The sequence below is a fragment of the Zonotrichia leucophrys genome, chromosome 2, assembly GCF_028769735.1.
Source record: "Zonotrichia leucophrys gambelii isolate GWCS_2022_RI chromosome 2, RI_Zleu_2.0, whole genome shotgun sequence".
Classification (NCBI taxonomy): domain Eukaryota; kingdom Metazoa; phylum Chordata; class Aves; order Passeriformes; family Passerellidae; genus Zonotrichia; species Zonotrichia leucophrys.
The window spans coordinates 134116557-134188645 of record NC_088171.1 but is presented as its reverse complement, the minus strand read 5'-3'; the positions used below and the strand labels follow the sequence as shown (position 1 = coordinate 134188645).

The following is a 72089-nucleotide window of genomic DNA, read 5'->3' as shown; positions in this document are numbered from 1 at the left end:
TGTTCTGCAATCACTCTGTTAGAGCTGTTTGACTCTTCAGGCTGTTCAGTCCTGCTGCTGGAGACCTATAATACAGCATCAAAGTGATCACTGGTAAAATGGGTAATAAATTGTAAATATCAACCTTTCATGCAGGTTTTACTTTTTGATAAGAGCTGAGATAGTGCACTGGAATAAAATGTCTCCTTCTATACTTCAGCATTTTCACTTTGGAAAAGACTAATACATTTCAGGTCATATAGCTTGCTCCCTAAAGTGAGATATTTACTAATTTAGAAGGTGCTATCAAAAATAGCAAGGAAGAGGAAATGAAAGAGAGCAAAATAGTGATATCTTTTCTGGCACAATAATCTCTGAGGCTTTGACCCAGCAAAAAATCCTCTTTTCTTAATCTGGAATGTGCTGGCAGAAGTTCCAAATAAGATATCAGGAAAGGCAAATAGATTTCTGTGGTGGAGAGGTTTGTATTAACCTATCACCTTAACTGAAATGATTACTTTCTTTGGAATGATTCTTCTTCAAAAGCCATAGTGGTTTTGTGTACTAACTACAGAGAGAGAAAGAACATCAAACATTAATGCTTGGCAACATTTTCATCTGACAGATATGACATGGTTCAGAATTCTATTTTCATTTTCCTTTGGTGTAAGATTCACCTATTAATCATCTCGGATGCAAATAAATTTATTTAATCATATTTGGGAAGAAAAAAAATGCTGCACTATGTAAGCACTCAGTTGTGAAAGCACTCTGCTGGTTTATGTGAGGTATTTTGAGATCCCCAGGAAAAAAACCAAACAGTATCTCAAACAACAACAATAATAACAGCAACAACCACAACAACAACATATTTAAAAAAAAAATATTCTTAATGTCTTGGAGGGAAGGCATTATTCACAGAAATGCTAACTTCTTTGTGCTCCCATTCCCAGTATTCAAATAAAATATGCAGAGTTTTGACAACAAAATTTTGCAAATTTTAAATAGTCTTCTTGATTTTCATCATTTTGCTGACTACAATTGATGTGAGCTTTCTTTTCAAGATTTTCTGCTTAGTTGTTAACAGGTGTTATAGTGCTGTAATTTTAAGAGAAACAGGTTGCTGTATGGCTAAATATCATGTTAAATATAGTTGTGTTCCTGTTTTGTGGAAAGTTATGTTGAACTGAATATACTAATCAAAAAGGCAAACTTCATGCAGATTCCAAATGAGGACAAGAATAACTGTCCGTGTTAAAAGAAGTACTGCTGGCAGGAAGGTTTGCATGAACCAAATTTGGTAGTAATAATCTTGGATGCAAATATCTCTTGGCCCTCTCTTGCAGCATCCTGGCTACACAAACCAGAGGGATCTGAACATGACTAAGAATATTACATCCAAACCACTTTTTCCCTAAAGAAATTTTCTTTTATCAGATGTGTGTTAATAGACATTCTAACTTACTATTTTAGCTAATAGAAGATAAAATCCTCAGAGCTATATTGAGTTTACCATGGAAGTACTGAGGTACCTTTTCCTTTAAAAATATCATTAACAAGAATTTTACATAATTAGAAATCCTAAGTTCATGTTGTTTCACCCTTCACACTAAAGTCTGTTTTCAACTTCAGCATTTTTTTTCTCAAATAATTAAAATATGCAGAAATTCTTGACAATTAAGCAGTTGCTTTTTTTCTTAATTTAGAAACTGTAGAATCAGCTGTCTGAAAATGAACCAATTAAGTGGCAATTAAGACTTTATTTCAAGCACTTAATCTCCCATGTGCATACAGGTTCATCAGAGATTCTACAAAATGTCCATTGAGACAATAGCCACTTTCTAAAACAAGAATGGAGATCTGGGGGGTCTCTAATGAATTTAAAAGCATTGTTCACCTTTGTTAATAACATTTGATATGCAGATATATGCTTATACCTTGACAAACCTTAGCTCTCCTGTCCCAAAAACAGTTGATAGCTGCACTTTCTGCTCATCATTCTCCAAATCTTGGGTCCACCAATTGTCTTGATGTGGTCCACAGATCACTGAAGGACTTAGCTACGCTGACTTCTAGGGGACAGCTGGTCTCTGCAGCTACCTGACCTGTCGTTCATTATCTCCTTTCCCAACACTTTGGGCTTGTGATAGAGGATCAAGGAGCTCTTGCTACATTCATGGTGTTTTCTTTGACATTGCTCTCTATTAAAAATGAAAAAAAAATCTAATCAAGAATTTAATATGGAAAACATCTATTCCGAAGAATAAGACACAACACCAGAAACAAAGAAAATCTCAAGCTCAGGGTCCCACCTTGGGTCATTTGGCCATGGTCAGGTTACAGGAGATGTTTCAGACCTTTGGCCTTGGCCCTGTAGATTTGGTACCAAACATCCTGTGCCATTTCTTCTTGCCATTTTCTTAAAAAATGGGCAACTGCACACAGGTTGTCTTCCACCAGCAATGCCTGGGTAATGCATCTCTATTTTATATAATGTACACCTAGAGAGAATATCTAATAAACTATTGTGCTGAGGCATTTATCTTAGCAACACTGAGAGGGATAACTTGGGAGCAATGTATAGTAGCCATGAAGATAAATAATGCTGCAGGACATAGTATCATTTATAAAATATTCCTGGCACTCTAGGTTCCATTTCATTATTAGATTTTTAAAAAGAACCATTTTCTTGGTTAGTTTCCAGAGCTAGCAGTCACAGAGGCTAATTTCAAATTGCTCGAGGCCCTGGAAACAAAGATGTATTTGTGCAAACACTGCCTTAAATGCCAATAAAAAATGTGAGCAGGACCCACTCAGCCTTGTAAGTGAATTATACACAAGACAGTTGTTCTCATCACAAAACCCTATTTCCCCCAAATTTTTCTGTCATGCACTAGCATTTACAGAACAGCTTTCAAAGTGACAAAACTATTGGACAGGGAATAGGATGGCTAACTTGGATGGCTAACTTTTATAGCTATTCAGAACAGAGATAGCTTCCTGTGGTGAACACAATTTTGGCCAGTGAATGAAGTCCTCCTTCTTTACCCATGTCCATTGAGATCTCTCCTGGACTCTATTTAAGAAGGATGTGAGACAAAAGCAGGAAGTCCAAGGCAGATCAACAGGAATGATTAGGTGTCAAGGATCGAAAGAATTTGGGCTCTTCAGCCTAAAGAAAAGGAATCTGAAAGGAAAGCATGGCAGTTACTGGTATACAAATCACTAAAAATACTTGAAGTAAGAGACAGAATTAAATATTTTTCATGTCTGCAGTAAGCAAAAGAATCTTAAAAGACAGTGAGGAAAGTTGATGTTAGATACCAGGAAAATGTTTGCAACATAAAAGTAGAAAAGCAACAGAATAGGTTACTGGAAATGTGAAATTTTCACCCCTGGAAGTCTGATAAAAGTGTTTATCTAGAGATAAAACAAGTGCAATTTACACTGCTTTGGATCTAGGAGATACACTGTGTAACCTTCTAAAATCTCTTCGTACCAAAGATCCTGTGATGTGTTAAAAAATGCTACATAATAAATATACACCTAAATGCTAGTGATAAAGCAGTACAAATATAAAATTAATCATAATTATTCAGCACAGCATCTTATGCCAGAACTGTTGGCTTTTATTTTTTAATGTAATGGCACCATTTAGCAAGAGAATGATAAATTATTCTTCCTAACAAATGAGTTTAGTTAGCTTAAATAAATGAGTTATTTTATGGTTAATTCAGTATGTAGACTTTAGACCTGGTAGAGAAGAATTTAGTACCATTTTGAAACAGATTGTATTACTTGAGATGATCAGTTCCTTTCCCTGCACCCTAATTTTTCACCTGTAAAAGGAAGATAACATCTTTTCCAGACTTTAATTAGTTACAGTAGGAATATGTAGAATAAAAATGGAAACCAACTATTTCCAAGAATGGCCATACACTTTCTTTAGATAAAAAAATTCCCTGGGAAAATGTAGGAAAAAACCAATACATGTTTTAAGGCTAAATTCCTCATCACCTACCAAATTATGGGATTTTTATTCTTTTTTGGTTGGAATTGGTGTCAGTTGCTGTTCCTTTCAAATGTATCTTTTCATTTCTAACATCATGTAATTATGGGATTGTAGCAATGAAACCAAGGCTTATTCCAGATAACAAAATTTTAGTATCTTGTATCTTTCAACAGGTGAAATAAATGATGTCCAGTAGTGTTGTAGGCCATTTCTTTTAATCAAAGAGCATAAGATGAGGTTGAACTTATCTGCACACAGCATCAAGCACCAGGAATAACAGGCCAGCATTAGCATAGGTATCATTTCATCACTGTTTAATAACTTCCCTAAACAACCCAAAAGTTAAGGTTACATTTTATGGGAAGCATTTTAATGCAGATTAGTTCTTTCATATTTCAGGAGAGTAAGCATGGCAGATATAAAGTTATTGAACCTTAAAAGTGCTTCTTGGACCAAATTACTCTAATGGCCATCCATTTGTTGTGAATAATCATTTTCAGTCAGGTACATTTCAGTTTATGCAACATAGTTTATATGTACTTTTCCAGAGAGGTGAATGGGAATTTAAGACCAGCATGGAATGAAAACAAACTTTCATGCCTCTAAGAAAAACTCCTCCTGAAATGGTCTAAAAAACTAAACTAAAAGTTTCAGACTGGCTCTTCACTCAGGATCACTCAGCACACAAGCTTGACAAACCAAGTACAAGCCTTCCACCAGTGCTAGACTCCCACTAACTAAAGACTGTAACAACCTATTAATTCCTGCAGTCTTTCACCGGAGAGTGCAGAACTGGATGTAAGAACTGGATCTCTCATCCTGGGGGAGGAGGCTGTACCAGGGACTCAGACTGTATTTGATCTTACCTGCAAGGTGATTGAAGTGCAGCCTTCTGCACAGGTGAGTTTTGCCTCTGTATCTCCTCCCCTTGGCTCTCCTGTGCACACCAGGCTCTGGCAGAATTTCTCAATTTAGTTTGTGGTCCTAGGAGCTGAAATTGGCCCTCCTTATTCTTTTGGTAGTGTTAAATGTCAGTTATTTGAAGATTTTTGGTCATAATTCACTTTTTAGACTGCTTCTTTTTCTCACTTATGGTTAGAGGGAGTGGCATATGTATTTTTAACTAGGAGCTATAAAACATAAAAAGACTTATGTCAAAAACATAAAAAGACTTTAGCCAAATCTTAATGCTTTGGCTAAAATGGAGTGAAATAATATCATAAGATCCTAATTAAGGGTTTATTTTTCTAATACAAAATCACTAATAAAGTACACCTGTTTGTGAAGCATGATTCAAAAGAAAAGGATACAATTTTTAATAACTACATTTGTCTCATTGAATCCCTCCATCAAACTAGCAGACTCTTTTCCCAGATTCCACAAGAAATAAAAAAATGAAACACTTCTATTTGACTGAAAGATTTATAACTCATTTTGGTTTTGATGGACTTGCCATTTATAGTTTTCACATTAAGTTTAACACATTTTAGTATGTCACTATGAGCCTGACATACAGAACAGATATAATAACATTTCTTCCCTGATGTTCAGTCTTGGAGCATCTCCAGTGACTGCTGTCATAGCTGGACCGCGGTGTGAGGTAGCTCATTTTGCATGTGTCACAAACACACACTCATGCCTACATATGTGCAGAATCCAAGATTGTAGAGAAGTCGGATGACTCACCTCCAGCTTCTCTCTTTTTTTTTTTTTTTTTTTTTTTGCCAGCTAGGTTGGACACAGATGCCTCTTTTTGTGCAAAGACTTCCAGGATCTTCCTCCACCTCCTCTCTTTCTCACAATCTCTTTACTTTTTTCAATTTTTTCATTTTACGTAGTTCATATGTCCTGGTTTTGTTTCAGTCATGTTGTTTTTCATGCAATCCTTAAGGTACATGAAAACAATGTTTGTACATAAATTAATTAAAATGGCTTTTGGTAAGATGACACAAAAAAATTTGGTTCATTGATTCTCTGCCTGTGACAATACCAGAAGATCCAGATCTTCTTCGGAGACAGGATAATCTGTCAATGGAGAAACAAAAACAAACAACAAAAAAAAAAAACAAAAAAAATAACAGTTGAAACTGCACTTAAAGGCCATATATTAAACTTTACATAATGTACTCTATTCCCAATATATCTGCAAGAATTTATCACTAGAAAAAATTGTATTCCATCTTGACAAAAATAAGGAAGGAAATTGTTCCTACTTTACAGGAACAATTCTGTCCTACCTAATAAACCCAAAATCGGATGTGATGGATACTCTTTTTTCTGTAAGTCATTGCACTGAAAACCATTGAATGGGAAACAAATGGCAGGATAACATGCATATATATTCCAGAGTCAGGAAAATAACATACGCACATAATCCTCACTTTCAAGCCATGATTTTGTTCAAAGAGATCACATGCATCCAAATAGCTTTCTGTGTTTCTCAAAACTAGTTTCATATTTTTAGAAAGAAGTAATAAAAGTAATATTCTTAGAGAGAAGTAATAGGTAATAAAATATATTTTCACAGTTGAACACCCAGAAGACCTAATTTTATAACATTTTGAATGAGTATGTAAGTTTTATTGTTTGGGGTTTTTTTTTTTTTTGTCATTGCCAAGAAATCTTTTTGGTAGATGTCCCATGACATATTTCAAATACTTTGCTACAACAGTAAATAACTTTAGTGTTACTTGAATAATAGTGGTGAAATCTTTTTCTTTGTGTGTGTACTCTCTTCTGTTTCTCATAGTGCTTCAATACAACTTTATTGGCTCAGTCTCAGTTTTTTCTGCAGGATGTCAACAACATACGCATTTAAGGAATCTTTTGACAAGATTAAAAGAGTACTGGTTTTTGTGTTTTCATTTGCACTGTGGATGGTACTATTACCAAAGAAAATCATGAAACAAATAAAATGGTCATGGCCTAGAAGATGATGGCCTAGAAGAGAATCAGCTGAAAGGTGTATGAAAACAAGATAAACTGTGCACCACAATTTAGAGAGTAATGCAAATTTCACCTAGTCACTGGCAGTAGAACTATGTTCTTTTCCAGGTGGAAAATATGTGGATTCATCAAAAAATTCAGGGAAGTCAAGGATACAAAGAATACTAAGAATTCAGCACAGCTGCTAGTGGAAAGTCAGAAAAAAGAAGATTGTGTCTTTCTAGAAAATAATCTTTGGAGAAGATTTAATCAACGTAGGGAAAAATGCACTTACTTTCTCAAGGAATTAAAATGTTTCTGCCTGAAATACAGGTTTTTGATTATAGCTTTTTGACCTTAAATTGCCAACTATAATCAGTGCATGATATTAGAGTCATGATGACACCATGAACTCTATCGTGTTACTATGAAATTAGTTTAACAAAGGACTTATTTTTTAGGGCCAGGTTGTCAATCACATCTTAGGGAAGATGAGCTACTTGTGGGCAAACTTCAGAGTCTCTAAGACAGCCTTCTGTAGATGAATATGTACTAGATTACGATGAGCAGTCAGCTCTGTGACCTGATGCTGCTAAAGGAATATAAGGGCCTCTTGCAGTCCTCTACAGTCCTTGATGTAGCTTATGTGAGGCTGTGAGACCACTTTTTAGAAAACTTTTCTGATAAACAGCTCTCCCTCTGCCTTCAGGTAGCATCTATTTCCTCAATCATTCTTCTTGGGTTCTGGAATTACAGCTTCAAAAACTGTGAGATTCCTGAAATGAGAAATTTGAAAAGCAAGATTACTGAAGGGCTGCCCTACAGTACTGTGTTGCAACTAATAACAAAAAGCAAAGGTGTGGTCCAAGACTTCCTTCTACTGAGCTTGGAAATGGAAAACTTCTTTACAGGAACATCTGCAACTGTACTTCTCAGTGATGGATCATCCAGCCTGCCTCACCATGGATTTTGGGGGAATGTCCACTCCAGCATATGGAGCACCTCCTCCCCCTTCTTCTTCACTGGTCTTGGTGTCTGCAGTGTTGTTGCTGTCCCATATTCTCACTGTTCTCTTTTGGCTGCAGTTGTGCAGATCATTTTCCCCTTCCTACATTCCTTATCCCAGGGGCGCTGCCACCGTCACTGATGGGCTCAGCCTTGGTCAGCACAGGCTCCTCTTGGAGCTGTCAAATGTGGGGGGAAGCTTCTAGTTACACCTGAAGGCCCCCACTTCTAAAATGGCCATGAAAATCCAACTCAAAACTCCTAATCACAAGTTCAATGATCTCTTCTTTGAAGGCTATGGAACAAAGTTAAAATCTAAGCACTTCAATTCAAATTTCTAGCACAGAGCCTTGCCAAAGATGAAGTTTTGATGTTCCTCCAAGCATTTTTGTTCTACTAAGCTTGATGTTTCAGGTGAAAAATGACATTAAGCCAGATGGCATAGCTGTAAAAATATGTGAGTGAAAACAGAGTCCTAGAAAAAAAAGTAAATTAAATGCTACAGAATAAAGATGGTGAAAAAAATCCTTTAAACTACACTATGGGAAGGCTTGAGCGGTGCCCTAAGTAACAAGTAAAAGTCAAGCTAGTGGTGGAGAGGAACTAAGACTAAGCAGGAATGTGCAGGGGTGGGCAGAAGTGGGTAAGGGATGCCACCATACAGTGGCTGGGGTAGAATGTAGAACACTGAACACCCACCACTGAATATATTCACTCTGGGAATCTACCCACAGACAATAACTTAGGAGAGAAGCTTTAACTATACAAGTTGTTATACTCTGGCAGGTGTACCACTTGATTGAAGCACTGCCTGTCTTTAAAGTGACAGCAAATCATGAAAGCGAGATAAGTACGTGAGTTAGCTTGTGCTTTGCGAAGGTACTTCTCATTCCTCTCCTTGAAACACAGCTATAGGTGTTTGATTTTTAACACAAAAGGCAATCACATCCCAAAACGAAGATGAATGTGTCTCCATATTTCTAAAATGCAGGTGTTGAAATATTTTTCTTTCTCAGAGTAAACACACATAGTGCCTGAAGTACAACCACTTGGGCATCAAGCAACACAAAGCAGCAATCCGTCAGCATGGCAGAGCTGCAGACTCGAGGCAGAGCAGCAGCTGCTAACAGGTGCCTTATTTCATACACCACTATTTGCGCTCAACCCCTTCCCATTCATTGCTGAGGAATGGAAAATTTGACATTACCACTCCCTAAAAACTTTTCACACTTTAAATTTCTATAACGGTTCCATTACACTCCGTGTATGTTGGACTAGAAAGTACAACACAGAAGCACAGGTGTGGTATTTGCTGAAGTAAGGAAAAAAAGGACAGAAAGTTATACAAGCTATGAGGTAGGTGCAGTTCACCTGTCACAATGTGAACAGGTCAGTGCTTAACAAAAAGAAAGTAAATTGTGGTTTCACATGGCCAGGGATGACTCACTGTCTGAAAACACAGACTCTAGTGGGGTTTTCTGCAAAAAGGAGCAGACACAAACCTCGCTTTGCCACTGGCTATGCCCTAGAAGCACAAAATGAAATGCAGACATTACCATATACTGCTGCGGGTTTCAGCAGGCCCATTCCTCTACAAATGAAATAGCAGCAACACTTTTTAATCAACTTAACCATGTTTTTACAAATATTTGCCTCTGCAATGGTCTTGACTTTCAAATAAAAACAATACAAGACAGTAAACATATCAAAGAACCAAGGAGGACTATAACACAAAGAACATTTTACTGTGGGTTTATTTGTAGTTTGGTGTGAGGTTTTGTTTTTGTGGTTTCAGATATGTTATTAAGCCTTCATTTTTTTTCAAAGAAAAATATATTTTGTGAAAATAAAAAAAAACAGTCACTAAGAAGCACTAGACCCTAATATGCAAGAAAGCAAATCCCATGGCAAGCATAAAACCCTGCCAATTCATAGCTAAAGAGCAATATCAGCTATAAATTTGATCTAGCTTATTACAACCAAGCCCCCTTTTATCTCAAAATCTTTAAGCCCCATGTTGGGCACCAAGAGGATTGTCATGGTTCATCCTCAGCCAGTATCACAGCCACTGGCTCACTCCCTCTGCAGTGGCATGGGGGAGTGAATTGGAGCAGCAAAAGTGAGAAAATTTGTGGATTGCAATAAATACAGTTTAATAGGTAAAGCAAAGCAAAATTAGGAATCCATTTGCCACTTCCCATGGGCAGGCAAGTATTCAGCCATTTCTAGGAAAGCAGAGTTCCATTATGCCCAACTTGGGAAGACAAAAGTCATCATTTCAAATGTTCCACCCTTTTTTTCCTCAGCTTTATAGATTGAGCATGGCACCATATGGTCCCTTTCATCAGGGAGGGTCAGCTCTGTCCCCACCTAAATCCTTGTGCACCCACAGCCTCCTGACTGGTGGGGTGCTGTGAAAAGCAGAAAAGACCTTGGTGCTGTGTCACCCATGTGTACCTTCAAAAGTCATGAGTGAAAAAAAGAAAGAAATCATTAAGGTAAGAGGAACAAGCTGCATGAAGAAGCAGTTTAAAGTGACCCTCATAAATACAAGAAAAATTGAGTGTAAGGTTTCTAGAACTATTTGGTTCTAGAAAAAAATTATAAATTAGTTTATGTGCTGCTGGAAGAAAGTGTATCTTCACAAGCACAAACATAAAGCTAATCAAATAAATGTATATCTCACTGTCTTAAATCAACAAGTTTTTCATTCAAGTCAAAAATAGCTATTTTTCCAAACAAAACTATTTGTGGCTGTAAGCAATATTAGAACACAGGACAAAAACCCTACACCACAATGGCCATCACAGAACAACCACAATTTTACCAAAGCTTTTGATTTTGTTTTTATTATCACAAACTTTGAAGATTCACAGTGTCTGACAACAAAATAAAACACACTAAAAAATTCACAACAACATAAACTGCCTTATGTCCTTCAAAAGGTCATATTTGGAATGAACTTGCTTTCTATACTTTCTTGCACTGTCTCTTAGGACCCAATATTTCATGTATAATGCAATTAAGATGTAAAATCTGCATAGATAATTCTATTAATTAATGTTAGCTCTGTAAGCTTTACTGTGAACACCTAGTTAGACATTTTATCATATAAGTCCTTTCCTATCCAAGAACAGAATTTTCCATTCCTGGAAAGAAACAGACATTTCCTGTGGACAAAATATTTCATTTAAGTCTTTGAATATTTGAGTCCAGTTCTCAGGTTCTCGGGTGCGTAGATCTTTACTGAAGATCTATCAGTCTTTCAGTTTACCAGTTTCAGTATGGACTTTCTCAAATTACAGCTACCTTTGCACAATATTAAGCTGAAGTATTCTAGGAATTGTTTTCCAAGAGATTACTGGAATCTTTCTTTGTGCTTCCTATAATCCCCAGTTGGAACTATTGGATTCTTATGGAAGCCTACAGGTATTAACAAGGCATTTCAGTGCTTATGTTAGTGCTTCAGTTGTGATTAGTCTATACTACTAAAGAGCTAACAATTTTGAATAAAAAACACCACATTACTTGAGTGAATAGATGTGCTTGTGGGCATAGAATCCTCGACTGGATATGAGCTCTTCTCAATGGAAGAAACTTGAGAGTGTAGCTTCAGCAAGTACTTAACCTCTTAAACTCCACTAACTCGATCTGAGGACTAGAAATTGGTATTTCTTTCCCCCAAACTTTATAGGCCTGATCTGTTCAAAATTCTTGTAAGAGCAAAAAATCAGTTTGTGTAAATGGAAGAAATTTTCTAATTCATTTCAGCATTTTTAGATCAGGTTTTGAGACAGAGACTTTTGTGTGTGATCTGAATATTGATTTACCATGTAAGAGTTTTTCATTGAGGACAGTAAGTCATCTTCATGGAGAGATACAAAAACCATTTTCTAAATATTCTTTATCTTTTTTCTGTATACCAATATGGTTATTTCCCTATGTCCAGGTAACAGGGACCACCATGTCAGTTTTATCAATGCTCTATTCAAACAATGAAAATAAAATGGACTTGATTCAGCATGGAAATCTGCTGGTCTACAGGATGTGCTACACAAGAAGGCAAACGTGGTAGTTTCAGTTCAGTATTTATGCAACTGAAAAACTGCAGGTGGGAATTAGCAAGCACTCAAGCACTGCTTAAGTGAAACAGATATATGTATTTTAGTCCTATTTGCCTCTGGATATTGGAAAAGTCAAAGCTCTCACCCTCTGAAAATTTTGCAAACTCAGTAAACAAGAACACTTTTTTTTAGCCTTGCATCTCTATCTGCCATGCAACAAAAACATTGTCAGATAAGAGAAATCAAAGGAGAAAAGAGAGATCCAAATTCAGATTGTACATATTCTGTACATTGTTGTGGTTATTTATTCATTTATTTCTAAAACAGCTGTAGTTTGCAGGATTTTGCCAAAGCTACAATACACATGTAGTCAATTCCCCTCAATCCTACTGTTTCTCTTCTTTTCACAAAATTACATTTGAGCCATTTATATGTAGAGCTGATGACAGTTCTCACGTGGATATTACTCGGTAATAACACGTGCTGAATATTAGACTTACTAATGATTGATAAACATCTCATTGGAGTCTATGCAAGATTTGGTGTTGAAAAAAACATCAGATTTTTGATGCTTCCACCAATGACAGCTAATGAACACCAGCCTACAGAAGAAATTGCTCTTATTAGACTCCAAGGGCTTTGTGTCCAATTGTTCCATATTTACTTTTGAGGACATAGCAAGATTATGTTTAATCTATGATCTGTCATTATTGTGTAGAGGACACATGCCTTCCTGTGTTCTTTTTACTTATACAGCTGAACAACCTTTTGCAATTTGTTAAATTTCCTTCACAAAGTCTGGCCCAGGAAGGCTTTTGTAATGTCTCACACTATCCCCATACTACTTGATCTTCTAAAGATAATTGCATTGCTAAGTATAACTTTTTCATGTTCTTGCTAGGGTGTCTGCTTACTCCTGCAATTTTCTTTGTGGCTTTTATTCATCCAGTGAGATCCAGAGTCCTACCATAAAATTTCCCCTAAAGTTCAGAACATAAATTGTCCTCTTCACTCAGTAAGATTGCACACCTCCAGTTGCTAGTCCTCAATCTTTTCAGTGCAACTGACTTCTCAAACCTTAACACATTCATTCACATCCCAGATGCCAGCCACCACAATACTTCCTTAGCATCTGGAAAACTTCTGGCCACACAAGCAATCGAGAAACACAGCAACCTCTAAAAAAATCCATTCATCAGACCATCACCCAGATAACTCATCTTCCATCATCAGCTTCTTGGCATTGTCCACTTGCCCACCTAGCCTGAGGTGACTTGCCTCCCAGCATTTTCCCCATCTAGCCTGACCTGTTTGCTAGCTCTGGACAGATCTCATGATGTCACTGCTCAAAGAAGGATCCACAGACCCGTAACTGAGGTCTATTGTATACTCATTTATGAACTTATCTAAGAAATTCACAAATAATGTCTCCCCTTGTGTTAAGAAAGTTAGGAATTCTGCTTTTCTATATACACTTGATCTTTCAAGTACCAAATTAGTGTAACTTAGGGTTTCAATGTCCTGTCAATAATTCATAAATTTTAATGGTTAATTCATGTTATCAATTAAAACTTTTTTTATCAGATATATCCTATCTACACCCAAAGGGCACAAGTCATCATGGCCACAAACAGCTGATCCATTTTCGTGACAATCTCTAGGAAATCAGCTATGGCTAACATTTTAATTGGTCATTTTAACTAAGGTCATGTCAGTGAAAGAGGTCATATTAACCACCCTTGGATACCCATAGTACTATGACTACTTTGCATGCACAGCCAGCTGTGCATCAGCGTTTTGATGGAGGTGACTGGTCCCTTTTCAGCCAGCAGCTGCTCTCTGACCTCTCTAACACAAGTAATAAGTGTAATAAGTGCTGCTTCCTTTTGTTGATGTCGTTTTTCCTGAGCACTCTCGTCTGTTCTTGGTATGATAAAGGCATCCGTCACCTCTTCTCATTCCCCTTTCAGGCTTGCACACACAGAAGTCTTTATTTTTTGTAGGTGGAGGGTCCAGTACCTGCCAGCTTGACCCCCTAGCTCATTTCCATGCTCCCTGACATAACTTTAACACCAGTTAACATTCTTTTGGCATCTCCCACTGACATCCATATTGGTGAATCCCTCTCAATCCAAGGAAACAGTGAGGCCAGAAATTATCTCAGCCACAGCCAAAACAATATGCAGAGCAGCCAGGAGTGAATTGACCCTTGATTGTTTTAGACCCCCTGCAGCATGCATGAGTTGATGCTTAGAAAATGGATTACACATTGGGCCATATGGTGAGGGGCACTGGAATGACAGGAGCTGCTCATTTAGGGAGGATAAGCACCAGAGGGTTCACAGTCTGAGGAGCCACAGTCTGAGGGCCAGTGTTTAGATGGACTGAGGGAGTTCACATGCTCTATAATTAATGGGGAGGGATATAACTGCTATGATGAAGAATTAGGCTGGTACGAGGAGTAGCAGTGGTCAGGCATGCAAACCTCATTTCTGCAATCATTCTATACCTGCAAGGATGTCTTGATTTCTCTAAATAAATGAGACAAGTCTGCAAACATATAATAACAGCTGGAGAGATATCCATGGCACCAAAAGTAAGATTTTAGAAAGTATTTTTAAGAACTTTTCTAGCAACGTATGCTGCTGCTTGGCAAAAGTACTGAACCAATTTTACAGCCAAACTTTGTTAAAATGTCATCATCTTTAATGCAAATAGGTTTGCTTAGTACACAACCTCACAAGAAGTGCAAAGGTGGATTATTGGCTCAGAAAATAAAATTGTTAGGCTTTGAGACACAGAAAGAATGTTAAAAGGAAAAAAAAAAAAACTGTGAAAATTTCACTAGAAGGATTTTCTCAAAATGTAAATATTTTTGAACAGTAAGTACTGCAAAGCTTTCATTATCAATGCCATTCTTATTGTTTCTGCTGTATAAAGACATCTGAGAAAGCACATGAAAACTATTCAGTGAACCCATTAAAAACAGAAGCATTATCTGAAAAGCAAATTCTAATGACATATAAATTTAAATCTCATAACAATCCTATAATAGAAGAAAAAGAACTATTATTTCAGCATAGACAGTGCTGGCATGGGGTGTAATTTAACTTGAATCTCACAGTTCTGTCAGACTAACCAATGCCCTGGGTGCCTTGATAAACTACAAGGAGCAGATGCATAATAAGATGACTCAGACAGCTTGCTGAAGTTTCATCTGCCAGTGGGACCCACTTGGTACAGCCATATCCCTTTGCCAAGTCTACTTTCTCACTCTTTATAGATAGCACTACTCCAGTAGCAGCTCTGATCCATCCAGCTGCTCCACACACAATCTCAGAAAGAAATCCTTCACTATGCTTAGTTACAAAGGCTGCAAAGAGCACTAAGACCTATCCACTACTCCTTAGCAGGTGGTTCAGCATTTTTGAAAGCCCTAGAGATGACAAAACTCAGCTTCAGAAATGATTCAGGACAAAGTGGACCTTGAGCCCAAAAGAATGTGAGGGCTCAACATCAGAAACCAGGGCTGGGATTTAAGTTCTAAATTTTTAATAGAAAACTCTAACTGTAGAAGTACTGAATTTCTTATGTGCAGTTCCTGAAATCATTTGGCTTCCCAGCTATGATATTGCAGTTCCCTTTAGAAGGTTTCTTTCTACATGTTCATTTCCATGGCACAGGTTTCACTCCTCACTTGAATTGCTCCTCTAAAGCTCACCTAAGAGAGTCATGCTTAAGAGAGTCATGCTCTGAGGGCTCCTCTGAGCTTCGAGTGAGTCAGAAATGCTGTCCCTGGTCAAGTACGTGTGTGCAATTCCTCCAAAGTTCATCCCAGGTTTCTGTGATAGCAGCAAGCCATGTTATTCTATCATGTCTTTGCTCAAATATAGTAGCAGAACTTTCTTGATTTTTCTAGAGGGTATTCTAGCTTCTAGGTTTAGCCTGGAAAAAAAGAAGTCTCTGGGGACACCTTAAAACAGCCTTTCAATATTTAAAGGAGTCTTATAAAAAAGATGGAGAATTTTTTTTATCATCTCCTGAAGTAACAGTACAAAAGGCAACAATTTTAAAGTGAAAGAGGGTATGTAAAGAGACAAAAGGAATAAATTCTTTACAGTGAGTGTGGTGAGACACTGGAACAAGTTGCTTAGACAAGCTGTGAATGCCCAGTGCATGGAAGTGTTCAAGGACAGGTTGGATGAGGCTTTCAGCAACTGCAAGCAGTGGAAGGTGTCCCTGCCTGTGTCAGGTCCCTTCCAACCCAACCCATTCTATGATTTTGTGCTTCTATGACTCCATTTCTTTGTGAAGAGTCACAAAAATACCAGCTTCATCTCAAGAGCTGAGTAACTATGCTAGGAGTATTTACAATAAGATTTTAATTCCTCTTTTTGTTCATGTAAGCTGTTGCACACAGTGTTGCTTAGAAAATAATTAGGTTCTTCCTTTAGGTTCTTCCTATAGTGTAGCACTCAAACAGGGAATCAAATCTCTCAAAAAGGACAGGACAGTCAGTCAACTAAGTGGTGCCACAAATCTTTCTTGCAAGGGTCCTTACAATGGCCCGTTCTCCAAACTATATGTGCAGATGAACTCTTAGGATCCCGTGTCTTTTCTGTGTGGTGCAGTAAACAGCCTCTTGGGGTTTGTGCTGTGATGACCTCATTCTGCACATTTCTTACCAGATCCCATACCCATTTATCATGATTCCTCCATTTTGATATATTTCAAAACTTTCCTTCACACTTGACAGTCCCATATCTCAAAAATTTGCAGGTTCTTTTGGTATATTTTACAGAAAGGATGCATATGTTATATTTTTTCATATTTCCTCATTAATCTTCAGATTATTTATGGACAAAACAACTGCATTCCATTGGTTTGGAGGTTTCTTTTTTTATTGAAAATAAAAGCAATAATGGAATATTTATAGATCCTCATTATTCAGAGACACACTTCATTCCTAGGAAGTAACAGAAATTCTTTTGATATTTTATATAAGTTAAAAATCTTCTCTCTCTTACTTTGGCTACCAGCCACCTTTAAGTAGTGTAATTGTGAAATGGACTCTTTAAATGCAAAACATTAACCTCCACGAATAGACTTTTGCTTAAGTAATGAAACTGTGTCCAAATATTCATTTCTTACTACAGCAAATCAGCACTGCCCACACACTCAAGCTGAAGATTTTACAAGCACATGTACTTCTGGTTAGGCATCCTAAAAAAACTACTTGAGTTTCAGTTTATGGCTACTCTTCTGCTTAACTGCCTGCTTCTGTATTTTGGGGATTCAGTTTTGTGAAGCTGAAATGTGATAAACTGAAAATAATAAACTGGCTCCCTCTTATAGGTATTAATGGGGCAGGGATTTTTTTTCTTTTTTTTTTTTTTTTGGTTAGTTGATTGGGCTTTTTTTGTAATGTGATTTCTACCCTAAGGTGAAAGACAATGCTCTGATGAATTTAGTGAAAATTATGGTTCTATAGTGAGCACAGGGTCAAGATTTCTGGATTATGGTCTTGGACATTACTAAATTATGCATAACTTTTTATGGTTTCTCTTCCCCATTAATACATTGGATTATCATAAAAATTAATGGTTTTCCTACCAGATCCTTCAAATCCAATACTGTTCATCAAGTCAAAACTGAGATAACTTTCAACCCTATAGTCTCTTTAAAAACATATCAACAGACTGCAGAAAAACAAGTTCAAGAACTGGAATATCCATGAATAAAAAGTTCAGAAACAGATTGGGAAAAATGTTTTAGCATAGGATTTTTTCAGCACAAAACCAGACATGTCAATGACATTTTTATGTCCTTTTCATAGTAAGTTGCAGAGTGAAGCCAACCAATCTGCAAAAATTGTACATGTACCGTAAGTCAGCAAATATTCCTCCTGCTGCCTGAGCTGTTTGATCTCACGGTCTAGAAGAGAAGCAGAACTATATTTAATGACTCTTGCAGCCAGAATTCCAATTTAAAAAACCATCCCTGAGCTCTATAGTCCTTTGAAATATAAAACCGTCCTCTCGTTTTGCTGTTCAGAGAGCTCGAAACAGATGACGGCAGGATCCCTCCAGTACATTGCTGACAGGTATCTGTCTGCCAGGATTCCATCCAGAAGCCAAATTCACAGAGGGCAAGGGTTGAGGTGAACACTATGCATCCACAGACAAGCTTTAAAACAGCCAAGTACAGCAGAGAAGGCGTTTGAGAACCTCCACAAGGGTGTCAGAAGCACTGTTCAAGGGCTTGTTTGAGCAATGTTTAAGTTTTAAGGCAATGGGGAAGATATGCTTCAGTCCCTTGCACTTGTATCGTAGGTGATGAAGCCTATAACTGAATGAGGCCTAAGGACATTGTAAAGTGACAGAAATACTGGAGATGTTTTGTCAGTATCTGCATTACCAGGTCCTCAAAAATATATTATTTGTAAGTTGCCTATGTGCTATGCCACACCCCCCCGCCCCAAACAGTTTGCTAGTACTGGCTTTACTAGCCAGTAATTTCATTTCTTGGGCTGAATAGCAGATTCTCCTCCGCCACAGGAATATTTGCACTTTCTGTTGAAAAGAGAAGCTGGGGTTCACCACTCTAATGCAGCAGCACAAATATTACTTCTTCTAGAGTTTTGTCTTTACCTTTGAAATAAAAAAAGGAGTCTTCATGTAATTCCTGTGTTATGTTAGTGAGGGGTAAGATAACACAGAAGCCAAAGCCTCTTCAGCTGCTCTCACCAAAGGAAAGTTTTACACAGGTTAATGTGTGACAGATGGTAATGACAGACTCTGCCGAGTTGTTCAAGAAAATAAGACAACTGAATACTAGAACAAGAGTATTTCCAACAAAGAAAAGGTAGAAATTAATAGAGTTTGTAGGCACTAAATGGAGCATTAGGAATGTGGATATTTATAGAACAAAGCAGGAAAAAAGAGTAAAAAACTTCCACCAATATTCTCCGAACAGCATGATATTCATGCTGGGGTAGAGCACAGAAACACTGATAATAAGGATTTTACCTACATTTCCTATTTAGCATTCCTCTCTATTTTCCTCTGCTTCATGTTAGTGTGCTTATGAAGATAGGTGACACCAATTTATATTAGCTTGAACTTATTCCTGCTTTATCCACTCTGCAAGTAGCTTATTTAACTTGAAATGCAAAACCATTTCACATTCCAGGACCTAAATGCCGACAGTGTAAGGAGCAAGTCCTTTGCAGTTCAGATGATGGGTTGTGATTCTATAAGCACTTAGTGACAGGAAAGAGTTTGTATATATTCCTCTCCTAGTCAGGCATCTTAACCAAGGTTAAAATTTCTGTTATAATATCCTTTAAGTATGACCATCTCTGTTTTATAAAGATAAACTTTATTTCCTGACAGTCCGAGGTGAAACATTGTGGTTTTGTGAGTGAGGTGAGTATCCTGATTGCATTTTGCAAACTGGGATTTCTGTCTCTGTCACACTAACATAAATCACATACCATGTAGGAATGCATCATTTAAATTCACATAGGTCTATGGCAGACTGACAGCTCTTTCTCTCAGGAGTCTGCTGGTAATGGTCTCAGACCCTGACATCAGTGCCTTTTGGCAATTGAACTACACAAGACAGCACCGGCAAATGATGCTGATTGTAGATAAGGGATAAAAAATAAAATATGAAGATAATCTTACTTCCTTACTAACAGGAAAAAAAAAAAAAAAAAAAGTGGTTAAAGAGTGTCCAGTGTCCTCGATTACTGATATACAGAGAACCTGAAGAACCAATGGCTGTTTACAATGAAATGACAAAGTGCTGATTGAAAATCTCTTTGGCAGCATGTGAGGAAATTGGGAAGTGAACAAAAGACAAAAGAAACAGTCCATGTAAAATTTCCTGCCTGCACAAAAATCCTATATCCACCTTCCTAGCTCTACAGAAATTGTAAGTTAAATGTTTTATTCCTCAGATTTATTACTTTTAAGTGCCCCACATTTCTAAAATGTTTCCAGATTTGAGTGGTTATGTTAAAAGGCGCACAGCACAATGTTAATGTGAGATAGGGAATTGCAGAAGTGCCACTGCAACAAACCATTGCAAGAGGTGTCATTTGGAATATTGTGTGCTGGGCTGGTCATCTATGTTCAAAAAAGATAAAATTGAACTGGAAGAGAAGCAGAAACAATCTATAAAAATGATTAAGTAATGAGAAGAAGTTACAATGAGACCTTGCAGAGGTTTTTTAGCAAGGTTGTTTAGCCAAGCAAAAAAAGAAATGGAAGAGGATAAATGAGGACTCTAGATATATGTCTTTGGAGAAATAGAACAGCTTAAGCTAAATACATGCACTAACATAAAATCAAATTATGTAAATTGATCAGGAATAAATCTATTCTGGAAATTCCTAGTATCTGAGAAGCAAAATTTTAAGAGTATTTACACGGGCTCTGGGTGAAAGTGAAGCTAAATTTGTTTTAAGATGAACTTCAGTTGATGTATAGGGAGAGCTATGTAACAGAGTAAGGCAATGTTTGGAACTAGGACACTGGTGGCTCACTTCAGTCCTCTAGACAGCATCAGCCAGTGCCATATCCTCAGGCACTGCTCCTGGCCTCCACCTCCCAGTCCAGAAAAGTTCTTCTACAAGACCTGAGTAGTATTTGTCAGACCTCTGTAGATTTTGCAGCTAAGTTATAGTATCCCAAATGACATGAGGTGACCATCTTTAAGCTTCTGAGTCAGGCTGTGGGCACAAGCAATCAGACTTCACATATGTCATAGGCAGAGACATACCCTAAGTACCTGCAACTTCATGAGCTTGTATTGAATTTATAACGTGTTCTCAAGACATTTTACATGTCACATATGGAGGCATGGGAGTATTTCCCCAGGTGGATGCTCTAGTTTCTAGGAGAGGCAGATTTTTCTTTCAGTTTTGAAACTGGAAATATTCACCGTAACTGCAGGGAGGAAGTTTACAAAATACATTTGAGAGTCGTAGTGCATTGTACAGCTCAAGGCTGACACTAAGGGTTAAAGAAGTTACTGATCAAGAGATGGGGTTTTCCCCCAAGTTTTAGTTTAAAGGACTTTTTTCTCTTGCCTTTCTATATAAAGAAGAAATTAGTCAGCCCTTGAGTGAGTTTTAACATGTACTATGCTAGTAGAGAGAAGTTCTCAGTTTCTCACTCGTGCTTCCCATGGCACAGCTGTGACACTTAGCCTGTGTAAAACTATAAATTCAGTACAGGGTGATGGAGATGCTCTGCAGTCTAGGGGATAAGTTACTTGTGGAGTCTCTACAGCCTTTGGAACTAGAGATTTTTCCTCAGTTGCCCACAGCTCTGGGTGTTTTAACCTATGTGATCCAGACTGTCTACTAGACCATGACCTAGACTGTCTCTTCCAGCCATATGCTCCTATTTTTATGGCCATATTAGCATAATAATCAATGCTGAATTCTAGGAGAACTTGCATTATGCTGCCCTGAATTTTCTGTGAAGGCTAGCAGTATGTATTTTTACATTGATTTGCTAGCTCCTGGACATGTTTTTCCACATGTCAGAATAAATAGATGCTATTTTATTTTAGATGTTCAGTTTCTTTGCTGTAGTCTGGCTCTTTTCTGGAATCATTTCAACGGATTTTTAGAGTTTCTCTTTTTTTTTTTTTTTAAATAAAGGTCTCATACATATTGGATGTACTACTTGAAAAATTCTCAGCAAGGTGCATAGCTACTGTTACATGTTTAAAAGTATCCACACAAGTGTAAGTATAAAATAACATAATGCACAGAGAACATAACCTATACTATATTAAGATGTGAGCATTGTATGTGCCATCTAAGTTTTCAATTGTTTTATCTGAGGCTGCTGTGTGGTTATGAGGAAGGGAGTATAAATGGCCAGGTAGAAATTAAAAGCAAGAAATAAAATATTTAGCGATACAATTTAGGCTGTAAAAAAAAAAAAAATAAACCTTCAATATAATAGATGGGAGAGTAATGAAAAAAATGTTTAACTGACTTCTTTCTCCTAAGAAAATAATGGTGTCTCAAGATCTTAGTCCTTATATTTAAAAGCCCCGTTGGGAGAGGTTTTGCGAGAAAAATAACAAAATTACTTCCTGGGACAACCGCTGCTTCAGGATGGAGCTGGGTGAGAATGTGAGCTGCCACAGAAATGCAGTGCTGAGTCAGAGTATTCTTGTGGGGAATGCCCAAACCTAGGATGCCTGTGAGTTTACCAGGGAAAGTGAGCCAGCATGTAAGCTCTGACACTGATCTACCACCCTCCTGGCCTGGGCATGAGGAAGAAAACCAGGATCCTGGTGCAGAGAGCTGCAGTTACTCTTTCCAGTATCTCAGTCATTATTCACTGCTGTCACCTGAGACCTGGCAGCTGACTCCAGGCCAAAATCATCAGGCTGGCTGCAATCACAGAATGTAAGAATATATTGAAGGAAGCAAGAATTACACTAGATATCTCGTCTCATATTTTAGTTCCTTGCCCTGTCACTAGAAATAGAGGCTGCTGGAGCTGAAACCAGTGTACACAGATACAAATCACAGAATCACTGAATAACAGAATAAATTAGGTTGAAAAATACCTCTGACATCATTGAAATCCAACCCATGACCAGCCACCATGTTAACTAGACCCTGGCACTAAACACCATGTTCAGCCTGTCCTTAAACACCTCCCTGGACAGTGTTTCCACAGCTCACTAGGGAGTCCATTCCAATGTCTAACCAACATATATGTGAAGAAATTCCAACCCAAACCTCCCCTGATGCACATTAATACACTGTCCTCTTGTCCTGTCCCTGGTTGCCTGGGAGAAGACACTGACCCCACCTGACTACAGCCTTCTTTCAGGTACTTGGAGAGAACAACAAGGGCCCCCTGAGCCTCCCCTTCTCCAGGCTGAACACCCCCAGCTCCCTCAGCTGCTCCTCGCAGGACTTGTGCTCCAGACCCTTCACCATCTCCATTGCCCTTCTCTGGACACGTTCCAGCACCTCCATGTCCTTTCTGAGTAGAGGGGACAGAATTTTCTTTTGGCTCTGCTGTGTTTTAAGCCACTTTCAGTATAGTAAAAAGCTCTCTTGACCTGGACCTGAAATGAGCTAGAAGGGCACATTAAGGCTGACAAGACCTCAGGTTCTTGCTTTCTGGTGCTGAATTGAGATAGAGATCCTGACTGAATCCATAAGTCTTTCCAGTCACTGACATGCCAAACCCAGATACAAATTTAGCACGTTAGCAGGAACATTGATGACTGAACTCAGGGCTAAGGTTCAGTCATAAATCTATTGCAACTTCCTCTGATACACAGGCATAGCAGAGGAAGTGTGAAGGAGGCAATTGTGTTTGGCTAAGAGCTGGACAGTGCAGAACTTTGTGTAGGGAGATGGCCAAGTATAGACTGTGGTTCATTTTATTTCTGTTTTCCTACATAATGCAATGTTACTGTGAACAGCATCTTGAAAATGCTCTCCATGCTCAGAGCTCCCAGGAGCAGAACAGCAGGTAGAGAACATTTTTCAGGCTTGCTGAAGCAATCCCAGCTTAGCACACAGGCATCTGATATCCAAAATCTCTTTTAAATGTGTAAGCGTGACTGGATTCAATTCCAGGCAAGTAACCTTTTCTAAAGTCTCATTGAGATCAGAGCATGGTAGGGGTGGGAAGATTATATACTTTATGTCAGAAGTCCTTTTAACTTTGTCTTAGCAAAAGACTGGTCAAATTTCTGCTAAAGAAGACAACAACTCTTTTTTATGGATTCATTCTATATGTGAATGAAGGCTTCAGTGTCTTCTCAAGGAAACTGGTGACATGTCCTTCTTTATTCTTCATGATAGTGACATCAATTTTAAAGGAGCTTGTCTTTAGCATTGCTTCCAACTCTAACTAGAGTGCTTTTTTTACTATAAACCTTCTCCAGAAAAAAAAAAACTTTGTATGTTCTGGGAATGTAAAAGGTTAAGAGAACCATATCTAATTCCAGAATCAATTTAATTGGCATTTTTATGCATTCAGTTCACAAAGCAATGCTATCAGGTGCTTCTTTGCATCACATTCTGGTGAAAAGAGGTCCAAGAGAAGAAATCCCATCTCTTTTACTCTGCAACAACAGAGTTCAATAAACACAGGCTGGAGGTAGAAACACACTTGAATTTCTGGAGGTGTTCCTCTTTTCTCACATCTGGGAAATTAGGAATCAGATCACATGTAGAATCTTTGTGCCTGGCCTGCTCTATCAGTCAGTTCATTCTGTTTTCTCCACAACTTGAATTTTTTTTCTTCTCTCATTCTCCAAGGAGGTCCAGTCTGTCAACCCCAAAGTAGTGCTTATATAACTATTACTATTCTACAACCGTGGGACCATTCAGAAGGATAACCACTGAAGTCTTATATAAAAGAAGGGCACAGAATGGTTCATATTGTTTTTCCTGTACCAGCTAAAGCAGTAGAACGGCTTGCATGTCTCTGTACTGGTGAAGTTGGAGCTTTATAACTTGAATTTGAAAATGGGCAAAGAAAACAAGCTACAACTCAGGACCTGACAACACTATGTAAAACAAAAGAGGGATCAAATGCAGAGCAAATAATCTTTGAAACTGAAATGAATTTTTACTCTTGAATTAACTCCTTGCAATTAAATATCTTTATAGTCATATTAGCCATCATATGTCACAAATGTCTTTTGTCCCTTAATAAAAAAATGCAATCAATCATGATTAAAAAGAAAAAACAATTAGGAATTTCTTATTCCATTTGGCAAAACAATGAGCAGCAGGGTACTTATGCAAATATAATCTCACAAGCCTTATTTTCTCAAATGCCACAGTTGTCTTCTACTTTCATTTTTATTTCATGGTACCACTTTCCTCAGACCTATGTCCCTGGCCTTACTGTTTTGCCAGCTGATGGTTGAATGAATCAGCCTTATATATAAAAGGCTGGCTTCTGGAAGGCAGAGTTATTGAGGACAACTGATGACAAACCACTGAAGTTAGTAGGTGTTAGCCATTAAATTGTTCTTAATGAATGAATCCCACAGCAGCAAAAGCAGTATTCACCAGACAATGAGAAAAGTAGCTGGGTGTACTCATGCAACACATGGAAATGACACAACAGAAAACACAGTGTTCTGGACTGGAGCAGCATCCACTTCTCATTCTACAAAAGCATATAGTGTACATTTATTACAGCAAAAGTAAGCACAGAGAAAAAAAATGATAGAGATGTTTGCTTCCACATGCCACAGATAAAGACCAGAAATAAAATACAACAGGGCAAGTTAGGTTATAATGAAGACTGACATGTCACAGACCTTAATTCATGCATAGGTGTTCTGGTCCAATCTCTTGGATCAGAGCCAAATTACTGAATTTAAGCCATAGAAGCTAACCTGAACTCTAGTGCATTTCAAAAGAAGAGAATCTAGGAGTTACGGGAGGTAGAGGAGTTGGTGACAAGGATGTGATGTCCACATTCTGGTTTTAATGCTTTCCTGAACACCAATCCTAGTCTGATCCTGCTCATTAAACACCCATCTACTGTTGGAGGGCAGGAATCTTCCTGCAGCATTTCTACCAGGTTAGTTTCAGAAAAATAGAAATCCAGTCAGCCTTATCCAAGTGTGAACTCTAAGGTCAGCAAGGGAATTCACACTGTTGCTCCTTATCCAAACTAGAACACCTAGGCATAAAGTCTATGGATGTGTCTGCCTTATATCTGTAGTGTCTACCCAGCTGTATCTTTAGGGAACTCACCTTTGTGAGACTACATTCACAGCCTCCTTCAATTACATATATACTATCAATAAGGTATTATGACCCAATACCTCCTACATTTTCTGGCTCTGATTTTACAGTAGCCCATATAACAGAGTCATTTCTTCCTTCCTGCTAAGGAACTGATTGAACACCTGCTGAACTTCTGTGGAAGTCTTTCTGATGAGTTCAAGCAATCGTGGAACAGCTTCCAGGTAAAATGCTCATACAGTTGCTTTGAGTTGGGTTTTTAAGTGAATTTAATTGTTATTCAGTAGTGCTGTTTTGTATCAGAATCAGTGCAGGACTTATTTTGTATTGGCAGGAGCAGAGATTCCTTCTGCTGAGAAGACAGGAGATGGTACAGAGCCAACTACAGTTTCTGTAGTTCCAGTGCTTTTCCAACACCTTCCAACACCAACACCTTGGCAGCTGTTGCAGCAAAATCTGACGATAAGCACTGTATCAGTTTTTTACATCTACTGCTCTTTGCAGTAACATCTTTTCTTTTTTCCACTTTTGCCATGACTGGGTATATTTTGTATTGCTCTTTTTCCTCTATTAGCCCAAGGCCTGACAATAGTGTAATTCTACAGCTACTACAAATACTATTTACATTTAAAAATACTCAAAAATTCACCTGTATGAAACCCAAAACTGCTCCATGCTTCATGTTGGTCTGTATAATAGACCGCTGTGACTATATTCTTACACCACTGCATCATTAGGCATGTACCACAGTAAAGTACTGCCAGCAAAGCCACATCTCTGTCCAGGGAACATATCCCTTTTCACTCAGCAATTTCTCTGCTGCAAGGGTATGGTTCATTTCCTCTAGCTGAAAAGCAGGTCCCTAGAGGAAAGTGCCTGCTGCACATGAAAATACACTGTCAGGCAAAAGTGATGCATGCTTTGGTTTTAATGTTTAATGTGATTCCATGATGACCCTCAGCCCACACAGCAGGAACTTTTAACCTAGATGATATTGGGCAACAGAGAGAATCAGTTAAACAAATGTACTTTCTGTTCAGCAAGTCACTCCCTATATGTTCTACCACTGAGCATTTTTATTGCAAAATTAGGTTTGTTTGAAGTAAAGCTGGCAGATAATTTTGTGATTAAATAATTGTTAGTCAGAAACTATTGATGTGTCCAAATAGAAAGGTATTACTGAGAAGTACTCACTCTACTTCTAAAGGACAAAGCTGGACTGCTCCGACTCAGACGGAAGACAGATGTTCACTGACCTTAAAAGAGTTTCAGGCAGGCACTCAGGGGTAAAATCCAACTATGACGTTCTTGCCTTGCGTATGTCAGTTCATGGATCTGAAACCCACACACCCACATACTCAGCAGGTTTTCTGTTTTCTGTACTATTAAGTCATCTATCCATATGCTCTCTCCAAGCAGATAATGCAGTCATCCATGTGAAGTGTAGTATCTCCCACAGGAATGACTGAGGAACAGAGATTTACTCAGAACCATGATTCAGGCATTTGACTAAAATCTATCATTTCAGGGAAGAGGAAAGAAAGAAGAGAAAGAAGAGAAAGAAGATAAAGAAAGAGAGAAATGAGAGAGAAAGAAAGAGAAAGAGAGAAAGGAAGAAAGAGAAAGAGAGAGAAAGAGAGAGAGAGAGAGAAGAAAGAGAGAAGAAAGAGAGAAAGAGAGAAAGAGAGAGAAAGAGAGAAAGAGAGAAAGAGAGAAAGAGAGAAAGAGAGAAAGAGAGAAAGAAAGAGAGAAAGAGAGAAAGAGAGAAAGAGAGAAAGAGAGAAAGAAAGAGAGAAAGAGAGAAAGAGAGAGAGAGAGAGAGAGAAAGAAAGAAAGAAAGAAAGAAAGAAAGAAAGAAAGAAAGAAAGAAAGAAAGAAAGAAAGAAAGAAAGAAAGAAAGAAAGAAAGAAAGAAAGAAAGAAATATTCAATCCTCTAACGTACTTGGACAGACCAGAGGCTTTAACAGAGCTCTAGATTTCCATGGTGCTAATTGTTGAGACATTATATAGTATGGATTGTCTTTTTACTGGGAACTTCAAAATGTCCTAATGCCATCTCAATGTATAATATCTACACACACCTCAAACCATCAAATCTGCACAAAAAAAATCCATGGAAGATGGAAAACATTTTTTTTACTGAGTTTAACACAACTGTCTGTACCACAGGAGTGGGAAAATCAATACTGCTTTGCACTTGTGTGATCCTTTGAGAACTCATATTCTTTTATTAAGGAATTAACGAATTCATGTTCATGGATTCCTTGAGGTGGGTATTATCCTAATTTTGAGAAAAATGTAGCATCAAGGTGAGTAGTTCTCCATACTAAATAAAAATTCATTGACAGAACTTCAAAAGTAACATAAACATATTGATCCCAGCCTTACCTATGGCATTATCCTTTACAAAAAATTGTTCTTCCTTCTGAAGGTATCCCAGTTAGAGTTGAAAGGAAAGATGCTCTTTCACCTCATCTATGCTGAGTTTTCTCCTTTTCTCCTGTTCTACCAGAGGTGTTCAAGTGCTGTCTATAAGGAAAAAGACAACTACATAGATCATCCAGTACTCTCTATTATAAATTGTATCTATAAACAAAGCAGTTTGAAGTATTTCGGCCTTGGATCTCCTTTCCCAATGTTGAAAAATCTCTACTGTACACTAGAGAAATCATGATGGATTTTTTTTACAACTTTTTCATTAGAGCATCACACTTCAACAAACTATTTCAATGAATCACTTTCTTTTTTTTTTCCAATGAAAACACATTTTACTGAGAAATTTCTAACCACTTGAGTTTCAGAATAAGTTAATAACCTGGACCTAAATCCTGAATTTCTTCTTGAGGCATCATCCTCATAGCTCGTCATCCTTTCAAGGACTTGATCTGTCAAATAAAAAATTTGGGAGTAGTACTAGAAATAACAATGTTTTGTCATTTGTATTTTGTTAGGAAAGCAATTTTATTCATAATGAAACCCCCTGCCAAGTTTCTTTTGACTGCAGTGACATCTACTGGTACTCAGAAAATTTTCTGGACATGAAAACAATAAAAATGAAACTAAGTATGGGGCCCAGTATCTTGACATTTTTACTTCTAAGGAAAGACAGAAAAAAGCAGAAGTTCCAGAGTCCAAGCATATATCCTCCCAAGAACTGCAGGCTTGCTCATGTGTCTCGATGTCAGAATACATGGTTCAAATGGAGAGAGAGCAAATGTAAGCAATTTAAAAGGCAATGGAACTAGATCACCTGATGCAGGAGGAGGGGATCACTGCTCACTTTCTATTCCAAAGTGAAAAAAAGAAAGGAAAAGACTGCAACAGGGAGAAGAATTCAAGAATGCTGAGCAGTCTGTAGAAGCAGTCCACAGTGCTGGCAGATGGGCTGATGGCTCGAACTGTCAGACATCTCCTCCCTGAGACTGAAATCAAACACCACTAAAGTGAAACCAGCACAGGGCTTAGCTGAGGAGCTGAAATCCTGCACAGAGCACCCCTGAGCATCCAAACCCCATCTCCTGCTTTGTTTGAGGGGTGCACAGTTATTTACTGCATGTACCCTCCAGGAGATTGTATCCTTAACAGCACTGGGGTTGGTGGCTGCATCTTCATTCTACTCACTAAGATAGTCCTTGTTCTGCCTCTACCTCTCAAATACATAGTAGGTGCTTAAGAAAATACTCTTAAAAGCTAAGTATTTTTGTAAGATACTCATTTAGCTATATTTCATTGTAAAATCTCTCTTGCCATGTCTTTTCTTTTGGAGTTTAGCTGCAAATTCATAAGAAGAACATACAACATTCATGAGGCTTTGTCAAACATGTCCTTGAAGCAATGGAGTAATACCCTCAAAAGGTAATTATATATAAGGATCTCCCCATTTTCTTTCTCAAACAAACAGAAAATCTTGTATACTTTGGCTGAACTCAATGTGGAAATATGCACAATGAAGAAAGCATTAACAAATTTGTCCTTTCTTTAGTAATTTTGAAAATCAGTACTGAGCATATTCAGGTATCAAATTCTTACTAGGTATTTCTGACATGACTGAGAAACGTATCAATAATTATTGTCCAATGCCAATAATTTAATTCTAGTCAAAGTTAGAAAGCTGTCTTGTCTAATGCATTGAATTATTCTGTTCTCTTCTGCCCTTCAGTGAAAATGAAGAAGATGAGAGCCACCTGTCTGGACTTTCCAAGCTTCCACATTATCTATGCCTCTATCCTGCAGCCATTTGGAGAAGCACTGGGAGCAAATGAGTCATGGGAAGAAAAAAAAGTCATGTCACAAATATTGAAATTAAATGCAAAGGGAAATGACAAGTACTGGAAATATCAGCTGCCTAGCAAACGACAGACAGTAAAATAACACAAATGCTGGAAATGGCAAATAATCCAAGAAGACAAATGCTGGGAAGAAAACACAATAAAATAAGAGAATGAAAACAAATGTAGAACTAATGGCATCATTGATCCTAAGGATTCTTGAAAGGGTAAGACAAAAACACTGAAACAAGCAAAGCTTTAGGGAAGATGTTAAATTAAGGCACAGTACAAAATAAGAGATCAAAAGATTCACCTAGAAGCTTGATCAGAAGCATCAGATTTGTCACTGATAAGCTCTTTGTCCTTTTTTTTTCTCTGTTGTTGTTGTGATGATGGTGGTGGTGGTGTATCTTCAGTATACTCTATTTCCTGGCATATGAAAGTACACTCTGATACTATTTCCAGGACTGAGGAATTTTTTTAAGATCTTTGGCCATTGTTTTAATTTGGTCATTCAGATTTTGATTTACACCTTGATTAGTCTTAATGACTTACAGAAAGTGCCCTTGCTAAGCAAAGCAGAAGCTCATTTATTGATTCTGAAGGAAGAAGAAAGAGACCATGAAAATAAAGATGGAAGGCCACAGTCTCAGCTGAGATTAATGAGTGTAGTTAGATGAGCTTCTGATTTATATTACTTAAGAATAGTAATATAATATGGAACCTCACCTTGAGGTTCTGTCACTGGGAGAGAAGTTCTGAGGGTGAGATCTGCTAACAGAGCAAGGTCTAGGGAGGAAATAGATTTGTAATTAAGAACACTATTTACTTTGCTTAACCTAAGGCAGCTTCATCTGTTCTGAGTCCCACTTGACTGGACACTCTCTATTTGCTGCCTTTAGGTGGAACCAATGGAAGATACAGCAACACTGAAAAGGGTTGGATAGCTACACCAACACATTCATGGAAAACCTTACTAGTGTGAAAATAATACGTGAACATGAAATATTGGAGAACTTAAGGAAAAGGTAGAAGGTTGAATTACATCACCACAAAGATAAAAAGAGTAAAACTCTCATCAAGACAAACACTAAAATGATCATAGTTAAATAAGTAAGAAAACTACAAGTAGGAAGACTGCAATGATAATTCAACTTCCTACTATTTATTGGTTTTTTTGCTTGATTTTCACTAATATAATTTCTTCCTGAATCAATACATCACCAAAAGAAATTTGTAAGTTGTATTTCCATGATCATAGACACTAATATAATGATAGCATCAGGTATAATAAATCAAGAGATAACTGATTTCAGCCCTATCCAGGTTGCCTTGTTCACATTATTTTTTCCCCATCAAAAAAAAAAAAAACCCGTGATTTTTTTCCCCACAAAACCAATAATGAAACATGAGCTTCGTTGAAGAGGGTGACTTCCAAGACTAAGAATTTATAAGTTTGCATAAGGAATGAGTCATATAAAATTAATGCTCAACCACAGGATTCTTGAACACATAAAACTTTTTGTCATCTGCTGAGATTACACAGCCAGATTAATGTACGTGGCACTACTTGCTTACACTCTGAGTTGTATGATTTGTTAATAAATATATGAACAAACATGGCCATGTGCAATTCTTACAATTTTCCTGCAGCACAAGTCTTTGAAAATATATCCAGAAAAAAAAAATAATGGCAATATTTAAAATGACTGTAGAACTACATTTGAGAACTTGCTTTTGTGTAACAGGAATTTTGTATAATGATACTGATTATTTATTTCAAGGACAAACTTAGGGGGTCAGAGAACTATTAATATTTTAAACTCATAGAGAAGGTTACTACAATATTTCAGACCACTACAAATACTCGTACATGGTAATAAAGCCAAAAATTACAAGCCTCTCTGTATTTCCTAGTGGTTAAATTCATATGCAGAATTAATTCTAACCAAACTGAAGGTGGCATGTCAAGATCAAAACATTTGTATTTTAGTCTTCCACTCTTTAGTGCTGGAAAGAACAAATTACTAAGTTCATAGCACCATGTCTCTTATCCAAAGATCTTGATGTGCTTCATAAACTTTAATTAAGCTTCACAGCATGACTACCAGTCAGGCAGAAATCCCATCATTTTCAGAAAAAGCATGGCAAGGCCTTCATTCCTTGCACCATTGCTCTGACTACATACTGCATTTTCTCTGCCATGATGTATTGTGGAAAAATATATAACAGCAAAGCAAAAGGCCCCAGCATGCCCAACATCTAGCAGCTTTTTTTTTTTTTTGCTTTAATTTCTTACTTTTTTTGATAATATCTTTCACGGACTTGTATTTTTAACTTTATTATTCAATTTGTGGATGTATATCTAAACTGATTTTTTAAGTTAGAAAGAGTTATAATTTAGGTTGCATTTTCCTCTAGAATCATCTGTAGCAAATGCATGTGAGAAAAACACAGAGAATGTACACAGATTTTTAAATGAATTGCTAGAGCAGTTGTACTTCTCAGAGCACAAACCCTTTTTTGCCCCCATTTGCATGCATGTAAAGCAATATAACCAAATTTTCCTTCACAATACTGGAACCCCTCAATAAAACAGCACCATATAATTAAGTGATCCTTTTCCTTCTTCAGAGTGTGCCTAAATGCTTCTTTTTAATACAATGCTATAAAACAAGCCACCAAAGTGAGAGGGATATATTCACTAGCTTTTTGCTAATTGCTACTGCAATTTTAGTGGTCTTGTGGTACTTCTGATCAAACATGTGTTCATCTGCATACAAGCATTTGAACTGAAGTTTGATATAAATAAGCAAAACACATTTATGAAATGCTGGATTTAAACCAAAGTGCAAATACCTTGAAAGTGACACTAAATTATGAAAGCATATGTGATCAGCTTTCCTAAGTATCCATGGTTCAGAGCGACAATTAAAAAATATGTCTGAAATATGCATGTGCAGCTCAGTCAACAAAATATAAATCAGAAGAAATTCTGTGCAGTGTGAAAACTTTGCAATAAATTGTAATATTTGATGAGTTAATGAAAAATTCCTCAGGACTGTTCTTAAAGCATGGAGATGTGAGCAAAAATACAAAGCCCATGGAAAAAGTAATTTGTGATAAAGAGGTCAAAGTATTTCACAAAAGACTGAGTATTGTCCCAATTTATTTGAAGTACAGATGATGTTAGCATTTAAAATTGAACTGTAAGGCAATGTTTTCTTCAAAGCCAAAACAAAATAGGAGTTGGTAGTATGAAGAAGTTTCTGGTTTAGTAGACCAGGTTTTCCCAAAAGGACAGTATAAGCAGCGCTATAGTTCCAATTAGCCCAGGGTCACTTCATGGGCTCTCCTGGTGGCAAATGGTCAGGTTCTTGTGCAGGAGATGCCTGTATCTGTCACCCTCCATGGTGTTATTCAGTGACAAGGCAAAGGCAGAAAAAGTTCACTTCCTAATGTTTTTATGGCAGCACATGTATTTCAATATTGATTAAAATGTCATCTGTAAGAATTTTTAGCTTACATGTACTTATTGCAGTATCTTCTGAGAAGGAATATGTATGCAGATCTGTGTCTGTATGTTTGCTTACAGGTTTTTTTCTGTTATGAACACTAATAACTTGAAGCTGTAATTGCTAAATTTTATTTTAATAAAAGATGTTATCTATAAAGTTAGGTATACCAGCTTTAATCAATCACAAAAAAAATTTCTGGCAGGATGAATTTAACCTTAATCTCATTACAATGTAGCAGTATATATGAAGTATAAAAAGTCAACAGAAGAGTGAAACTGTACTTTTAATCCCATTACCTACAAAGTTTACTTTATAATGGAGCTCATGGCTGTCACAAAACCCTCTTGATTGCTTTTGTCCCTCCTGCGGGTGCTTGCACTCCAGAAGTGTCACTCTGGGCTCCGCAGCGTTGCGGGCGGACAGCGCAGGCTCAGCCCGAGCGCCGCAGGGAGGCGCTGCCTGTGGGGCCTGTCCCGGCGCAGGGGCCGGGCCCGCACTCCCAGCGCTGCCTGTGGGGCCTGTCCCGGCGCAGGGGCCGGGTCCGCACTCCCAGCGCTGCCTGTGGGGCCTGTCCCGGCGCAGGGGCCGGGTCCGCACTCTCAGCGCTGCCTCCCGCTGCAGCGGCCGCGGCCGGCCAGGCCGGGAACGGGCCCTTGCTGGCTGCTGGCAGGCTCGGCACTGGGATATCGAGCGCTGGCTCAACTGCTCTTGTGACGGGTCGGGATGCGCTGGCCGGCGGCAGCGGGGCCGTGCCAGAGCGGGAACGGGCTGGGCTGGGCTGGGCTGGGCTGGGCTGGGCACCCAGCACCGCGCTCTGCCCGACACGCAGCCCTGCCCTGCTCCGAAACCGGCAATCAGACGGGGGCCACACTGTTGGAATCCATACAGTTAGAGGGTTTTGAGAAAGTTGTGAAAAAGACAGGCCCCAAAAGACAGTAAGGACAGTGAAATGCCAAGGCAGCAGAAAAAGTTTTCTAAGCTGTGGCGCAGACGTGAGAAATAGAACAATAGGCCTATGTGATTTGCCCGTTTAGGTTGCAACAAGTTTATTTAGTGTATTTCTTTAGAAGGTTAATATGAATGAGTCTCTGTGCTTTGTCTCTCATAAACGAGGCATTGTGTTAGAGAATAAGTCTCTACTGTGTTAACTACAGTTACGTGTGTTTCATATGATTGGGTAGAATTATTGTCCATATGTTTTTGCTCTGTGTGTGTTTGGCTGAAACTTGGACTGAGATGGCTTTATGCTATGCTGTAACGTTACGTTTCCTTGGCATTCTGTTTGAATCAGTGAGCTGCTCACATCTCTTGTCTCCATTGTCATAACAATGTACTGAAACTGATGTTTGAAATAAACAGCTCACAACACTGATTCTGGTGTCCCGTCCTGTTCGTGGTTGTATGTAATCTAGCGGTGGCAAAACCACACCTCCCTGCCTGTAACACCTGCCTCCGTATTACTGGGAGGGGGGAAAAAAGTCTTCCCCAGTCTTTCATTTCTTTAGACATAAACTTTTTCTGCCTTCAGGTATCTTGGGTTATATGACACACTTTGCCAAAGAATTATTTTATATTTGGGCCATTCTCTTAAGAGTTGGATTTGATGGTCCTTGGGGTCCCTTCTAACTCATGTTCTGTGATGTATGAGTATCATAATACTGTGATCATGAGTATCATGAGTTTTTAAGTTCTTTTACATGCAAACAGAAAGATTGCATTCCATAGCTTCTGAACGGAAAAATGTAGATCTCCAGATTCTACACATATGCTATATACCAGTTTAGCCTCTGTACAGATTTATTTGACCCTCTTAGGACCATTTGGTTGCTGAAGAGATAATAAGAAATCATTAATAATTTTAAAATCTGTAAATTTTAAAAATACTTAAGAAGATGCTGTCATGGCAATAACCGCTTGTTATAGCAGCTCCTAAAAATACTCCTGAATTTATTATACAATTAGCGTAGACATGATTCCCAAAAGAACCATTTCATAGAGTACTTTTGAGAGCCTAGTGCCAGGGCATTAAGTTTTTGTTGCTATAAAATCACTGGAAGAGAGTCTCTGTTACAGATAGAGACATTTCCTTTGCAGTGAAGGAAAAGTCTAACTGATTTTCATGATCAAACCTTTCATGGTTTCTTGTAAAATCTGTGACATAATAAAATTATATATTAAGGGACGTTCCCCCACGTTGTAATTTTTTATCAAAAATAGTAAACTTTCATCTATTTCTATTAACAATGTCTTTAAAAACAGATCAGACATGGTTTCCAAAACAATTTATTCATAATTTAAACTCACAATAGCGCTAGCCTGTAATATTCAAGGAGTTCTGCTGCTTTATTGACATACAGGATAAAGAAAAAAAAATGAGATCTCATTTAAAAATTGGCTCCAAAGGGGTATTCTGATGTTCGCCTGGAGGAGTATGGCATAATTTAAATGTGATTTTTATGTGCAGAGCTAGAGTTTCAAAGCAAGGAATATAACTCCTCACTAAATCATCATGAGTGCTTCACTTGTAAAAAGCTGCTTGCCTGAGCATTCTGTCAGTAGCTCAGTTATGTCCTTCTGCCTGACAGATGTGGAATGGTGTGTAACAATACTGGTGCAGCACAAGCTTACTCAGCACTTTGCTGATGGCAAAGTGCATTAATGGTAGAGTTGTCACAAAGTATCCTGAGACAGACTGGAAACCATAGCTCAGATTAGTGCCAGATCCATCCATCCTACACCCTTACATTGTTAAATGGAAGCAGCATTTCAGGCAACCATTGAAATGTCTCACAAGATTTAACTGGAGAAATGAGTTATTTTTTCATACTTCAGAGAAAAGGAAAGTTTAAATCTCAAACAATATTTTTTTATTCATCAATCAAGGACATTAGCAATCATAATTGCTAATCATCTGCTTCCAGAACAGCAGGGAACAACACAATCCCCTTTTCTATAGAGTTGCTGCCACAGCAAAGCCACTGCTGTGTTTCATTGGAAATACAATACAGGGCCCTGGAAAATGTGTCTTTGGAAACCAGGCTACAGATCTTCCAGATACTGCTAAGACATTAAGAATCAACAGTACTAGCAGGTTGTCAGTGGGCTATTTTAAAATTTAGCAAGCCCTTCTACATTTACAATTAGGAAGAGAACCCAGTCTCCAAAAATTCATTTTACCAAAAGCAAGAGCAGCAGTTTACACTGGCTGTGAAAACAACAGTTATAGTTCAATGCAGGTTGAATTATTTCACAAACTAAATATCCCTCACATTAATTGTTTGAATTGACATTGCTTAACAACAGATTGAATTTACCTCTGTACAGGTATCAGGAAAATGCAGAAATTACACTTTGAAAGCACGTGTCCTAGGCATCTATTTTAGATTGAGATAACTGGATTCGGAGGTGGTGATTTCTCTAATGAGACCATAAAAGGAGTCTAACTTGTTTAGATGAAGACATATCTATATTTGTTTAGGTTAATCACAAATCAGACTCTGCAAGAAAATAAAAAGAAAGTCAGTGGATACTTCCAAGAATGGGACTTTGCTGAAAAGCAAAATTCTTAAAACTGCAGATGACTTTTATGTGCCCCTTGCTTAGACTTATTCAGTACATTGAATGAGAAGCATATAGGAGTCAAAACCACAAACAAAAACAAACACAAAAATCAAAAACAAACAAACAAAAATCCAAAGCAAACCCAAAAACCCACCACACACACAGGCTTTATGGTTGATCATATACGGGGGAAAGCCTCAGATAAAAATTGAAATCGAATCTGATAGTTTATTTTACATACTGCTGCTTCTGCTCCTGTTCTCACAGAAAGTATTGACAGTCAATTAAAGAGCTTTAGGGTTTATTAAAACAGGATATAAGTACAGGTTATAACTATAAAGAAAGAGATCTCCCTGCTTTTCAGTGCTGTGACATGCCTACATATCCAAGCCTTTCCATGGGCAAACTGTGCTGGCATTTGCTGTCACAGGCACTTGAACTAGATGATCAACTGAAATATTCTAAAGCTTTAAAGACTTTTTAGAAGGAACACAAGGCTTTCAATGAGTACTCAAATAACAGACATTTGAGACCCTCAAGGAGTCAACAGAAAGAAAAGCAAAACTCACTTCCTGCTCCTTAGAAAATCAGAACAATACAGTCCTAAAAACAAATACAAACCTTCTGGGAAGAGCACACAAACACTGAGAAACACAAACACACAGAGACACTGTGAGTGCACCCAGCTAGAATGGCATTACAGAGCAACATTAACTGACCTCCTCTGGGCCAAGGGGCTTCATAAAAGCTCTGAAACACCTGTCAGGGACAAATCTACAACTCATGTCTCTTGAGTAATGCCCAAGTTCATGCAACATATCCTCTTCCTGCTCCTCCAGCTGTTTTATTGCTTCTGTCAGCTGTCAAGGCTCAGGTGGCGGTGCTGCAGGCAGCACTTCCAATGGATGCCAAACTTAAATAAATCAGAATATTTTACCCAACTGATGCAATGCAAGCACATGAAAAGTCTAATGCAAGCACATGAAAAATGACTGACAGAAAATTGCCACCAAGCCAAATATTGTATTAGCTGTCAACTTATGGTGGTGAAGTTTTATTTGTAGAATACCCTCACCTGCACTGTTTTTTGATGCAGGAGATTCAGCAGCTTCCTTCATTAATTAAGTCCCCCCAAAAAAAATCTTCTTTCAGCACAGAAAGGCCATGGGATTTTGGAAACTTCTTTGTGATCTTTATTCAACAATGCTTTTATCAAAATCATGAAGAGAAACATTTCAGATATAATATAATATTTCAGATATATTTCAGGTATATGGCTATGCAATTTTTAAATTTTTTAATTTTTTTTCCAAAAGAACAAGTCCCTCAATTAAATTGAATGCTCATCTGGAAAAGACAAGCTATGAAAAGTTATCTTCTTGGCCTTAAAATGCTAGATTTTCATAGTATGGCAAAACAAAATATCTTCTTTAAGAAACACTTCCTAGAGTTTAAACTCTGTGAGAATATAAGATAAACCAATGACAAAGATGAAAAATTCACTACCCCCAAGGCTGCTTATTTCTGTTTTGCTGTCCTTTAACTTGAATCTTTATGTCTGCTACAGAGGCAACAGGAACATTTCAGCAGGGAAGTATTGGCTTTTTTGTAAGGTGTTTGGGTTTTTTTAATTTTATTTTCAATAATTTAAATGAGATGTCTCAAGTTGTGTACTTCCAAATTGCACTTTGTTTTTCCATCTTTACTAACAAAAGGTATGGAGGGAATTTCAAACCTTATTTTTGAAAGCATTTATTAACAGTATTAAAATTTCTGTTACTGATAAAAAAATAGAGCAGTACATTCATATTTTGAACACCTGCTTTAAATGCACTCTCAGATGTCTAGAAAGTTCAGCATGTTTTCTTAATGAAAATTTTTTTAAGGAATGCAATTAAAGATTTATTTCCAAGATATCCTTCAAGATGTGTTTCATCAAACTGCCACAGAACTTTGCACCTTTCCCTTGGTGGTTATCCTTGTTTTGCAAGACTATGTGGCTTCCAAGCTGTTCTGTCACTGATCAAGACAGAAACATAACTAAAAATATCCCCCTCTTCAGGATAGAGCTTCCTTGGCAAAGGCAGCACAAACTCTCTCATACAAGCTTTGGCGCCAAGGGGAAGGGAAGGACAGAGCCCTTTAAACATGGATAAATAAGGTTCCCAGGGGCTCAAGCTATGCTAAGAGTGAATAATATGTGTCAACAAGTGTCTAGTCTTCAAGACTTCATGCATTCTCTGCAGAAGCCATAAAAGAAATACCTGACTCAGAGAAATGTATGAAGGTCTGAAATTTCTTCACTCTTTGTAAAGTTCTTCAGGGATTTACAGTCATACCTAAATGGCTCAGTCTCTCTGGCACTTCCTCCCCAGGCTGAAATTCATGAGTACACTGAAAGAGACTTCTCTTTAATCTCTTTCTTGCCCTCTTAAACCCTCTGTACTGACCTGAAGTTAAGAAACCCAGAATTTGGCCAACTTATGCAAAAGCTGATCAGCATTTACTTTGATTTTCCTTTCAAATGCAAATTATATAATATACCAGGAGAGAAATAATATCTGAGTGATTATATGAAAATATTTTTCATATATTTTAACTCTAGTACAATCATTAATAGAAATTTATGGCAAATAGTTACCAAAGATGATAAGAATTTTATCCAGTTGTTCTACCAAAAAGTTATGTGTTCCTCTCTAGCACTACAAAATGTACATGAATACTTAAAACTGCATCAAATAAACATCTCTATAAAAAATTAAAAGACCGAAAGATTTCTTGGAATGTGCTTGTGTATGAAGGATAGTCACTAAAAATATACTGACATGTAAAAGTTTCTACCCATAGATTTGTAATACAGATGGCACCTTAAATTAGCCTGTGTATATTTTAAAGGGATTCTATGAAAAATAAGAAATGTAGATCACAACATTTTTATACTTATGTTTTTATACTTATGTTCTACAGGTACTTGAGAAACACACAAGAGAAAAATCTGTCCTCGAGTGTGTTTAATAAAGCTGATTATTTAAACACCAGTTTGACAAGATGTGTTACGCTGCTCATCTGAAACGCCACATTACATCCTCGCAAATATCAAAACACAGCTGAAGTCTTTTCAAGTACGGATTTGAACGGCAACAGTGACATCGAGTGGCCATTGTTAAACGCTGCTGTGTATTGGCACGAAACCTCTGCTGCGGTGGCAATGCCAATGTGCGGACAATGCAGGTGGCACACGGTGCTGGACAGCTGGCACTGCTTGCACAGCAGCTACAGATTCATTACAGATTGTCAGTTCCAGTTCACAGTTTGCTCTCTTGGGCAGCAGGAGAGGGAGATCACTCAGTAGTCAGTGACTCAATGAACTACTCGAGATTTTGGTGCTCACTAGATCATGTTCCTAATATGCTGATTCTTTCTTCACTCCCTTCCCAGTGCCCATTGCCACAGTGAGACGGGATTTATGCTAAAAATTCTCAAACCTTTTTACTTCTCTATTTTTTCATTAGTGTGTTTCATTTCTATGCTTAAAAATGCTGCTCACACATTAAGGCTTAGCTGTGTAGCCTAAGGCTAAGGTGTGTAGCCTTAGGTGTGAGGGCAGACACCTTCCATCAGGGACAAACTTCAGACATCACTGGAACTCTTCACAGGTTTGAGTGCAAACATGGCTCTCATTCAGAGCACATCTCAATAACATACACTCTGCTCAAACACACTTCCATATCATGCCCTGCATCTGCAGGCTGTGCCTTCAACAGGAAGCTTTCATCATTACCTAGAGCTATACTGAGGGAACATGCTAAGAGTCCAGTGCAAAGACTTTGATCTTCAGATTTCAAGGAGGGAGTGGTCTGCATGACATGTAACAGCTCTGCATATGGTGTGAGATTTTGGAGGAACTGAAGAATAATTCAGAAAAGGAAACCCTTTTTACCATTGTAATAACAGCCCATATGGATAAGCAACCCCCTTCTCAAATTCATATGGCATGCACAAAACACCCTGCTGCATTTGCTTGTTGTTTTCTTGTTCTGATGTTCCCAAGTCATCATTGCCTGATATGCTACATTGGAAATAAATTATTTCTACAGCATTTCTGTAAGAAAACTAATTGAGAGTACTAAAGTAATGGATATTTACAATGGGGTTTTAGCAGAAAAAAACCACAGCAGACTTTGGTGAGAACACAGGAGGCTGAGAGTATCAAAAGACTTTCTGTAGCTGACAGGATTCCAGCACAGACCTGCAGCAGTGCCCTTCCTGGAGCACCTCAGTGCACTGACACAGATAAACAGCACAGCAGGCAAGGGAGATGTCTCTCAAGCTCCCAAAGAATGTACAAAGATGTAAAATGACGGCAGCTGGGCCCAAAACATAGTCTGTATTTATAAACATTTGGAGGAGCAGAGGAGGCCCATGGAATGGGAGAATAAGTGTGTGTTAAAGGACCCAGGATAATACTTAATGAGAATGTATAAATCTGTACGTTGAGTACAAAGATCATTTAAATAATGTACCATAAGCTGTGTTGCTAAGAAGAGATTTCAGTAATGAGATTTAAATACAAAAGGACAAAGTATGTATAATTGTATTAAATTATGTGGGACATAAGCATGATGCAAATGGTATGGAATAAGGCATGGAGACTGTGTTGAGTGTGGCTGGGATGGAGTCAACCTTCCCACAGCAGCTCTCAGTGCTGTGCTTTGTACCTGTAGCTAGAAAGGTGCCAGTGTCATACAGGAGTGTTTTGGCTACTCCTGAGCACTGCTCCACAGCATCAAGGTGTCTCTCCAACACCCCTAAAGGCCAGTAGGCTGGGGGTGGGCAAGAGGCTGGGAGAGGACAAAGACAGGACAGCTGACTCAAGCTGACCAAGGAGATCTTCCATACCAAATAACATGGTACTCAGCAATAAAACTAAGAGAGAGAAGAAGAAAGAGGGGCATTTGGCATTTAGTTATTTATTTTCCAGAGAATAAAATACACATACCAAAGCCCTATTTCTCAGACATTGGCTGGATATCCCCTGCTCATGAGAAGTAGACAATAGATCTTTTTGTTTGCTTTTGCTTCCTTGTGCATCCTTTCCTTTTCCTTTATTAAACTGCCTTCATCTCAGCACATGTGTTCTTCATTCTACATTCCTCCCCTGGGCCCTGCTGAGGAGTGACAGAGCAGCTGGATGGGCACCTGGAGAGCATAAAGGTCATCCCATCACTACTTTATACAGCACAAAATCAGCTCCTCCCAGCCAGCCCTTCCCTGTGAGAACATTACACAAAAGAACTTCTGAAAGGTCACAGACCAATTACAGCCCAATTTATTCTTCTAGATGTGTCTCTCTAGGTCTCCTGGCCATTTCCATCAATAAAGCAATTAATCATCTGTATTATTTGTCTAACACCAAATCAGACTGCTGCAAAGTATCCAAAAAACTTAGAAGCAGGCATCTACTCTACAGCAGGATAAAAAGAAAATCTCAATTTGTACTCCAAAATATACATTGATCATGGTTTTCAAAAGAGTATGAGACACTTAGATATCAGAAAAGGCTGATAATTCTTTTTTAAATGTCAGGCAGACATAGCACATAAAAAGCAGACTTTTAGAAGTGCAATGTATGATGATATACATTCATAAGCACAGAAATTTTTAGTGAGTTTAACATCTTACATAAGCCAACCTAAGGCTATTATCTCCTTCCTGTCAGTCCAAGTTGATGGTCTTACTAAAAAGAATTGGACAGTTGCAAAATAAGTGAATAATCAGGACACTGGAAGATTTTTTTAAAATATCAGATGCATAAAACTCATCTTACCTGTCGTTCTTCTTGTTATTTTCTCCCTCTTTCCCATCTATCCCTTGTACTCTTCAATTATCTTTGATCAATTTAGACACTATTTAAGGAAACAGAATATATCTTTTGGGTTGTTTGTGTTATTTGAAGTAAAAATATTTCTAATACAAGCTTATTATCTTTGAATCCTAAAGAAATAATGAATAAAAACAAATTATCGAGTATTTTCCTACAAGAACTTTAAACCCTTCTAGCCTTACAGAAATAGGTTAGACTAAATTTTCCAATCTCAACTTGTCTCAGAATTTCTCATTTACCTGAAACACAGATGAGATTAACTTCCCATTTTGACACTCACTCAAGGTACAACAGGAAAACAAACTTCTTAATTGTCTTAAAACTACAGTGTTTTCCAGTTTGAAAATCTAACTCTTTTTTAGGTAGTGAAAATCTTCTATAATCATAACAACTTGATAGATTTTCTAGAATCAATTTCTCATGACAACAGCTCCTGGAAAGTCAGTACTCCTGACTAAATCACAGTTGTTTCCTTGCCCACGCTTCTATGCTAGAGATGAAAAGGATTCACATCCTGCATATTTCTTCTTTTATTTTGCATATATGTACAGCACAACTACTACAATAGAAATGCATTCAGCTTGAAGGTCATGTTCTAAACTAATTTGTGTTTGGTACTCTTAAAAGGTACTCTGTAAAACTCTTGAAAACTTGGCTTCAATAAATTTACTGAGATATGAATCTATACTAGAATTTTTCATGTACTGAAAATATCTACACAGAAATGCATTTCCAGTTTGCCAAATCATACCCAATTTCTCCTTTTCCTTGAAGACCACAAGGTGGCATGTGGAACATAGAGTAGTAGGCAACATACTTGAAAAAATACAGTAGAAAAGTGCTATGCAGTTCTACCAGATGACCACAACATGAATACTCAGTTTTAAGAACCAGTCTAAGTCTTTTGTAGGAGTTTGCCTTTTTCAGTCCAAGCTCTTTGCATTGGAAAAGGAACAAGATGTGCAAGCCTCTTATTAACAAGAAGGGATTATTCTTTTTAATGTAAAACTTTATCAAGGCATTCTAAGAGACAGTGGGCCTTGTTACCCACAGAATGATTAGAGTGAACTCCAGCAAATTTCTTCCAGGATTTCCATTTAGCCATAAGAACTAGATTACCATCATGCATGCAGCTGTGGGGTGCTAAAGCTTCATTATAGTGAAAAATTAATTAGGAGGTTTTCTTAAGCATAAAACTGTATTTTATAATGGAATCTGGTACTGTTTTGCTACACCATGGAAGTTCTGAGCCTGTTCACACTGATGTCTGAGTACAATGAAAAGTTTTTCACTTATCTCACATACTTCTAAATTCAACAGATTCAGGAGATGCCATTGGGATGCCTAAAGGACACCAAAGATCTAACAGTGTTAGGAGTGATTGTTGGGATATCTTCTTCTCATGCGCTCTACCCAAGCTGATAATATTACATTTTTGCCATTGCCAGCAAAAACTGAATCATGTTGATGTGTCCAGTTTTCTGAATTGCGCCCCAGAGAAACAGCTTCATTCTTCAGATCACTTCAAATGCGTTCCAAACCAAATCTTTCTGCTCCAGCCCAACTACAATCTCAGCCCTTCTGGGTTATTTTACCCTGTACAAAGGTGAGCTGTGGTAACCCCAGGCCAGTTAACTCTTCACAGGCATTTCCTCTATTGGCCAAGTGTCAGTGCGTTCATGGAAGACAGCCACAGAAAAGTTCCTTCTGCTCCACTCTTGTAAACACTTGTGAAAGGGTCATGTTAATGACCTATGGGCATTCAGACAAATTGAAACTGTAAGAGTGTTGCACCCTGTGTAAACAGAGCCTTCACTTAATACAGGTTTTGCATATATATTGCTCAAGAAAATATTCCACCTTCATTTCTGTTTTGGTTTTTTGGTCTGGTTTGGTTTGGCTTTTTTTGGCTTTTTTTTTTTTCTTAGACTATTTTCTAGAATTTACCCCACCGCAAACTGTTACATCTGTGACGAAAATATGCCTTACGTTATTCTCAGATGACACATACTAATTGTTTATACAAACAGGAAGAAAAGGCCATGTGTTTGTGCCTGAAAAAATGATTAACACGTTGATTCATTCTGGCTTACTATAAATTCCTCGAAGCGTCAGCACTGTTGCTAAAAGTCACAGACTTTCAACATAATACTTATCAGGAAATACCTGTTCCTAAATGAATGAGAAATAATTGCACTTACTAAAAAAGTTACTGAGGCTTTGACTATCAGAATCAGAGAATCTAGGCAAAATTTTTCCTTGGAAGGTTTTCAAACCTGGAGCTGGAAATCTGGGTCATTTTTCCTGTTATGAATGCAATGCTCTACGCTACTAAGTATGCTGAGTTCTTACAAGTCTTAACTCCTCATTTCATTTAGAGATAGGCTGCACCTTAATTTGATTTCAAAACACATAGATGTTGTCAAATAAACATGCCAATTTTTCCCTTATTTAAGTGCCAACACAAACCACAAAAAAGTAAATGTAAATGCATAACATTTCTAACTCCCACATTTCCCACCTGGTTCTGCGCATCCACTTGATTATCTAGACCTTGCCTTGCATTCTTGTAGTTAAGTCATGAATGTTCTCCTTTATGACTCTGTCATGAATGACAGCTTGACAGCTATTTGGAAAGAATTGTAGCTAATCAAGCTAGAGGACAGAGCTTCAACACATTATTATGTATTTCTGGGAACTGAAATTACAGACCTAGCAGATTTGTTACACTCCAGGAGCTGCCTTGAATCATGGAATCATAGAATAGTTTGGGTTGGAAGAGACCTTAAAGATCATCTAGTTCCAACTCCCCTGCCACAGGCAGGGACACCTCCACTAGATCAGCTCACTCAGACTCCATCCAACCTGGACTTGAACAGTTTCAAGGACAAAGCATCCACAACTTCTCTGGGCAACCTGTTTCAGTGCCTCACCATCCTCACAGTAAAGAATTTTTTCTGATATCTAATCTAACCCTACTCTCTTTCCATTTGATTCTATTTCTCCTATAACGACATGCTCTTGTAAAAAGTCCTTCTCCATTTTTATTGTACAGTCCTTTCAGGTACTGGAAGGCTGCAAACAGCAAAAAGCCTTCTCTTTTCCAGGCTAAACAAACCAAATTCCCTCACCTTTCCTTGTGCGAGAGGTGCTCCATCCCTCTGATCATCTTGCTGGCCTCCCCTGGGCTCACTCCAACAGGTTCATGTCTTTCCTGTGCTGGGGATCCCAGAGCTGGATGCAGCACTCCAGGTGGGTCTCAGCAGAGCAGAGCTGAGGGGCAGAATCCCCTCTCCTGACCTGTTGGCTTTGCATCAATCTGCTGCACTTGCATAATAGTTTAAATTTTGAAAGAGAAAATAAAAGGGAAGAAAAACTTGCTCTAATTCACTGCTGAAAGAAATTTTTTCAGCTTTCTCTCAGCTGAACTAATTTTATGGGAAACACCAAGAACAGCAGCATTTTAGGCTGAAAACCAAAATAAAGGTTAAAACCTAGGAGTAGGGGGAAGGGGGAAGCTGTAATATTAGAAGCTGAAATATTAGAGGAAATACCCAACATAAAAAATGCACATAGACTAATCCTGAATGCAGCAGACCACTGAATACCTAATACTACCTGTGCTTGTAAAGTTGGAGGTGTCAGGGAATACTCCTAGGCCTGGCACTGATCTTCCAGCAGGAGATAATTCTGTAAGAATTCTATTAGAATAATCTTTTTTGGCTCATGAGAAATACTGCTCTCCCAGTAATCTCTGTGGTTCAGGAATTAGAGCTAGGAGCTGCTTTTAACAGGCATTTCTGATGCAGGTTCTGTTTCAGACGAATGACAGTCATCCCATGATAGTCATCCTTGTGGTTAGAAATGGATTCAGCACCTAGGATGGACCTGGGCTTCACCTGGCCCCAGAGAATCCACATGCTAAGAAAGGTACAGAAGAGTAGCACAGTGTTATTGTGTCTAAGGAGAATCGTTCAAAATCACCCCCTCTTTTCCTTCCTTCTCTGCCAAACTTTTGCCTCTGCATTTCTTCCACACAGAAAGCTCCACTGGTCCAGGCAAAGCGAGGGGCTAGGAAGAGGACCACCTTCATAAAGTTGCTCAGGTCCCACAAGCAAGTGGAAAAAATAGGAAGCTCAGTGAAAATAGCAAATAAGCATTGAAATGTTTCAGGTGTGGGGTGGCTTTGTTAAATTGCTAGGGCTGAAAAGAAATGTCATTTACATTCAAAAGAGCACTAGAGTTTATCCTGATGTTACACTCATGATGTGTCATCTCCACATGGGCACCAAAAGTGGCACAACACTGAAATAAAAATCCAGGTGACTCAGAAGCATCAAACTACAAGCATTCCCTCCCTCCCTCCCTCCCTCAAACTGCTAGAAAAGCTCTCAGCAGCTCTGCTCCTCCATTCAGTTAGCTGGCTAGTGTCAACATGTTATAATACCTGGATACAAGTACTTTCATGCAGCTCTCTTAATATAAAATTGTGTCAACAAACATCTAAAACCATAGGTAACAACTTCCAAAAGAGCTCAGATGCTCAAGAACAACCCACCTAGAGTGTGGCACATGCTAACAAAGAAGGGTTGGTTGAGGCTGGCAGGAGAATACACAGAGGATTTCAAGGGCTGTTGGTTTCCATGGCTGTAGCACTCATTACCAATAGATCTGAGCGAGTGTATCATTACATTGCCAGTGTGACAGCAGGCAAAACAGGATCTCAGCCAGAATCTAAGCACCTGATGCATTTCAGAAAAAAGTACTTGCTAATTGAAGAGGTTACTGCCCAAGTCCTTCATTCCTGCAATGTAGATAGTACAAAATATTCAGGCAAAATATTCCTTTAAAAAGGCTATTATAACCAAATATCCCTTCTTTTTAATGTAAAAGCTTGAAAAAAATCCACAAAATAAGAAGCAGGGACAAAGGCATTGTGATTACTGAATGAAAACTCATTTTCTAAAACAAGGTCTTTTATGCAGCTCCAAAGACACAACTAAGAATCAGAGACTATCAAGTGCTAAGGGAAAAAATGTGCCATTTCCCCAAATTTTTCAGAATATTTAGTAAGTGATAGGGTCTGTCATGTTTAAGTCCAACAGCAAAAATATGGGAAAGTTGTCTGAGATATAAAATCATCATAATGCAACCATAGCTTCTTTCAATCTGAACATCTTGTCTTGACAACAAAGAGATTCCTGCCATTGTGGAAATATAGTCAATTTGGTGAACTTCAAAAAAAAACACAACTAGATTTGGTGCTTAATATCCATAAAAATGAAGGCACTAAATTTTTTTGGTGGAGGGATAAGACTGAAACAAACCGAAAAAGAAAGACTTTATACTAGTAAAGACATGCATGTAGTGTGAATGTTTTAAAACATACACATGACTGAAAAAGGGTGCATGTATATCTATGTATAAAAGGCCTGGTTTTCAGGTGGAGATGCACAGGGAGAGATATGTATTTTGTACCCTTTTCTCAACATCAATGTGAATACCTGTTTACAGTAGAAATGTAAAAGCTCTCTCCAGACTATGCTGCCTACAAGGAGGAATGTCAAAAAGCAAATACCACCTCAGTCTGGAAAGTGTGTTTAATTTCAGTTGTTATTTTACTTGATCTTTTACAGAGATACAAGGAATGGAAAGTGTTTTGCAAGTCAGCATGGTGATGTACTGATCACATAGTAGCTAGCTGCTCTCCTAGATTTCACAAGCTGAAGGAAGACTAAGCCCACCATCATAGATTTCACACTTTCAGAACCATTTCTTTCCAGTTTAAATTCAAGTAAATTACAGTCACGACAACACTAATCAAACCACCAAATAAATACCACACATAGAAAAAGTATCCTCTTTGCTGTGGACTTTTCTTACCTCATTATCAGTGGGGACATTCAGGAAATTTCCATGTGAAAGGATGAGTCAGATCCAACACTTAAAAATTAAAAGGATTATGTGGGGAAACTCACCAGTTAAAATTTTCAAAGAAGTAAACCACAGGCAGCTATTTATCTGCCTCATGCTATAAATACTGTTTCTATCATTTAGAAACTATTTAACCAAAACTTTAGCTTTATCAAAAGTTTAGTCTACCTTAGGACCTCAGCCTCACCCCCAAGCTGCCATTATGGTTGGAGTTAGGGTTTGGAGTGTCAAAAGGACTGCAACTGCAGGAACACTGTACCTGGGATAGGCATGGCAAGAGAAGCATGGCACTGCTCCAACAGTCCTGCCTCCACATCCATTTTTAGAATTACAATAATTTTCCTGGGGTTTAAGTCAGTGTACTTAACATATAAATATACATTAAATCAACACAACACACACTAACAAGCTGCACAAATAAGTCTTCAGTATAGTGACATTTTAATGGCAAAGACTGTAAGTATGTATTTACACAGTGGTTTTATAATGCAAGCTCATGGTAATTGTCCTTTGCATATCACTTTCTTTTGGAAACAAAATCTTCCTTATACACCAAATTTAAAATTGTATGACTAATGGTACTACCCACATGATTAATATAGAGAGAGATATGCATAAACAGATACCCAAAACTTGCATATTGCAAACATTGCCTCAAGATTACAGTTTTGGGAAACCACCTACTGTGTCTAAAGGACACAGACTAACTGAAAACTGAAAGTAGAGCAGAGTAAGTAACTAAAAACTGAAAGTAGAGTAAGTCACTGGTTGCTTTACATGGTTGCTCACACGTTCATAATGCTGACGCATTTGGAGGATATAAATCATCCAAAATACAAGACAATTGGAAAAGTCATAAAGCTAAAACTAAAGATCTAGATAGAGCTGGAGTTGTTGCCATGTCTTAAAATGAATTCTGTGAAATATTGAACATATTGTAACTTGAAAACTTAGGTCTTTTCCCTCATTCTCTGGTCCATATCCATGAGTGGGAGAAAAGAGAGGTGAAAAGCCACAGGCGCTCAGCCCACGATCCGCACACATGGAAAGGCAAGTGAGTTGCTCTATTTACCTTTATTTCATCCTGTGGAACTGTCACTCCTTGTGGAAAGCTACAGATCTCGACCTTTAAGTTAAATTACTGTGTTAGTCTGTGAGAACTTGGTTTGGTGAACAGGCTTTATTTAGAAAAGCTTTCTGCGCAACCTTCACATAAAGATCTCATAAATACATCTGCGCATCAGCATTGGCAGCTCGCTATGAGCACGGGCAAGGATAAACTTGCACTTACTGGAAATTTCGAAATTATCTTTTTGAAATGCCGCTATCCTGAAAAATCTTCCTAGGACAAGAGCAGAGGAGATAAGCAACAGCATGAGACAAAGCTTTTCTCACTTCGCTTGAGCAATGAGTATACACCGCATGGGGCTCTGAGCAACCTGGTCTAGTGGAAGGTGTGTCCTGTCCTGGCAGAGGGGGCTGGGACTAGATGATCTTTAAGGTCCCTTCCCTTCAACATTCTATGATTCTACGCAGTGAGCTATTCGCCGCGGCGATCTGCGCTCGGCTCTGGCATCCTGCATCATTTTTCGAGCGCAGAACTCGAACGGAGCGGGATGCCTCCTCCTGTCCAGCGCAGGGGCCGCTCCTTCTGACGGGATGGGGAAGGCTCCATGCCCGGCCCGAGGGCCGCGACCCGCCCGCCACAGCGCTCCCGCGGTGCCCGAGGGCGAAGCCCCGGCGCGGCTCTCCGGGACACGCCGGCACCGCGCTCCCCCGGCTCGCTCCTCCCATCCCGGCTGCTCCGCCTTCCCCGACCCGCGAGCCGTGGGACGCTTTTCCGTGAGGAAGTGGCTCGTCGGTGGGGTAGAAGGAGGAGAGAAGCGCTGGCCAGGAGAGCAGGCGGGGCAGGGAGTGCGGGGGGAGCGAGGGAGTGGGGCCAGAGGAGCGGCGCTCCAGGCGCCGCCGAGCCCGGCGCAGTGCGAGCATGAGCGGCGGGGATGGCGGCGGCGGGGGCCGGGCGGGCGCTCTCAGCTACGGCCTCCCCTCCATCCCCTCCAGCAAACTCCCGGACTTGCGTTTTATCAGCCGGGGCGCTTACGGGACCGTGTCCGCCGCCCGCCACGCCGACTGGAGGGTCCCGGTGGCCCTCAAATGCCTGCAGGGGCCGCTGCTAGACAGGTAACGGGGTGGGCGGGGGGCCGCCGGCCTGGGGCATCGCCGGGGCCAGGGTCGAGCCGAGCCGCCTTTCCCTGAGGCCGCGCCCAGAAAGGGGCGAGGTGCCGGTCCAGGATGCCGGAGTGAGTTTCTGAGGTCTGTGGGTTAGATGCTGGTGTTTCGGTAGGCAGCCTTGCTTTAATTCCACGGGGAGAAGGGATCTCACGAGGATGATTCAACTTGGGCCAAGAGAAAGCACGGACCGGCCCCGGAGCTTCCTCACTTTCGATTATTGTAAAGGGCTGGTTTCGGTCTCGGTCTCTGAGACAATAAGTTGTTTCTTTTGGAGTTTTTTCCCTTCTGCACTGTGCGCCTTGAGCCCTCCTCAAGGTGGGATTGACAGAGTTTGGCTTCTTGCTGGGTCTGTTGGTTGCTAACCATTTTGCTGAGGTATCCACAGGATATTAAAGTGCAGCGATTACTGTAGATTTGGTGTTTACATAGAGAGAGGCAAATCGGGAGTATACTGTTCTATCCACTGGAGATTGCTTCTAGAAGAAGCTTCTCTGAGACCACGCAAAATTATTGTTTTTCCCCAGATCTCATAGTTCTGAGAGAAGCTGTTTTAAAATGATAGGCTTGTAGACCCCCCTGCAAAGCTGCTGTTTTCTATGCAGCACTTGGGTTCCCCATTTTCCAGGTACCCAAGTTGCATCGTATTACAGGAGCTGTCACTCCATGCAAGGACACAGCGAGTTGTACTTTTTCATTTGACATTGTCTTAGTCAATCCCCATAGTTACAATTTGTTAACAAATCAATGCAAATTTGCCTCTTCTTAGGCTGTCTGAAGCCTACCTGACTGTAAACCTGCCTCTGAGTCATATCTTGCTGTCTTCAAGCTTTTGCCTCAAGTTTCTTTGATGTAGTATTAGGCCTTTAGGTAGGACAGCTTCACCCAGAAAGGCTGCTAGTCTTGTGACTCAATATACTTGAATACAAGGCAAGTTGTTTTAAGCTCTTTCACCTCTTATTGCTCAGGTTTGTGTATACACAGGCTTTATCTCTGAAATCTTGCCAGAAGTGGAATCTCAGTTATGTTGTGTTTTCTGATAAGCTGTGGGAGGGAGGGAACTGACTGATGGGTGTTGTGGGGGATTTTTTGTTTTGAGATTTTTTTTTTTAATGTCTGCTTAAATCCCAGCTGGAAATACAGCATTTATCCTCAGAACACAGCTAGGAGAAAACACCAAGGCTAATTTTAGCTTTTCAAGAATTTGGATTGGTGGGACATCTAACCTGTGAAATTACTATTACAAGGGCAAGTGAGGTAATCAGCATAATTCAGTCACTTACCATGATGCCTTAGGTTTTAGCTTTTATATTTCTCAGATTCTGTACTGCTTTAGGATGTAGTTCTGAGCTTCATATTAAGGAATAGTAAGCTCTCACTTCACAGAGAATCTAGACAAAACAGTTCTTTTCCTAGCTTGGAACCAAGAACAACCACCCAAATTTCAGGCCCAACGTGGACTGAAAAGAGAAAAACAGAAAGGATCAGACTTCATAACCTAAAGCTATAAGTGGACAATTAACTCCAGTATGCTAATGAACCAGAACTTATAAAAGTGAGAGACCTCGTGACTGGTTGTCCATTTTGTGACCATTTTGGTTTCATCTTGGGTGTAGTCCTGGCTGGGCTCTTGTACTGCCCAAGATGTGTCCATTGAGGTCTTCTAATAAGTACCTACTTTAACTCTGTCTAGCCTCTGGTCTAGGTCAGCCTTGATAAAGCATCACCATATGTCACACAAAGCCCAGAAATGCTATCAGAAGACTGAAAGCTATAAAAAAATCCATTATACCCGAGTCTGAGCAGCAAGTGCTTTGTTGGCTGTGCAGTAGGCAATATGAAATGCCAGTCTGTAACTGTTGTCAGGAAAAGGGATGAGTTCATGATGCCATTAATTCCCCGAGTGGGAAGCATGTGCTGTGCATCCCAGAATATGGTATGTGACCAGCCAAAGAGCAAAGCCAGGTGGGAAGCTGTTGTGGGAATGTGCTCATTTCAGCATTACTCAGTGCCCTTTGGCACGGAGCAGACAAAGGTGAAGTGACTGACAGGCACAGGAATAGACCGCAGTATGGCGCAATTCATTTCCCAGCCACAGCTGAATCCCATGCTAATGTGCCTTACTGTCTTGGAAAACCCCAAACTTTCTCAGGCCTAGTCATTTCTGGAGAGAGGGAGGAAGGTGTAGGGTTGTCTCTTTGATCCCATGCTTGTCTCAAAGGCTGCCTTTTTACTTCTGTCATTTCCTAGGGTTTCCTATAAGTCTTTTTCCGTCACACAGATAAAGGGACCTTAATTTCATATCTGTCTAAATCAGAATTTCCTGCTGCTAAGAGCTGCATGCTTTACTTCATAAGGCTTCCTCTTTTCCCCATATATCCTGACAGCCTTTTCTTTGTGAGTGCTAAACCCACCTTGATGGCTCCAGCCTGCCCTGGATGCTTTGGGGTGTGCCCTGAGCCAGCTCTCACCCTGGAGCTGTGCTGTGCACATAGCACAGTGCTCTGCTGAACAAATCGTGGTGGGCATAGCCCTGGCCCCAGCACAGCCCTGTTGCTTCTGGGTCAGACTGGCTCACATCCAAAGGATCAGTGTGCTCTAAATGTCCTGTATTTGAATATCCTAGTCATGTACTTGTACCTGTACCAGTCTCCACTAAGATCTAAATGGTTTTTTCACTGAATTATGCTTTATGGTCTAACTATCCTCATTGACAACAAACCCATTTTTTTCAAGGCTGTTTGAGATATAAGGCATACCATATGGTTTCTATTTTCAGGGATGGAATCATACTCAATCTTAAATAAAACTTGACCCTCTCAAACCCACATGCTGCAATGCCTAAATTTGTAATGATGCATCAAATCCACACTTATGAGGAGGTTTGAGGTAACAGAGTGCATCCACACAGTCAAATTCAGGCATGCAAAGGCACTCGTCATGAGGCTGGGCTATTCCTGCTTCCTGTGCATCTAGGGGATGTTTTTCCATAGAGCAATTCAAAGCAGGAACTGTTTGAGGGAATAATTTATGTGAAAACAAAGCATAGTTAATTGTTCCTTTTCCTTCAGAAAGGAACTTATTTTCCTTCAGAAGTCAAAAGTGCATTCCTTTAGCCCCTGTTTGTTAGTGTACATTAGAGTTGACTAGATTTAAATGGTTGGAGAATCATGTGTATTAAAATCTCCACTCTCTAGGAGATAAATATTGGGCTTGAGTAAAAAGTTGGGTTTGAAGGTGTTCAGTAAAGTGGGAGAAATGCAGCTCGTTGTTACCATTAGGGTTCCAAGGAATGGTGGAAGCTGGAAGTTCTAACTTTATCCTTATTTATCGGAAACATGGATGAAATGTGTGATGGAAATAGATTTGTGTGGTACAACAAAACCAGGGAAGCTGTCTTGTCAGCGTTTGCAGGTTCTGATTTGTCTTGCACTGTCTTGTTCTCAAAGCAGCATGGTAGAAATCCAGTGGTGAAGAGGTGGTGCATACAAGGAATTGACAGAGAATATAGTGACCCCAGCATTTTCTTGGAGTTTCATAGTACTGGTATGGTAATGCATTTTATTTGTTTGCTTGTTTTCTTTAAGCGATAGAAACCACCTTCTAAAAGAAGCAGAGATATTACACAAAGCCAGGTTTAGTTACATTCTGCCAATTTTGGGAATCTGCAACGAGCCAGAATTTCTGGGGATAGTAACAGAATACATGACCAATGGGTCATTAAACCAGCTATTGCATGGGGTAAGTGTACTTATGGTCTTTAAATATGATACCTGGCTACTCCAAGTAGATTGCAATCTTCATACTTAATTAATATAGTAAAATATTTTATTTATAATATTTCATGCTAGAAGACAGTCAGTATCCCTAGTAGTTTTGGTGCTCAGATAGACCTTCTGTATCTCAAAACCACAACTCAACTCAGCTGACTTAATGTTGTGACATTTTTTCTTTAATGTTGTGACCTATAATGAGTTTTTATGTTGAATTATTACATACAGTTGAAAAATCTCAGTTGTTCTCTAATTAAATTCTGAAATACTTATGCTTGTTTCAGTCTGGGTTTCTGAATTACTGCCAATACAAATATTGATTTTTTTTTCCATGAGTTTGAATATTTAAAAAAAAAGAAAATTTTTACTTTCAATTATAGAAGCTAAATATTGCTAATATAAACAAGTATGATTATTTCTACCAGACCTTATTCTTTGAGTAACTTTTCCTGTGCTGAACTCTCAGTTGCTCCCATTAGTTTGGCCTGCGCAGTGTTGCTACTGCAAAGCTACTGCAGTTCTGTCTCAACAGCACTAAAGTCTCTTCTCTACCTTTAATCAATCACATCTCATGCCTAGAGAGCTCAATTGTGGTTTTCATAAAGGCTTTAGTGTCAATATAACTTCTGAGACCTCAGTTGAGTTTTACTACATTTTTCTTGTTGTATTATTATTTGTAAAGGTAGCATTTTGTGCATAGTTTCAATGCAGTTTTTTTTGTTCCCCAGTGTCAGCTGCAGATATGATTTTTGTCATTCTTTGTGTAGGAGTCATAAATTGTGGGTTAAATGTTTGATGCAGAAGTTCATCTGTAATTCATATTTCCATAGGAATGAGTGGTGTAGTAAATGTTCAACATCATGAACTACTATGGGAATGGAAACATAGCACTGCACAATTATTATTTTTTTGAATAGGCTGATAGTGTTTCTTTAACAGCTAATGAGTCTTAATGGACCATTACAATTTGACCATTATAATTTTTTCAGGAGTTTGTATGTTTTAAAAGATTATTGTTTGCCCAAGTAATTTTCTCCTTCTTTTTATAAAAGAAGTCTTTGTGCGTGCTGTTAGAACAGAGGATTATATTCTGGTTTTGTGGTTTTATCTTGGCAGAAGGATGTATATCCTGACATTCCCTGGTGCCTGAGATTCCGCATTCTTTATGAAATTGCTTTGGGAGTGAACTATTTGCACAACATGAATCCTCCATTGCTGCACCATGACTTAAAAACACAGAACATTTTGCTGGATGATGAGCTTCATGTCAAGGTAGGGTTATTTAATTCTTACGTTCTTCAGCATCCAGAATGAGTGAAAGTGTTTTCATTATTGTAGAGGAGGAAGGGTGAGGTTGTGGCCTTACAGAGAGGATGTAATTGTATGGTGGATTTTTATTTCTGTCCTCGCAGACAGAACTTTGGAGTTTTTCTTTTGGAAGCTCTGTATTACTCAGTTGTGGATTTTATCTGTCTGAAAAGACCAGGAAGACAGAAGTTAGGCTGTTTCTGCTGTAGCAGTAGCTGATACTCAATAGTGGTTACACTCTTGTTTGTCAGCCTTCCAAGGCTAGCTGTATCTGGTCCTTCCTGAGAAGAAAACACAAAGTGTTCTTGCCTGAGATGCTCTGACAAGTTACTTCTGATAGGCAGTAGGTCAAGTTCAAATGTTAATGCTCCATTTGATACTTACCATGCAATATGGACATTTCTGTTCTGTAGGGGTAGTAATACAACATGCAGAACAAAACTTTGAAATCTTACTATGTTTCAGGCTTTTGTGAAGCTCCTTAGAACAAGCAAACATACATGCAGAAATATCAGTAATTACAAACTTTAATTCTGCATGTAAAAATATCACTGCCATGATGTGAAAAAGGGACTGAAGGTACTTCTGACAGAATGTTTAGGTGCTTCCATAATTTTGTTGTTTCTTGTTATTTTAAAAAGATCTGGTTTTATAACTGATAGAATATGTTACTCAAGTAAATAGAAATAAGATATTTTGCACTAAATTTATACTTGAAAAGTGAATGTTTTAGTTGCTACTGTAAGTTGACTCCCTTTATGACTCCTTTGAGCAAAGATCCACTGCTGGTTACTTCTTTCTCCATTGCACAGAAATTTTTCTTGGCAGCAAAGTGCCTCACATGGCTTTGTCTCTGCTCACACCCTCAGCTGGTCATACTTCCTCCCACTCAGTTGTGCTGGTATTGGCATCTCCTGAGCTTCCTGATAAACCTGATCAGGGAACTAGTCCAAGTCATTTTTTTATCCACTGTGTTTTTAATCCCTAACAGCTTTGGTGTGGCCTGGTGCTCTGCCTGATCATATCTGAAGTTTCTTTGCTGAGGCACTGGAAGGGAAGAGGTGAACTCTTGCATACCTGCCCGGCCTCCTGCAAGGCGTGTCCTTGGGGTTTTAAGTGAAGCAAGATTCTCTAAACTAGTACAGTGACAGGAAATGCAAACAAGGTTTATCATGCATGCCAAACAGAAGAGATACTGCATATGTATAAAAATCACAGCATTTACAGGGTGCTTCTGACTGTCTCTGATCTACTGAATGAGCAAGACTTAAGACCAATTACAATGAGGAAGGCTTGATGAGAATGAGTTGTAGAGAAGAAAGGTTACTTTTCATTGTGGATTTTGATGTATGCTCTTCAGAAAGCTTGTTTCTGTTGTCTTAATTTCCTTAGTGCTTGCACAGGCATCTTTGTTGAAAATGTTTTTGCTGTTGTGCAAATGCTGGACAAGTGCAGAACTGGTAGCTGGCTGATTCTGTCCCATGTATGCCAGACACTGCAGCTCAGCCAGCAGGTGCATTCTGCTAAGTGTCTCTCTCCTTATCCATAACCTAATCAGGCATCTGGTGCCCTGGCTTATGGATGTCTGAGGATGTAAAGGGAAGTCAGTTACTTCTTCATGTAGATGAATTGTATTGTGTAGAAAGGAGCAAGGCTCCAGAGTGCACAGTAAAGAAATTATTCAGCAACTTTTTGCAGCACGGAATTTCAGAATATCAAATTTATTAATTCAAGATTAATACATCATAGTTTTGGGAGTGAAGAAGTGCCCTAAAGTTGTTCTGTGAGAAGAACTGCCTTTGGATATTAGCAAGCTGAGTTATGTATAACTACTGTGGTTTATACTAAACTTGTGCTTTCTTCACAACTAGGGAGTACAAGTAATCAATGATGATTTTGTTTGCTTTTTTTAGCATGAGAAAGTGATTTTCTTCAAATGGCACAGCTATCTACAGCAGATTCCTCATCCATAGTGTACATGAGTCCTTCGTTAAAAGAGCAGGTTAGGGCAGTGCTATAGGTATAGCATGAGTCACAACCTGGGAATGCTTTATGGACTGGAGTTGATGTTCCCTGTTGCTAGGAGAACCACATACTTTTTGTGTGTCAGGTTAAGAGCTTTGGGTGACCCCTTTTTCTGGGTGTATTTCAGGAATTTCTAGCAACTGTCAGCAGATAAAACCGGTTTTTCTTCTCAGAACAATTGATTTGACCTTTGCAGATTGCAGATTTTGGCATGTCCAAATGGCGTGTCATATCCACATCCCAGTCCCGAAGCGAGTCCTCCTTGCCGGAAGGAGGGACAATTGTCTACATGCCACCTGAGGATTACAACCCCAGTCTGAAAACCCGGGCAAGTGTGAAACATGACATCTACAGGTAACTCCTGTTGATCTCTAGTGGGGCTTGAAATCTGAGCTCAGATATGATTTACTGAACTTAGATTTTAGCATATTCTCAGCAATTCTATTATTTTCAATGATAATATCACAGCTATATAGGCTGAATGAATTGGGAAATGAAGAATTGAGTGATAGCTGGATTTAAAGACTTTTGTGCTGTGACAAGTGTAATGCTCCAAAACTGAGCTGAGACTACAGAAATAGGTGGGGGACTGGTTTCTGGAAATAAATGTACACATACAATTCAGGGAAGGAAGGAAGCCATTCACACCATCAAGTCAATGCACATACGCTTAAAATTTGTGTAATCAAATAACATAATTTCAGAATGTACTTGGGGGAAAGTAGAAAATGTATTTTTGGAAAGGAGGTAGAAAAAAACAGGATAGTGGGGTTGGAGAAAGTAGTTACAGTAATCTTGTTAAGGAATAATTTACTTTGTGAAAGTTGTGGTAGTTTTGTGTTGGCACTCCTGAGTACAAGTAGTAGAATAGTAAATAGAGTGGTGGTGACCCATATAACAGAAGGAGATCTCTCTGAGGAATTTGAGTTACAATTGGCTGGTCTAAAATGGTTTGGAGAGCTCAGAGATTACTTGAAGAATTTTGGGAGGAATTATCATGTGTAAAGGAAGATTGAGAGGGCATGAACTTGCCAATCACTGTGAAAAGGTCATATTGTCACATCATTCTGGTGCAGTCTGCCACCTTTACCTTCACTGATCTCTGACATGGTTATATCTTGGTGAGAGATGACTCAGGCTCAGAGGGTCCTACTGACTTCCAAGGAAACCACTGTTTCCCTTAATTATCCCTTAACCCTAAGAAGCACATGAAGTTCCTTGACATCCCATCCAGATGACAACACACCTTCTTTCTTTACCCTTTGATGAGAAGATATGGATAAGGAAAAAATTGAAAAGAAAAAAAGGTGTATTGAGAGGAAAGAAAGGGTGACTGACGGCTTTAATGAATGGGCGGAGAGGAAGAAGACAATTGTTTCTTAGAAAGAACATAATATTTTCAGAGGAATAACAACCAAATTGGAGAAAATATAAGAACACATCAGAAGGGCATAAAAACCAGATAAATTAGGAAGGAAAGAGATTATGTGAGAAGAAAGAAGAGAGACGGAGACAACATTGGAAAGAGAGATGTTCAAGGCAGGAAGACATGAAGGTGTAGAGACAGTGAAGAACCACCAGAAACACCACACAGGAGGTTCCATGCTCACTATCAGCAGGAGATGCTACAAAGCAGAAATAAGAAAGGAAAACAGGAATAGTGTAAAAGGGAATGCTGCAGTGTTGTAGAACTGAGAAAATAATCTTTAATTGTAGAGAGATTCCAAACTGAATGAAAGATATTATTAAATAGCTGGATATTTTCTGGATGTCAAATTATTGATCACAGCTGAGTGTTGCTGAGATACTAAAGATAATTTTTGAGGAGAGATCTTTCTTAAAGAAACAAGTTATTTAAACAACAATCAATCAGCTTAACTTCTACAGAAGGAATGATTTGCTATACCAGTTGCATGGATTTGCCAGGAATACATCAAAAGCAGACTTTTATAACAGGGAAGTTACTCATGCTTTTATTAAAAGCTGCATGAATAAATTTTATACCTGAAGAACGTTAAAATGTAAACAGGGTAAATAGGAAAAATCAGTTTATATGATTTGATTTTAGGCATCAGTTATTTGTTTTTACTTCATTTTTTTGAATTCTTACTTGGTAGCTGTTGAATGGTACAGTGCTTTAAGGCAGTTAATGCAATTGTATGCAAAATTTGGCACTTCTTAGTGTTGTAGGAAGGAATCTCAGTACATTCATACCAAGGGTGGGGAACAAGCCTTAGCAGCAGTTGATCATGGTGGTTATTTTCTGGAATGACACTGCCACAATGCTTATAAAGACTTGGACTGAAAACATGGAAATACACACTTGTCAGCACCTTGAGTGCATTCTGAAGTTATGGAAGCACTGAAGCTTTAGCCTGGATTGTCCTTTCTAAATCCAGAACTGGATACTTGAATACAGTGCTGTGATTAATACTGGGATCTTTTCATGGAATAGAGCTTCATTCAGATATGGTAGAGTCTGTAAGGAAAAGTTGCAGAGAATGACTGAGAATTCAGTGCTGCTTTTATATGAAATCTGCTAACCTTATTTAAATTACAAAGTTGTTTAAAGTTACCACTTCCTAATATATCCTGATGACTGAAGTGACTAGTTTACTAAAGATGGGGCAAGTTTGTGCTCACTGAACCCCTTGCCATTCCTGTTGGTGTGAATGGAAAAGAAGGTCACTGAGTAAGCTACATGTGTGTTCAACCTTGTGGCATTAGTTCAGAGTAGTCTTCCCAAGTGTCTTTTTTGGAAAGTGAATGCTGTGTGTAAGTGACATCTCTCCCTATGGAGAAGATTGCAGGGGATGAAAGCATATATGGGAAGGGAAGAAGCTGGAGTGGGCGTCCCAAGTGCAAGTATCTGTGAGGATGTGTTGGGATAGAGCTGTGGCTCAAAGCCGTCCTCCCTGCTAATATCCAGCTTCCCTTGGGAATGTCAGGGAATGTCAGTCCATACTAGGAAGATGCCAGAATATTGCAGTTAGGACAGAGCAGTTGGTTCTCTGGGGCTCACTTTAATTTGTGTGCTGAGATTTAAACTCCATGTACGTAATTCACAACATATTAGCAGAGCTAAGTTGATACAGATTTGGAATAGGAGTTTATATGCCATGGATTTTGTCTGGACCTAATAGTATTATTTAGTTCAAGATGAGTTCACCTGCTAGTTTTCATATATTCATGTCAACACTTTAGTTAGCTATAGTCAGTCCCATGCATGCTTACAGGATCATTTTACCAAAATGTTTTAAATACAATGTAAAGCTGAGCATATTGTGTCAACTGTCTGTAGTCTAAAATAACATCTTCTGTACTTTTTATACTGTAAACAGCTATGCAGTTATCATATGGGAAGTGATGTCAAGGAAACAGCCATTTGAAGGTAAGACCATTGCTTCCTTTATTTTTCATGCCTTACCTAGTGGTTAAACATGAAACCTGGGGACTTAATTATAGGGGTTACTTTCTAATAATTCAGCTTTTAAGCTTATTGAAGAACACTTTGAAATACTTTTCAAATTAGACTATAGTTTTAGTATCTTTTTCAATTACAGTGTTGTTTCATAAATTAAGAATACCTTTTCTTTAATCAAGAAATGTAACCTTATGTTGATTATTTAAATTCTGTGTGTGCAAATGGAATTACTTCTCCTATACAGTAAGCTCTTTATATTGCATATATTTCTAATGACTTCACAATGTCTGTTTTGACAGAAGTTATAAACCCCTTGCAGATAATGTACAGCGTGTCACAAGGACAGCGACTAGACTTGAGTGAGGGAAGTCTATCAATGGACATTCCTCATCGAGGGCTGATCATAAGGCTGATGGAAAGTGGATGGGCACAAAACCCAGATGAAAGACCATCCTTCTTAAGTGAGTTTACCTTGCCAGGTTTCTGTTGAACATGGTGCTTATAGTGCAAGGCTATAGTCTTGAAAGGGAAGTATTGAAGATGTCAGGAGATCTGTCTGCTTGGTCCTGCTGCTTATCATAAAGTGCTTGGCTGCTTCCTTCATGTCTGTAAACAAACTTTTACAAATGGAATTATGTGTGTGCCATAAAACCGGGTTGGCTCTTGGAGTCTTTTGTATTTACCATCTCTTAATTTACCTGTAAAAAAGCCACATGTTTTGTTTAACTACTTGTGTTTGGAGGTTTTTGTTTATTGTTGAAGATAATTTGGGGTTTTTTTAAGAGGGGATGGGAGAATTGAAGTATAAAATGAATACTGTGGGATTTATGAGCATCCAACCAGGACCAATGAACCACTGCACATCAGATTAGTTGTAGTGACTTCAGCTTGTATTTGCATCTCAGTGTAAATCTTTCACTGACACTTTAATTGTTGCATCTCCTTTATCAAGCAAGAACTGGATTTTTTTTCTAAGCAAGGAAATGTATCTTAATACAATATTTTCTAAAATAAAAAATAGACACATTGTGACATTTCCATATGCATTCTTGTTTTCCTATGCCAATTAACAAAAAAAAATAGTAATTTAAGTATGTGGTCACACTGAAGGGAAAATTATGTGGCCTATGTACTATAGTATGGGCTAACTTGGATTCTCTTTTTAGTGCTATGTGTGTAGTAAGATGGTCTTTATAAAAAAAAAGTGTTGCTTTTGCCACTACTTTACTATCATAAAAGGAAAGAAGAAGTTGCAAAACTATTGCAAAATTAGGGGAAGTGCAGCTCACTGATGGGGAACTTAAGCAATTACTGTAGCATAGGAACACAGACACACAGAGGCCAGTGTCATTTGGTTTCACTGGGTGTGATAGGTCAGTGCTTTGACTATCCCATCTTCTCTGGCCCTGCCTCATGCCTTAGGCATGTGTTCTGGATATTGCTGTGGTGGAGGTGTGTTTGTTTATTTTTCTGGTATAAATCTTTAACACTTCCTCTGGAGTGAGAAGACAGCAGCCCACTCTGAGGTCTTATGGTGTTTGGGTCCTATTCAGCTAATCAGGCGTGATGGGGCTACTTTAAAGCACAGCAAACCACCAATCTCTCCATTCCATGAGTGTGAGACTTGCATTATCCCAGTCCAGCATTATTCTGGATCTCTTGTGGTACACATTTCTTTTGGCGGTGTGAACTGTTCTAAGAGAAGCAAGCAGCTTCTGTTTTAGCAGCATAAGTGGTTTGATATGTGCCATTAGCAAAATTACTTTTGTGAATGTAAGAAAGACACTTCAGTACAGTGACAACTTGATTTCTACTTCAGACCATTCACCAAGTACTCTTCCTTTGTTCAGAATGTTTAATAGACCTGGAACCAGTTCTGCGAACATTTGATGAAATAGCTATGCTGGAAGCAGTACTTCTCTTAAAGAGATCAAAGGTAAGTGGCTTTAGTCACAGTCATGAGTTGGTCAAGTTAGTTGGTGACTTTCACTTTCTAAAAGGAGTCTTATCTCCTTTGTCATTTCTTCTGCGTTTCCTTTTTCTAATCTTGTATCTCGTTGAAACATGCATTTGTGTGGGGTTGTCGTCTTACAGCAGAAATTTAATACAGGAAAATATTTCTCTTCCAGTCACTATATGAATCACAAAGTATTTACAAGAGTGGAAAGAAAGGAAATGTGGAGCAGATACCTCTAAATATACCTCTGAATCCTGAAAAGGTAAATACTTTACGTGTTGCATTTGATATGTCAGCATCCTGAGAGGTTAAAGGAAGTTTAACATGGTAAGGGGAGCTGTTCTGCACTTTGCTTCCTGTACAGTCATGAAAGGCATGAAATGCATTACTTGAGCCAGGGTGTAACAAATGCAAAGCCATTTTTGTGAAGATAGAAAAGGGTGAGTATGCAGAAATTAGAAGGGCATCTAAATATGGGAAAGCTCTAAATATGGCATGGAGCTGTCCAGGGGAGGTTTAGGTTGGATACCTGAAAAAGGTTCTTCACCCAGAGCGCAAACAGGTACTGGAACTGGCTCCCTAGGGAATTTATCACAGCACCAAGCCCAGCAGAGTTTAAGTGTTTACACAGTGCTCTTGGGCAAATGATTCTTGGGGTGCTCCACCAGTTGGACTTGATGATCCTTGTGGGTCTCTTCCCACTCTACATATTCTGTGAGTCTGTGATCCCCTCAAAGAGGAATGCACACAATGCCTGCCAATAATGAGAGATTGTCTGCTACTCCCTTACACCTCTATGGAGCTTGCTTGTATAGGGTAATATAGATTTGTATTTATATTTTGATTCTTAATGCTGCTGCTTTTGGTTCTTAGTTAACCTTGTATACAAAATTGCTATCATATTTGAAAATATATAAGTATTGGGATTACATTCTTTCTCTTGATTTGCCATATCTTAATTGTGCTGTCTGTCGAGATAGCAGGGAAAACATGGTGATGGAAGAGTTCTCTGTAAAAACATTGCAACTTCATATTTGTTTAATGTGCCTGTTCAATATACACCTGGATTTCTTTCAGCCAACATATTCTAGCTCCATAGAGTGTGATCCACTTCCCCTTCGGAGCATCCCTCCAGATACATCAAAATTCAAGTCTATTCCCCAGTGTAATATCCTCTCATCAGGTGAGATACTCTTGACTTCGTGTAAATTTAAGTTGCCATTGCAGCTTTACATTCACTCTGTGACATTGCATTTGTGTAGTAGAAAATTTGGTCTCTCTATGTCAGGAAAAAAATGTCTTTTGTAAACTTTGTGCTTTGGGTAAAAACTAGCCTTTTTAAGCTTTAATTTTCTGTTCCTATCACCTGAAAAGTCTTTAGAGCTCACAGGTTCAGTTTTCCTATTCAGAGTTGTGAAGGCAGAGCTAACATTTTCTTGTCTCTTCAGGCTCTTAGCAGTTTAGTTGATTTGGTTTGTTCGTTTCTTTGTTTGTTTTTGTTCTTGTTTGGTGTTCTTGTTTTGTTTTAACTACTTCTGAATATAAAAAAGGCTACATATTTTAAGGCATTCTAGAAACTGAGTAAGCTCAAAGTTTCCAGTGCAAGTTTCTGGATAATTTTTAATTCAGTAAATAAAAATGTCTTTAATAGACTGCTTTGCAAAAGTATCTGCACAGATCTTTTGTAGATGTCCCCTTTTATGAATAAAAGTTGGCAAAATTCCCTGAGAAAACTCAATTTTGAGGTTTTGCTGATATCAGAAGCCAGAAGCATACAATAGAACCCAGGTGGAATAGCAACACATTGTGAAACTAAAACTGCATTTAAGTTTCTTCCCTTGACAGAATGTAAACATATTTCAAAAGAATAGAGTGTTCTCTGGCATTGCAGGGACCAGGAGTATGAAAGCTGGCAAGACTTTTGACTTCACTGCTAAAAAAAAGGTCATCAAAAAGTATTCTGAGGTGCTGCAAAACCAGAGATACTCTGGTAGAGGTAGGAGAGCACAGGCAGTTCCTCTTTCAGCTCCTGTTTGAACACATACACATTTTTCAACTTCTGCTCAGAGTACTAGAAAGGTATAAATACAGGAGGAACTTGGGTGAAAAAAATTACAGGAGCCTTAAGGACTTCCAGTTACTGGGGAAAATGGCAGAAAGCAAGCGCAGGGTTCTTTTGCTGTACCTCAACTGAAGCATTTATCTATACAGCATAAAAACCTCAAAGATGAAGAATAACTCATATTTACCTAGCTTAATAAGTGTGTTGTGATGAATTCTAGAACATGGAATATTAGTTTGAGCATGAGCATGGACTGTAAGGGTAGTTACATAAGATAATGATAAATGTCAGCCTTTCTTGCTGCTGGTTCTTGTTATGAATTGTTGTGTCTGCATGTGGAGGGAATCAATGAAAATTTATTGATTTATTGGTACAATTAATCTGATTGGTCAGCTGGTGGTTGTTTTACAGAATCATTGCTTAGACTTTATTGTGTTTATGTATAGATACTGTAAAGCTTGTAAAAATAGTGCCTACAAAACTCAACTGCAGAAGAGTTTATTACTTTGCCAATAGCTGCAGCAGGTAGTGTTATAGTGGGAAGCAAGACTGACATTCATCTTGCTTTTCAAACTCACCTGCAATTGTTTTAGGTGAAAATTCTATTCCAGGTAGCTGTTAGCAAGAGAGGAGTTTGGCATGGCATGAAGGCAGAAGTTAATGACTACGGAGTCTAGCGGAGTTAATGACTATAGATTCTTGTTTTTTCCATCAATACATTTAGAATACTTTTTCAGAATATTGCTTCTTCAGAGTTAAGACTTGTCTTCTAGCCTTCAGCCTTTCTTTTCAATTTTACTTTTTTTTCCCCTTCCCTAGTGAGCTTTTCTTGGGTATTTCCTTAAACAGCTCTTTTCCCTCTTCCCATTTCATTTCTGATACAGAGTAATCCTTTAATATAGTTTGTTTTGCTAGATGAACAGGATGCACTCTTTTGAAATCCCTTTGTAAAATAAACTTCTTTATTCATGTAGTATCCTAACTAGTCCTCCTGGTGCATGTTCTGACTTAAGTGAATTAAGGCTGTGTAGTATTATGAGAGACATGACAAACTTGTTTTGTCTACAAAATCCCCCTTACTTACTGTACCTTAGAATTTTATTTTTCCTTTCTCACAAGATCCTTCATTACAGAATAATCTACTTAGGGGTTGTTTTTATTCCTCATATCACTTCTGATCATTAGCCCCAACTTGAAACAGAAAGTCTATCTCTCATATTTTTCCTTCTTTTTCTATTTCTGTTACTCCATTCTTCTAGGTCAACTAGGTTCTTTTTGAGTAACTTGAGTCAATCTGGTTTTTTCTGAATAACATTTGACTAACTCCCAATAGCATTTTTTTTGAGGGAGTTGTTTAGCATGGAGAAAAGGAGGCTCAGAGAGGAAATTTTGCTCCTTAGCTCTCTGCAACTCCTGAGAGAAGATTGTGGCCTCTTAACTGACAAGCAACAGCAGCAAGCAGTAGGCTAAGAGGAAATGCCCTGAGTTGTGCCAGGGGAGGTTTAGACTGGATATTAGAAAAAAATTCTTCATGGAAAGAGTTGTCGAGCATTGGAACAGGCTGCCCAGGGAAGTGGTTGAGTCACCAGCCCTGGAGGTATTAAAGGATGTCTAGACATCCTTTTGGATGGCATTCAGGACATGGGGCAGTGGTGGACTTGGCAGTGCTGGACTTGATGATCTCAGGGTCTTCCCAATGGAAACGATTGTGTGATTTTATGATTGCATTTTCTTATGCTGTGTTCACTGGTCTCATTCTCTCATACCAGTACAAACCCTGTAGTTTTGTCTTTATGTTATGAAAATAAATTTGTGTGTCTAAAAATGTATAACATCCCAGCACAGCTGCTTGGAATTCTTTCCTGAAATGATCTTTCACTCACAGTGTTGTCTCCTAATCCCCTTTTTCATGCCATAGATAATATCTGCTGCTTCACAGTGCATAGCTCTGCCCAACTTTCTGCCTTGTTCATTAAATAAAATACTAGTTACGATGAGTTCTAGTCCATCATTTTAAAATACTGGGAATGGAGTTTCTTCCACATTTTCCTATTCCTGCTCTGTGTACTTACAGACATATTCTTCTACAGGTCAAGAAAGAGCTGGGAATACAACTTCAGATTTCCCCATTGGACAGGTAATCTCGAGTTGTCCATGGGGCTACCTCACTGTGTTTAGATGCTCATGTGAATTCTTGCATCTCTGGTTCTTAGTTAATGTCTTAGTTACTGTGTCTTTATCAAGTGACACTGTGAAAGTCTAATGAGAGCTATTTGCAGGGCTAGGCACATGTCCTGTAGTTCGTTTCTCACCAGCTCTTTGTTACCTGTTCCTTGTGTTATTTAACTGCTGCTTTCATATCTGTCACCAATTCTTCTATAAAAAAATTGTAAAGCTAGAAACTGTTCAACTTCCCCCCCAATATAAATACTTTTTACTTTTCTTTGGAAAAGTTTACATAAAGCTTTTGTGAAGTCATATCATGTTTTGTTGGACTACAGAAAGCTTCTATTGGCCTCCCACTGAATGTTACCTTCTCCCACTGCTCTTCAAGTCCTTTTCCCCAGTCTGAATCTTTATTTTAATATTTTCATCTTTGTTACACTGCCAAACTTCTTCAAAATAAATTATTCTGCTTTCCTGCTAACTTTTAGTGACCTTTCCAAATGCTCAAAGGATTTATTTTATTCTTCTAGTCCCTACAAAGAGCTTTTTTGTTGAAGTTCACATCTACCAAATTTATACTCCCATATACTTCTATTTCTTTAAAATAAAGCAGGACCCCATACCATAGTCAAGCCGTGGTAAAATATGAGGGACATAAATATATTCAGAATTTGAGTATAATTACTAATCTATTGTATATGATGTAAAAGTAGTTGGTTTATAACTTCTTCTGTGAAAATGCTCTAAATAGTCTCCAATGGGAGTATTTTATTTGTACACAGAAGTAATACAGCTTGTTCTTTTTCTTTTTTTGTCTTTTTTTGTCTTTTTTTTTTTTTTTTGTCTAAGATGGAAATTCTGGATGTCTACACTCTCTTAGCAGCCAGAGCACAGATGAAAATCTGTCTGTAACTCAGAGTGCCAAACTGCTTGTGCATCCATACAGTGCTGGTCTCTCACCTGCCAGGGGTATTTCAGATGCCCCAAGTTCTGCATCCCATGTGCTGCGGTCATCGCCGATTCCTCCAGGTACGGCAAACACTGTTTGACTCCACACCCACAATAAGTGTTCTGACATTGAATGTCTGTCTGTATGAAATGGAAACTGGAACTGTTACCCACCAGCACATGAAAACAAAACATTGCAAATTAAGAGTGCAAAATTAAGTAATTCTGTCCTTGTAGACTTACATTACAAAGTAAGCAAAAACAGTGTAAAATGTGGCCAAGTACAGGTACCTGTACCTACTAGTTTTTTTCTCTCCTCCTAATCAGATTCCTGCTGCCATCAGTCTTCTTTATCCCATTCCCTCTGCTCATAGTATTTCTATTTCCTACTGCAGTTGCAGTGCTACAGTCCAGCAGAACAGGAGGAAAACTTAGCTCAAACTTAGTGACTTTGTTGCCTGTCACTTCTCACTTTTTAGGCTTTCCAGTCTTCCATTTAGCAATGGTGGGGCGGAGAGAAGCAGCAACTGTGTCAGCATCTTAGCTGTAATGATCCTCTGTGTTATTTGGGAGCCCACTACATTATATTTTTTTGTGTCAAATAACTGTTAAAAGTTAACACAAAATTTAACAAGAGGAAACTTCAATGAGTAATTATTCAGGTATATTTTTTGAGGGGCCACACAATAACATGCAACTTTTTAAAGATCTGTTGCATCATCCCTCTCTTGAAAATATGAGAATCAACACCCTTTCACTGTGTGAAACCTCACCTTGAGAAAAATTCCAGGAAACCACAGGGATGTTTTCAGTAATCTGCAATAAAAATCCCCCTGAAAAGTGAATTTACCACCTGTCTCTTTTTAGTACCAGGTCGGGTTGAACACTGGAACAGGGTGCCCATGGAGGCTGCAGAAGTACCAGCACTTGGAGATGCTCAAAATTCAGCTGCACAAGGCCCTGAGCAACCTGAGTTATCCTTGAAGTTGGCCCAGCTTTGAGCAGGCCATTACATCAGATCACTTCCTTGAGGGTCCCTTCTAACCTAAATTATTCTGTAATTCAGATAGAATAAATACTCTAACCATTAGATTTGTCAAATTGGATCATTTTAACAGGTTTTTTTCAGCTTGTTCTTTGTTCTGTGGCAATATCTGTTGACAGTTACCATCCCTTCCTTTTTTCTAATCCTTTCCAATCTCAGATTTTGTATTGGAAACCATGCAAAAGAATGTAGCTCATCAGTGGATCCAAAGTAAAAGAGAAGAAATTATTGATCAGATGACTGAAGCATGTTTGAATCAATCACTGGATGCTCTTCTATCAAGATTTTTACTCATGAAAGAAGATTATGAACTTATAAGCACCAAACCTACAAGGACATCAAAAGTACGACAACTGCTTGATACTTCAGACAGCCAAGGAGAGGAATTTGCCAGAATTATAGTACAGAAGTTGAAAGATAACAAACAGCTAGGACTTCAGCCTTATCCAGATATTGTATCTAATTCTCAAAGACTGCATCTTTAAATTTATTCTTTCTTTATGAAACCATGTGAATATTTCTTACAACATGATTCTTGTTTCTAATATGGTATTTTATTTATGTTTAGCTTTGTCTTTGCTGTGCCTTTGTAAGAGTATCAGAAATGACCCTGAGTTCTTCTAGCCTGCATCTGGTCAGTAATCAATTAATAATTTGAAGTGCAATCATAAAACCAAACACTTGACAGTTGCTGACTCATTTTGTAAAAGTATTTTGTTTATACATGACAAAGAAAAACATTAAAGGTTCACCATTTTACATATTTGCTGTTTATACACATCCTTTTCTTTCATCTCACAGGATTGAGGCATGTAATCTTAACATTTTTTTCTCATTCCATCTGCTCTTTCTCACAGAGGAGGAAAAAAAACACCTAGGTGCTCTTTTCCAGGGCTGTTGGAAACATTCATGGCATTTTGTTGCCAGAGCAAGTGCCTCAGACCACAGCATAAGAAGAATTTTAGTCCAAAGAGGAGCCCAAGGGGAAGGAGGATGTTGTGCTTGTCATCTTTGTTCTGCTCAGGAGTGATATAAGAGAAAGGCTGCAGCTATAGCATTTTGCATTGTTTGGTTATAAACACTTCAGCTATTCTTGAAATCATTGTAGGATGAGATCCAGGAAGAACTTACATAAGGGCATCCTCACTTAATACCTTTTAACATTTCCTTGGTCATCTGCCTTGCCTTTGTCACCTGCCATCTTACCACCCCTTACCTTTGTCATCTGCCATAAATACTTCTCATGTCATGTTGCTAGATCAAACTTCTAACTCAATTTTATGTTTGGTATTTACATGATGAGCTGCATAAGTAGTTGGGTCTTTACAAAGATCAATCATATCCTGCCCTGCCATGCTGGAAGTAATGTGCAGGGGTCTCTTCCGCTATCACCTGCCTTAACCTCCTCTAGATCACATCTCTGCTGTCCTTTTTGTCTGAAGGATAGGAACATGTTGAGGCACAGGTGAGGCCACCCAAGAGGAAAAGGTATGTGGTATTTCTTCAGTTACTTTCACAAGACCTTAGTGACTTTATCTAGATGACTTCAAAACTAGTAAAAAATTACTGGTTTTAATTTGTCAGAACACAGCACAGGCAGATTATTTTTGCAAGCACTAATAAATAAGTACAATTTCTGCTCAGGCTATTTAAAATTTGGGAAAATACAATCTCCACATACAAGAATGGTGAAATATACCTAAATTACAATATAAAAAGGAGCAGATAAATGAAAAATCCTAAGGGATGGTTGTTTCAAAACCTATGGCGATGTAAGACCTGCCCCATTTCAATGATTCAAGCTTCAGTGTCATTAGTGGTTGCCAACAGCTTACTTTTTTCAATATCTTTATGATTTTGTGAACTGAATCACAAGAATACAATGTATAGTTTGTTGGATAGGAGAGGTTTAATTTTTTTTTTAAATAAAGAAAGATTTTGACATAAACTGGGTATTTGCCTTTTATCCGGCTTCCCTCTGGAAGCTGAAAAATTCCAGTTAAATAGCTGAAATCAGGGCTATGGTGCAATGAGTGGCTGTGCTTTTCCCAGAGTAGACCTAATGATGTCTAGCAGGGAGAGGTCTGAGGAAAGCTGGTGCCAAAACTGTGTGTTTCACTGCACATCACATTTTAAGCCACATTGTTCATTATTATTGGTCCTTAAAATAATATTTGTGTCTTGCAAGGTGGGAAGTAAGATTTCTTCAATGTGTGTCCAAAATTGTTCATGT

At 38.6% G+C, this 72089-nt stretch overlaps 1 protein-coding gene across 5 annotated transcripts; it reads left to right on the top strand.

Annotated features, from left to right (window-relative positions):
* Positions 1-50814: 50814 nt before the first annotated feature.
* On the top strand, positions 50815-71804 carry RIPK2 (receptor interacting serine/threonine kinase 2). Of its 5 annotated transcripts, none has more exons than XM_064706543.1 (11): positions 50815-51100; positions 54736-54889; positions 56038-56193; positions 58451-58608; positions 61596-61645; positions 61978-62139; positions 63529-63614; positions 63808-63897; positions 64713-64818; positions 68713-68892; positions 70016-71804. In XM_064706543.1, the coding sequence occupies exons 1-11, from the start codon at positions 50907-50909 to the stop codon at positions 70339-70341; spliced, it is 1662 nt and encodes a 553-aa protein (XP_064562613.1). In that variant the 5' UTR covers positions 50815-50906; the 3' UTR covers positions 70342-71804. The 5 variants fall into 5 exon arrangements, with proteins under 5 accessions (XP_064562613.1, XP_064562615.1, XP_064562617.1 ...); XM_064706545.1 differs by lacking the exon at positions 70016-71804 and adding an exon at positions 69679-69980; XM_064706547.1 differs by having other exon boundaries at positions 50964-51100; positions 54601-54889.
* The last annotated feature ends 285 nt before the right edge of the window (positions 71805-72089 follow it).

Bases quoted from the DNA above. Each gene is read 5' to 3' on its own strand.
- RIPK2 (XM_064706543.1), top strand. From the start codon at position 50,907: ATGAGCGGCGGGGATGGCGGCGGCGGGGGCCGGGCGGGCGCTCTCAGC. The intron at 56,194-58,450 runs GTAGGGTTATTT...TGACCTTTGCAG, and splicing joins ATGATGAGCTTCATGTCAAG to ATTGCAGATTTTGGCATGTC. The intron at 58,609-61,595 runs GTAACTCCTGTT...TACTGTAAACAG, and splicing joins GTGAAACATGACATCTACAG to CTATGCAGTTATCATATGGG.